At 36.5% G+C, this 72,089-nt stretch overlaps 3 protein-coding genes across 3 annotated transcripts; 1 reads left to right on the top strand and 2 right to left on the bottom strand.

Moving 5' to 3' along the window:
• Positions 1-27,200: 27,200 nt before the first annotated feature.
• LOC149169276 (protein SRC2 homolog) lies at positions 27,201-28,210 on the bottom strand. The gene has a single exon (XM_089427054.1). The coding sequence runs from the start codon at positions 28,150-28,152 to the stop codon at positions 27,517-27,519; it is 636 nt and encodes a 211-aa protein (XP_089283180.1). The 5' UTR covers positions 28,153-28,210; the 3' UTR covers positions 27,201-27,516.
• Positions 28,211-40,033: 11,823 nt separating this feature from the next.
• On the top strand, positions 40,034-45,702 carry LOC149169275 (uncharacterized). Its single transcript, XM_089425141.1, has 2 exons — positions 40,034-41,107; positions 41,386-45,702. Exons 1-2 carry the CDS (start codon positions 40,034-40,036, stop codon positions 45,700-45,702), a joined length of 5,391 nt encoding a protein of 1,796 aa, XP_089281267.1.
• Positions 45,703-46,036: 334 nt separating this feature from the next.
• Positions 46,037-47,124, bottom strand: LOC149169274 (protein SRC2 homolog). Its single transcript, XM_089427052.1, has one exon. The coding sequence runs from the start codon at positions 46,961-46,963 to the stop codon at positions 46,328-46,330; it is 636 nt and encodes a 211-aa protein (XP_089283178.1). The 5' UTR covers positions 46,964-47,124; the 3' UTR covers positions 46,037-46,327.
• Between the last annotated feature and the right edge of the window lie 24,965 nt (positions 47,125-72,089).

Raw genomic sequence — 72,089 nt, 5'->3', positions numbered from 1 at the left:
AGAGATCAGAAGGTTGAATTATTCTGAGTTGTAAGGAAGTGCTGCTAGTTTCAGTATTGAGGTGTGAGCATTGTGTTATTTTTGGTGTGTTCTTGCCGATTCATGAGGTGAAGAAGGCTTGAAACTGGGAGGATGGCACTGGATCAAACTTCTTATGGATTGTAATTCTCATTGATATCAATAAAGTTCTTCAATATTTTTGCCAATTGATTGTGTTAACTGTAAATGCATTCATTTGTTTATCATATTTCTAATTCTATGATGTTTATGTTGTGATGGATCATTATGCTTTGACAGGTCTTTGTTTCTGTAGCTGTGCAGGTACTCTCCAAGCGTGTTAAGTACGGGGAGGAGTTATGGGATCAGCTAAAGAAGAGGGAGATCAAGCGAGGATTCAAGTGAAAGTTACAAGTTGGTCTTTCATAATCTCTTTCTTTTCTGTCACTCATAGGAAATATATTGAATTGCTTTAATTGTTGTTTCTAGGTTAGCTACCAAACCTAGAGGGTTAGTCATTCGACAAGACACTAATTTTCCCAGAAAAAAATTTGTAACTCCATTGGGGAGACCATATGATTGTTTCTTGCTATTTGTTGTTCTATTTTGAATTATATAAACTATAGACAGAGTTTGAAGCTAGCAACGAAGCTTTCGAACTACTCTTGTTATGCAATTGCGTAGTAGATAAACTCTGCTTCAGTCAATCTCTGGTTTATTTTATGAATTAAACATTTGACTTGCAAACACATCTAGCTGCCCTTTTGGTAGCTCAGTAACCTCTTAGGACATTCCATCATACTTTGCTTATCATTGTTCATTAAAACCAAGCTTGATCCATTGAAAACTACTGCAAATTTGAGCCAAAACCATTCTTAGAAGCACTCCCTGACCTTCACACTGTCTTCCACTGTGACTTGATATGCATCTCAATTCCCGAGTATTAAAAGTGCAATGCATCTAATTGTCTGCAAAGGCCAGGTGTGATGATTGATTGAACTCAATTTCCCATCTAGGAGTTGAGGGTTTTTGACTAGTTTTCAGACTTGTTTGGTTGCTTGCTAAATTTGAACAATACCTCATCATTGAAGCCAACTTACACCACTTAGATTAGCCTCAATTTACATTAGGATTGGTGAATGTTTTTGTGTGTTTGTTTTTTCATTTACAATCCATTGTGAAAAGTAGTGATAGTCTATTTGTCGTTTTCGATAGAAAAGTGTCGTAAAGTCTTCCATTTTCGTCGAAAAAGTGAAGTGTCGCAAAATCCTCCTTCATAACCTATCGATTAAACTATTCTTGATGCATTTGATTTGATTTGAGTTCGTTCAAAGTGTCGAAAATATATTTCTTCAAGTTTGAAAGTGTTGTTTTGACTCTTCCTTTCTCTCTTTGAAGAAAAATTGTTGAATTTGTCATTTTGGGTGAAACATTTTGAGTCATTGTTGCATTTAGTTTTCCTTCTTGAATCATTCACATTAAGGAGATCTGAAAACAAATACATGCATTTGAATTTTGGCATTTTTGGTTTGTGTGCAAAAAGATGATTTAGGGAAATTGCATTAGTGAGTGCTCTTTGCTGTTTTCTTTAAAAGTGCTTCTATGCTCTATCCCTTGTAGTTAGGATTTTCTTTGGTCAAATAAATGAAAAGATTGCTCATCATTTTAGATTGCATCTTTAGGAATTTCAGATCACATTTTGCAGTGAACCATCAAAGGAAAACTTTTAAGAAAGATCAACTTTAAAATGAACTTCAATTAACTTAACATCGCTTTGGAATCTAATGCAACACATTTAGAGGTCTAGGCTAGAGACATGTTCCGACGTCGTTAAACCTAGTGGCTATCGTTTTCATTGAAGGTTGGGTGATTCCTCCTCTTTGATATGACAAGTGCTAGCACGGACTTGTGCTCCCATACCGTCGCGTATATATTGGGAGACCACAATAGGCTTACATCTTTTATCCATAGGAAACCAAGTCTGTTTCCTTATCGATTGCAATGCACTGAACACAACATTCGGGAAGATTGACTGCTGTACATAAGTCCTTGGTAATCTCTCTTTAATTTATCACCAAGGTGTATATTGCAATTTTGTGATTGGTCTGGTAAACCTTTTTGTCTAGATTCTCTAGAGTAGTCAATTTCGTTCCTTTTCAACTCTCTAAAAGAAAAGGTCCACCTGAGCACTTGTTCTTTCAGGCTCATTAAAAATTGAAGGCGACTAGAGTCATCTTTAGCTTTTTCTCGACTCTTTAAAACTGAAAAAGCAAAGTTGTGTCCAAGTGTTGTTAAAATTAATTGACCGTGAATAACATCCCTATTCCTTAGTTGATCTTAGGTTGAAACATATGGCGACAAATCTGGAGTCCACCGATCAAGGAATTCCTTTTAATGGGAATCCTAGTCCTTTTCCTTCTTTCGGAAATATTGGTGCTCCTTATATGGCTACATTCCCTTCCAGGATTTACCATTGGCTTGCCAGTATGGTTGTTTTCAACCTCTTTGGTTCAAAATGTTGTGATTTCTCCGCTATCGAGTATACCTCCTGTTAGTGTCGGTCTTGAAAGCCCTCCATCAGTGATCAAAAAGCTTTTTGCATTTGCATTAGTAGGTGTCTCATCAGTGTCAAATCTTGCATTCCATTAGGCATGCCATAAACCTGATGGAGGAGTTGGTCCATTATACCCCTCTTGGCTTTGCTGGATCAGGTCATATCAATTGTTAAGTTTTTTCAAGCTTGTCTTGTTTTGTCTTGGGGTCCAAGGTCCTAGGTCTAGGGTTTTGGTCATTTATCTCTGCAAGGTCATGTCTTTGGAAATCCATGAGTACTCAGCAAGCCAGAGGGAGGATTGTAAACATGTTTCTTTGATATTTTTATCTTGTACAGTGAATTTTCACCTTGGATTTAAAAACTCTGTTTTTAAAGCCAAGGTCATTTTTTTCGGTTTTTGTAAATAAGTGATGAAATTTCAAAAATCTTCAGTGGACAAAATGCAACCCTGGTCCCCTTGTCAAGGTCCCTCAGATGATCTACCTACAAAAAGAATCAAGTCAAAGCACTCAATGAGTTAAATTCAGGATAAAGGAAACCAAAGAATCAGTGTTTTAAAAAGTGTCAAAAATAAACTTTATAAAGTGGGTTTATGGATGAAATTTTTTCAAATGGAGTTTATAAAGGTTCAACTTCCCTCCTTTTACTCTCATTGTGCATCCCAACGCTTGAAAGAGAGGTTTGAGAGAGTGATTGGAGAAAGGAGCAAAATTACAGTGATTTCGGGCAGCAGAGTGGTGCGCGACCCGTCAAAGGAGGTGCGCGACCTGTTGGGCGGTGCGCGACCCGTCCAGAACTCCTCCGCAGTTCAGAATTACTACGGGCGCGACCCGTTGGGAGGTGCGCGACCCGTTGGGAGGCCTGCGCGACCCGTTGAACCGCTTGCCTGCAAACTTCAACAAAATTCCTCAATCTCCCTTCAAATCATCTAAATTGGTCGAGGTAGGCTCTTTACACATGGTTTTTGAGGATGGTGATGAATATAAGGCTTTATGCTATGATTTTAATCTCAAATCATGCAAATGAAAAGACTTATATGGCTGCAATATTCATGTGCAAACTGTGCTAGGGTTTATGGTGTTTCAAGCTGTTTTTCCTTTGGTTTGTTTCCCTCCCTTCCCTCTTGCTCACATTCATATGTACATCTCATTTTCCCCCATGTCATTTTATAAATGAAATGAAAATCTTTCCCCATCCCTAATCACTAAAAATAAAAAAAAATCCTACCCCTCTCCCAAAGAATCAAAAAACAAAAATTCAAAACCCTAATTCCCTTCTACCATATGCATGTGCAAAATAATAGAAACTGTTGGTAAATATGTCAGCATATTTTGTGCATGGTTTCCCTTTTTTCCCTATTAAACATGTATACATATATTCCCATGTTCACTTTTATGCATGTTTTTCCCATATGCAATAATCTTTGTAAATGATTTCCCTATTACAAATATGTCTTCCAAAATGCATAATGATTTGCAAACTTTCCCTTGAAATTCCCTGTTATTTTTATATATTCCCATTCCTGGTTAAAAAGTTCCCTCCCCTAACATTCCCCTCATGTCTTTTTCCCCTTGAAACAGCATAGAGTTCAGCACTTTTTGCAGGCAGAGACAACAGTTCAGTTTGTCCACTTTGCTCCAAAACCATGTCAGAAACCGAAACTTATGAGCAAAGTGATGACCATTCATCATCTACAGAGGCTGAGGTATAGAGGAGGCCTCGTAGAGGGGGTAAGGGAGGACATCATAAGCGGGAGGAGCCTACTTCTTTGGCAGAATTACAGGCCTGTCCTATGGCAGTGACTTGCTTTCAGTACATGTCTTGCTATCAGTTTTGTGAGAGGATCTCTCGGATTCAGCACCATAGAGAGTTGGCCCACCTCTTTGTTTTACATTTGCATGATGGACATGTCAACCTGACAGGGGTAGGTTTTACATTGACTCCCGAGGTGATCTCACAGGCTACAGGGATACCGAATGTGGGTGAGGTGTGGCCTAAGCGCAGATTGCTAGATTTTGTTCACTTTGAGCCCTATGTCCGGCCATCATTCATGAGACATGTGTCAGGTGTTTTTCCATTCAGGTTTCTCCGGAGCGAGTATGCTCCCATCATGAGGCTTATTATGCACTATTTTACCTGTGAGGGCAGATTTTCACAGGTGTACTCTTATCACATTCGCCTTTTGATGCATTTCACCCGAGTGAGGATGATGAACATCCCGGTCTCCTTCTTTCATAACATTCAGAGGATGGTGCCCATGTTGCAGAAGAAGACCCCGGCCCAGCAGTACAGGAGCTTATGTCATTATGGTTTGATTCAGCTCATAGTTTTGCATCAGTTGACTCAGCAGGGCATCTCATGGGAGGAGTTCATTTCCCGTGAGATTTTCACAGCATCATCCCAGCCACATCCTGAGGTCATTCGGGAGGAGGGAGGACCATCTCAGCAGCCCGATATTCCGGTCACTCGACATGTCAGTTCTTCACCTCAACTTACCTATCAGAAAGGCCCGAGGGCCTTATTTGCAGCAGCCAGGCGAGTACTATCTCCACAGCAGGTGGAAGGGGTCTCACCTTCATCGTCAGCACAACGAGTGTTATCTCCACATCAGGTGGAAGGGGCCTCGCTTTCTTCACCAGCACAGGTACCAGAGAGGGGCAAGCAGCCCATGATTCATGAGGGTCCATCAGGAGTTCCGGACACCGAGGTGATTGATCTTGAGGCCAGTTCTCCTAGCCGAGAGGCAAAGGAGATCATTCAGCATCTCAGGGCCGAGAATGATGTTTTGCAGAGGAGACTTGAGGGTGCCCAATGGACCATCACCTACCTGGAGTAGCGGAACAAACAACTAGAGGAGGAGAAAGTTCTTGATGAGCTATGGAGGATTCGTAGTGACCGAGTCCTAAACCGAAGGAGGCCCGGTGATCCTTTGCCTGCTGACCGTGAGTCTATGCTTATCCAGGTCAATGCACATTTAGAGAGGCTGTTGGCTAAGGCCAACCAAGAGAAGAAGTTGCTGAGAAACATGAAAAATCACTATTGGGCAAGGATGCATGTCTGCAAGGCTAAAATGAAAGTTTTTCAAAGGAGGTTGACCGAGGCACTAAAACGGAGAAGAAGGCCAAATCCCCTCCGTATCTTGGCTGAGGCTTCACTCAAGGATCATGGCACCCACTAGCCTAGCTACAGCTCAAATCCCAAAAAATTCTGAAAATTTTGGGTAATTTTGATGATTTTGGAAATTTACAGGTTTTGGCTCCTCAACGGGTCTCACCCCCGGTGAGACCCTTTGTCATGACAACTCCTTTTCACAAAAAGTCAGCATTTCCTGATTTTTCATGCAAAGTTACATATGCCTGTGGATGGACTTGAGTTTTTATGGAGTTTTGGGCCTCCAAAAGGTCAAAATACATGCAAAATTTGACTTTCTGCCCCCTTTTTGAGTTGTAGAAACCAGTCTTGGGAGAATTAATTTTTGACAGGGCAAATGACCTCCAAATTCAAAAATTCCAGTTGGGTTGGAAAGTAGACTCACAGACCTTTCCAACAAGCCCACGTTTTCTCAATTATGATACCAGGAAGGCCTCCAAACAGAGCTGCCAATGTGCGCGACCCGTTGAGAAAATGTGCGCGACCCGTTGAGGAAATTTTGCCAGATTTGACCAGTTCAGCCCAGAAAACGCAGTTTGGCTCCAGTTTTACTTTTTGAGGTTTGATGTGGTCCTCTTGGATGTAATTGTGACACTTTTTGGATACCTTTACTCTTGTTTAACTCTTCTAGAAGATTCTCTCATGTAAAGGGTAAAAATTGAATGTATGAACTGGTTTCCAAGTTTATAGAGGCAAGTTGTTTTGACTGCCTATTTTGTAGTGCTTAGTTTAGAAGTGGTTCAAACAGCTCCTAGGATAGTGAGATCGACCCATGGAGGCAGGGAAAGAGGTTAGATCATCTATATTATGTACTTTCTTGCTCATTTTCATGGTTGGACTCTTGAGGGAGCAGCTATCATTGTATATTTTCACTGTATCTCTGCAATTTTTGGCTAAGGAAGACCATGGTTTTGCAGTCATCTTTGGGATTCTTGTGGACTCATGTGCTGATGGTGTGTTTCTCCATGTTATTGTAAGCTTTGTTATGTGATTCATTTCCTTTCTATACTTCTGCATATTAAACAAATGAAGTGTTAAAGTAAGAATTCATGCTTGCCATGCTCTGCTTTTAAGTTTGTTTAATTTCGATGTTTTCTACTGTCTAAAGAGAATTCAAATTCATTGTTTTCTCTCTTTAGCCTTCTTATCTTTCATTCCTAACCATCCACTTCAGTCAAAGACATCAGCATTGTCTCCTACCTCGCCCCAAGGAACCCCCTGCAGAAACTGTGTCCAATCCTCTTACCCAAAATTGCCCTCTCCTCAATTTGCCACCAAAAACCCAAAAACCCCAAAATCAATCTTTTTGATCAGTTTACTAGCCTAATATCAGTGTTACCTTGTTGGTCATCTCATCCCATTGAAGATTTACCGAGATTGACCGGAGAGAGCCTTCTCCTGCCCCGTAGGGCTAGCTACGAGGCTGAATGGTTTGATGTAGCCTTGAGGTTTGCCTTTCTCAGCCTGAGGTGAAATTTCAAGCGCTAACAGGGTAGTTGAGAACCACCCCATGAAATAATTTAGAAAGGAAACATACGCACATCCATCCCTACGTCAAGACTTCTCCTATAACATACCCACTCAGATATGTCTCCACTTTGAAGTGCTATTGTAAGTTTGGTAATGCCAAAACCAATAATTGAATGATCTTCTTCTTTAACACCTTAAAGGCCCTCTATTGAACCTTTCCTCACGAGAAACTCTTACCACTAATTGTAATAGCATGGAGTGGTGATGCTACTGATGAAAATGGGGCTATGAAGTTCCTCATGAAAAGTGTTACCCCAATGAAACTCCTGACCTTAGAAACATTAGTAGAAACTGACCATTTCATGATGGCCTCCATCTTGGTAAGATATATCTTTAACTCTCCTCCACCCATCCATACTTGAAATACACCAAAAACTTCTTTGAAAACTCACAATTCTTGATATTTTCCTGTAGTTGGTGCTTCATCAATGTCTCTAACCTACATGAAATGTGAGATGCGACCCATTATTAAAATGGCCATGTGAGTTTATTCCTCTAGTTTTTCTAGTATAAAATCATCGATATTGATGAATCAACTCACATTACCATTTTACTAATGGGTCACATCTCATTTCACACATATTATCTTATGTATATATAATAGATCATTATGCTCATTATTAAACTTGTTAATATATCAAAATTGAAATAAAACCAACCTGTATCCTTTTAATATTAGATTAATCATTCAATAAAAGAAGATTTGAGAGGAAAATGAGGTTACATTCTAGTAGCATAGAACTTCCATGGAAGATAAACAAATGAAACTAGTTGATAAAAATGATCTCAAGCTAATGATCTCCACTAGAATCAAATAATACGAGAATTGCATTTTTCTCAATAATCACAATTCCCAATAAACAATTTGGTGTTAGAAACGATGACATAAATCTTGTGCTTATTCTCCAATATAATAGATAGTAGAACATTGGAATGCAAAGGTGGATGAGAGAATGCACACTAGAGTTGAGTACTTGTATTTTTCTATAAACTCAATATTGCGCCCTAAAATCAAAAGTGTTATATAATTCCTAAAAGTTGCATTTTATACCATTGCAAAAAATAGTGTTAAAAGGTGAATTTATTTCATATGATATATCATATCATTACCTCAACCTAACTTCAATATATTAACTTGAAGATAACATTCATTTGTTCAACATAACTAGTGAATGGAAAAAGTCAATAAAATATTCAACATGAGCTTTATTTTACATCATGTGGCTAGAATGCCCTTGTTGGTCTGTCTTCAACTCTGACTAAGTGTTGATCTATTAGCCATTTATATGTGTATTATCTTGTTTCTATAATTTCCGTTTGTTTCTCTCCAACTCATCCTCTTGATTTCATTTGGAATTCTTGTTTACTTACCTAAGCCATGAAACCTTGTTAGCTAAGATCTAATGCTTTAAATGGATATTTTACAATAGAAAATAATCGACAATATGCTAAATTCATGAAGAGATAATTTGAAATATATACTAAGTTTGATAAGGAAAGTACTGAGCATGTTGGTGACTTAATTTGTAATGGTAATTTTTATGCAAACGAAATATTATGAAGATTTTTGTAGGAATATACACGGTAAGTTCCTCAGACAGAACACCAAAGTACACCGCTCACAAACAGATCACAGATCAATACACTAGTATTCTTGACGTGGTTAAAACCATCAAAGAGGGAAACAATCAACAGCCTGAGCCAACGCAGCCACTTCATGCAATTTATTAATAAAAGAATGAAAATTTACATAAGCTTCTCTCATGAACGGTTACCCTACAAATGACCCTCCATGCTCTTTAAATAGAGATCATGGACCAATCAGGTTTAAGCCATGGATCAAGTGTCGGTAATAACGAGGAGAGAATCAACCGTCGGATCACTACATATCGTGACCGCTAGATTGTAAGTTACAAAAGTACATAGTAAAGAAACACACTTTACCTGACTCTACACTAGACCAAGTTATACTTAACTATTTCCTATGTGTCGGAATATCCTAACATCCCCCTTTAAGAACAACTTGGGATAGGATTGAAGGATGTACAAATATGACACAATAGGAGAAAGAAGGAGGCATTAGAGCCTATCCCCCCTTAGTGACAACTTCCTGAACTCCAACCATAAATCGAAGTTTAGTAAACTTCGCCTTTGTGAGAGCCTTTGTAAAGATGTCTGTAACTTGATCATCTGTTAAACAATATTGCACTTCAAGAACATGGTCATGAATGAAATTTCTAATGAAGTGCATGTGCAGTTCAATGTGTTTGCTACGCTGATGATGGATTGGATCTTTGCATAGTTGAATGGAACTTTGATATTCACACCAAAGTGTAGTCAGATGTTGTTGCTGAAAGCCAAACTCTGACAGGATCTGATGAAGCCATATGTAATAGCCCAAAATAAACATGTAATTAACCAAGTAATTTATATTCAACATGAGATTATCACTAATTAACTTCAAGTTCAAAACTATGGGTAGAACCCTTACCTGTGATTTTGGTTGAAGTCTGCTAACTGCAACAAGGTTTTGGGGATGACTCTCCACCCAACCGTAGGCTCAATTGCGCAAGGTCTTGCTACAACTGGCCACCCCCAAGCCCTCAATCAACGTACTACTGCCAGTGAATCCTATGTCTTAGAACACTATTCTCCCAAGAGAATGAATGATAGAATCTTGGAATGATGGAATGCCTTCCATCTTCCTCACCATCTAATAAATAGAGCAAACATTGGAAGGGGAACCACATGCACACACTCCATGTGTCTACATGAAACTTTATTGCTTTCTTGTTTTATTTCTTTTTGATAGCTTTACTGATTTTTTCATTGTTTTCTTGTTTTATTTCTATTTATTTTTATTTAGAGCTCTAGTATGGTTATTTATTATTTATTACTATTTTTTTTTATTCATTGTTTATTATTTATTTTCTTGTATTTTTTTTAATATTATGGTTATTTATTATTATTATTTATTATTATTATTATTATTATTATTTTTATTATTTATTATTTATTGTTAAAGGATTTATTATTTATTATTTATTATTAAGGGAGGGACATTACATACTCTCTCGCTTTAAGGAACTTTGTCCCGAAGTTAAGTTGAATTATTATTATTACTATTACTATTTATTATTATTATTATTATTTATTACGTCATGTTCGCCCAACACCCTTTGTTGAACTAGTATAACCAGTAGGCATCGAAAGTTTCACAACACCCGGGAAATCTCAAGGAATCTCGGTCCTTTTTCCCACTTTTAGAACCAGGCATAAGCCTCCCGGTCTGTATCCTAGTCCAAGGCTGGCCCCAAGGCTCGCGCCCGACTCAGACCTCATCTGCCCCAAGGCAAGCATCCGGTACGGTACTCAATGACTCTGGGCATCTCACAAGGCTGGCCCACTCCCTCCACAACTACTAAGGTGCACAGCCCCAGGCATCGAAGTCCTTACACCCCCACCAGACTTCGGCATCCCAATCCAATCACAGGCACCTAGCCTAGAACATCAGGCACTTGGCCTCCTCAAGATGGTCCCATAGCCCTTCAAGAGTTATCCATTATTCTCCCTCGTGCATATGGGCTCGCACGAGAGCATTAAATAACCAGCCCTCATGGCCCATTGCGGAGTCCTGTCAATCATCACACCTCAACATGCAACAATGCATTAGCTATACCATCATAGTATCATAGAAAATAATCCACATGCCAAGTCTTGCATATCATTATGAGAACATTCATCATTGTGAATTGCGTGCTCATGCATGTCATAAATTTGTATGCAACTATTACATGCTTCACCTCATGAAATACCATCATAGGTTATAACATGAACATATTGCATCAAAGATATATCATGACTTCTCATACTAAATGAACCACATGTCAATAACCTCATATTATAGCATAGTAATTCCTATGCATATCATATCCATCATGAGTATTCAACCTTAAATACCTATCATCACGTAGTAAATGAATATTTCAACATCATAATACCTATGCATATCATCATCATCATAAGGATACATCATCCCTATTGTAATAACTATATAAATATGAACCACATGTGCATGATCACCCTCATACCATCATATCATGAATCATCATCAATATGAGAAACATCTCAATACTCATCAAATATAGAATAATACTCTATAAGCATTCTTATCATGATTCATCAGAGAAATCAATTTTATTTTCTTTACAAACATTCAACTATGAACTAAGATTATTCAACATCCATCTAAGATCTATGTTATCTCATCAGTGTTATTAGTGTTATGTTTTCATTAAGATACCAATTACTTTCTCAATAATCATTTCCAATTCCATTTACACCATACGTATAATCAACTAAGTACATCGTTAAATTTCACATGAGCCTCATCATCTTGAGTCTTAATCTTTCATCATATATTCTTCCTTCCCTAAGAAAATTCTGGTGAAATTCATTGTTAAGATATTACTAGTCATACAATCATTATTTAAATCAAATTAAAATTCCTTGGTTTTACATCCATTTACCCTTTGGCTTACCAATTCCAATACCGCTTTATGCAATTGCATATAAACACTAGGTCATCTTGATTTAATTTTATATCATGCTTAATTTACTTGCATGAGGGTTTGTTGATCCATGTTGACTTATACATATATCACTTAATAATTATCATTTTCATCCACAAAAATATTTTCTTATCTCGTCAAGTTCCTATCTCAATACCACTTGATTGCTCTATTGCATATTCACCCTCCTTCAGGTTGGACAACAGACTCTTGCTCATTAAATATTATCTTTATTTTAGATTTTGAAACAGTTGGAAACACTACTACCATCATTGTCCATGAAAAATTTAAATGTGTGGTGTTATGTGGAAACAACCTCTTTTAACGTTATGGGAACAAAACTTGATAAGTTTCTCTATGAGAAGTCCTACTCATGAAACAATGAGTGCAAATCAGTCAAGTACAACCTCTATTAATTGACTCTCACTTCTTTTGTTAGTATTTACACAATCCTTCTCAAGGTACCCTTATAAAATTTCTAGCAACATTTCTTCCTATACTTCACTATTATTTTACCATTTAAACATCTTCCTCGTTTATCATCACTGGTCATTATGAAAATTCTCAACTCACATACTCTTACCATTTTCTAAATGTTGTTTCATAAAATGAACAGTGCTATAATCAACTACAATCAACTATAATCAACTAAAATGGCATAATGATGCATGAGAAAATCAATGAGGAACTAATGAATGCACCAAACTTTAAGTTATACCAACGTTAGTCTGCTGTCAAGAAATCTGATTGTTGTAGCTTATTGCCAAGAATATATCAGTCCTTAGATACCAAAATTCAATAACTAATTAAAGCAAAACTGCAATGTGATGTGAGTCACTAGATGATCCAATCAGTCCACCATGAATTTTGAAATTATATGTCACACCAATATTAAGTCTACAGATTGAAATTCTGTGCTATAGAGTGAAATATTTTGAGTATCTGTTTAAGCAATCATAACTTATGTTAGAAGAAAGATGTTAAAAAATTAAATGGACTGCTTTTAACAAAATAAATCGTTAAACAAATTTATTGAATGTATCTTGAGATTCTTATGGCCATTAAATGATTACTCTAAGGGCTTTAAGAAATCAAACAACCAAAGAAATATTCCAATAGAAACACACCATAAACAAGAAGAGACACCACCACCCGACCCAAAACCAGATCGGATGACTGGGAAGGTTATCCCTCCCCAAAACACAAAATAAAATCATTTTATTAATAAGATGGCTCGCCTGCAAGCGCACCTGCGAAGGCAACACCATATCAAACCGTTAGCAAAGCTTTAATAGCTACCGGGTTTTACATTCATTAATTACAACATAAAGATCAAAACAAAACTAGGAAACTCTAAACAAACCTATTTGCTACAATATATTTTAGCTATAATGATTTTAGCGCGTTGAATTGTTGAGGAGAGAAGGAGCTTCTTTTGGTGCTTGGACTTTGAATAGATATGAACTTCATTTTAGGTAACCTTGTGGATGATATTTATTTGCAAATGGCTGTAACCTGGATGCTACACAAGGAGATTACACAAAACCTAAATTCCAAAGCTTTTTCCACCGGGTGAAATATTCCATGAAGCTAAACACCCAGCAGGATCATGCAAACCGCTTTTCAAAGCCAACAGAGACTTCATTTCATTATTAAAGAACTCAGTATGCTCTTTTGCATAATACCCGTCAATGTCCTTTCCTGCTTCAAGGAACTGTATCTGTATTTCATGCCACTTGTTTTCTTCATCGTGGTTACGATCATTTTATCTTGGCACCTAGTATGTAGGATCTTCGATCCAGTTATTGACTTTAAAGAACACAAAGACTCAAGTGGCAGTGGTCCCAACTGCCACTTGAACTCAAAACATTGTACGACTGGCTTAAAGTTCATTACACATCAATCTTCTAGGAGAATTTGATTTACATGCATGATACACGCACTATTGTTCAGATTGAAAATGATGTTTAGCAAAACACCTTGAATATGAAAACCATGAAATTTCATTTCGCTATATTCAAGCATAAAAGTGCGAGAACTTACCAGCTTATCACGATAAATACCATGAAGCCTCAAATTTTGATTCACCTTCTGTGTGATATACATTATTTCTATAATTAATTTATAACAGTAATGATTGTAATCCACCCTATACCATGTGAATGTGAATATAAAACTGCCCTAGTTGCCTATTGCTTTGAATATAAATGATCGGAGATTGTGTAAAGAAGGACTCCGGCAACGAAGCGCTGAGGATGTATTCTTTCCTCAATCCCCATAGAAGATACAAATCCATAACAAGTTCAAGTCTATTGGAAAGACCTAGACAATAATGGAAAAATCGTTGTAGCAGGAAGGATCTTTGAAATTATGTATGCCCAAAACTTACTAAAGAGTCTATGAGTTGTATGTTTTTTTTTTACCACTATTGTCTGAATGAGAATTATGTTGAACATATCCTCTCTTGACAGTTATGAACTGACAGGAACAAAATTAAGATGGTAAGTTAAATGGTAAGTGGCATTAATGATAACTTAGATCAGATTTTCCCTTAAATTAGAAAAATCAAAACTCGTGAGTGGATCGAAACAAATTTTCCAAATATACATTTTAAACATTTATCATATCATAGTCTCTCTACTTTATTGTGAACCCTAAGAGAAAAATCATAGGCTCAAACCCTATTCTGAATTCCAACCAAAAAGAACTTACATTTTCCTTTATTAGCTATCCCATTAGTTTGATTAAAAAAATATGGCATGATCAAGTAACTTGACAAAGACAAATTAAACTGTAAGTAAGGCATTTCTTCCTGTGTTGTTTCTTGGTGGATATAATCTTTTATATGCACACACACTTTCCTGACAAAATACAATTAGGCTGAAAATAGAACAAGTGTTACCTTCTTTAAAAAAATTTGAGATAATCTGATAATTATGAAACATCCATCTCAACAAAACCATAGCTCAGCAAAAGGTTAAAACACCCAGAAAAGAGGAATGGAAGTCCTACAACCCCACTCATCTTGGAAACATGGCAATAGAAAATAATTTATTTGATGAACAATAATGCTCAATACATGAGTTTGTACTTGCTACTTTTATGAATAATTATGTGTATAGCGAGGGTTTGTAGAACAAAAAAAAGACATGCAGCCTCCCGGAAGTAACGATCCTGTAACTTTCAAAACAAGTCGAGTTAAAAAAACCCAACAAAACATTTTTTTTTTTAAGATGCCCATAGCCCTAAGGGTTGAAACTTTCCTCTGATACCATATGTAACAGCCTAAAATAAACTTGTAATTAACCAAGTAATTTATATTCAACATGCAATTATCACTAATTAACTTCAAGTTCAAAACTATGGGTAGAACCCTAACCTGTGATTTCGGTTGAAGTCTGCTAACTGCAACAAGGTTTTGGGGACGAATCTCCACCAAACTGTAGGCTTAATTGCACAAGGTCTTGCTACAAATGGCCACCCCCGAGCCCTCAATCAACGTACTACTGCCAGGGAATCCTCTGTCTTAGAACACTATTCTCCAAAGAGAATGAAGGATAGAATCTTGGAATGACAGAATGCCTCCCATATTCCTCACCATCCAATAAATAGAGCAAACATTGGAAGGGGAACCACATGCACACATTCCATGTGTCTACATGCAAATTTATTGCTTTCATGTTTTATTTCTTTTTGATAGCTTTACTGATTTTTTTACTGTTTTCTTGTTTTATTTCTATTTATTTTTATTTAGAGCTCTAGTATGGTTATTTATTATTATTACTATTTTTATTATTTTTTATTCATTGTTTATTATTTATTTTCTTGTATTATTTTAATATTATGGTTATTTATTATTATTATTATTTATTTATTTTTAAAGGATTAATTATTTATTATTTATTATTAAGGGAGGGACATTACACCATAGTTCTTCCTTACTAGCTTCTACGGCACCACGATACTCTGCTTCTGCTGAAGAAAGAGAAATGGAACTTTGTTTCTTGCAAGCCCATGTAATAGGTCCTGAACCAAGAGTGAACACATAACCTGTAGTAGACTTCTAATCATCAGGGTCACCAACCCAATCGGAATCAGTGAAACCAACCAATAGAGGAGATGCTTCTACACTGTAATGAATCCCAAACTGAACTGTACCTCGAACATAGCGAAGTATTCTTTTAGCTACTTTCTAATGACTTTCATGTGGGTTTTGCATAAACCGAGCAATAAGGCCAACAACAAAGGAAAGGTCAGGACGACTATGGGTTGGATACAAAAGTTTTCCTACAAGTTGACGGTATAAGGTAGCATCAACTTTAGGGGAAGTACAAGTGACTGAAAGTTTGGCTCCAGACTGAAAGGGAGAAGGGGCTGGCTTACAGTCTTCCATGTGAAAATGGCATAGAATATCACAGGCATACTTGGACTGGGAAAGGGAAATACCTTCCTTGGATTGCAAGACTTGAAAACCAAGAAAATAATGCAAGTGTCCTAAGTTTATCATTTCAACCTTCTTTTTAAGGTTGGACTTCACATGGTTTATAAGGTTGGGATCACTACTAGTAAGGATAAGATCATCAACATAGAGAACAAGAATGATAAGAGACTTGCCCACTTTCTTGGTGTAGATAGTATTGTCAGAATGACACATAGAAAAGCCAGTTTCTAAAGAAAGTTATCCATTTTGGCATACCAAGCCTAGGGGCTTGCTTGAGACCATAAAGTGATTTCTTAAGCCGACATACAAGGCTAGAGTCTATTTGTATAAAGCCAATAGGTTGTTCCATATAGATTTCTTCATGCAAGTCCCCTGCAAGAAGGCAGATTTAACATCCATCTGATGGAATTCCCATTTGAAAGAGGCAGCAAGGGAAAGAACAAGGCGGATAGAGTTCATTTTGGCAACAGGGGAGAAGGTTTTAGTATAGTCAATTCCTTCAACTTGTGAAAAAACCTTAGCAAAAAGACGAGCTTTATGTTTATAAACTTTTCCATCTTGTCCATACTTTGTTCTGTAAACCCATTTGCATCTAACAAGTTTTCGTCCCTTTGGAAGAGGAACAAGATCCCATGTATCATTTGCCAATAATGAAAGATATTCTTCATTCATAGCTGCGTCCCAATTTGGATGGCATGAAGCTTCTGCAAAGGTGTCAGGATCATAATTCGTTGAAGCTTGAGCCAGTAAAGAAGAGGCTCTATCAAATTGAGAATGTGTACGTCAATGATCTGTAGGATCACCGGCAAGAGCACCTACTACATCCCAAGTAGCATGGACCCATTTTGGAAGTTGAGTAGCTGAAGGAGGATCTTGAGAAGGTGGGGGAGGATTGTCATCCTCGTTGTCATCATCTGAAGAAGAAATATTTTCAGAAGTAGAAGGGATAGAGAGGGGTGGCACATCCGCCGAACTAGGCTCGTAGGCCAATAAATTTTTAGCAAATTTTACATCTCTTCTAATGATAACATTTTTGGACTTAAGTGGAATAAGTCTATATCCTTTGACATCTTCAGAATATCCAACAAAAATAATTTTTTCACTCTTAGGTTCTAAAGCTTTATGTTTCTCATCTGGAATATGGGCCCATGCTTCACTTCCAAAAACACGAAAGTGACTTACATCTGGTTTAATTGAGCTCCATGCTTCTTCTAGAGTGTTATTCTTTAAAACCTTAGTAAGAGTTCGATTTACTATGTAATTTTCACAGTTAATTGCTTCTGCCCAAAAATTGAGACTAAGTCCTTTAGATTGAAGCATACAATTAGCCATTTCCTTTAAGGTGTGATTCTTCCTTTCAGCTACACCATTTTGTTGTGGAGTATATGGAACAATATGTTGCATTTGAATTCCATTCTCAGTGCAAAAGTTGATGAATTTGTTGTTAACATATTCTCCACCATTATCAGATCTTAGCTTAAGAATTTGATGTCCAGATTGTTTTTGAACAAAGGCCTTAAAGGTCAAGAACATGTTAAATACTTCACTCTTGAGTTTTAAGAAGTATACCCAAGTGCGTTTGGAGAAATCATCAATGAAAGTTAAGAAATACTTGTAGCTAGAGAATGAAACAACTGGAAGTGGACCATATAAATCACTATGCACAAGATGTAAAGGGGCTGAGGTGTGCCAAGAGGTACGTTTTTCAAAACTATCTCAATGATGTTTTTTGAGTACACATCCAGAACAAACACCATATCTAGAAGATACCATTGGAAGACCTGTCACCATATTTTCTTTACATAGATTCTGAAGGGAGTGATAGTCTAAGTGACCAAATCGCTCATGCCTTAAAGGTCAAGAACATGTTAAATACTTCACTCTTGAGTTTTAAGAAGTATACCCAAGTGCGTTTGGAGAAATCATCAATGAAAGTTAAGAAATACTTGTAGCTAGAGAATGAAACAACTGGAAGTGGACCATATAAATCACTATGCACAAGATGTAAAGGGGCTGAGGTGTGCCAAGAGGTACATTTTTCAAAACTATCTCGATGATTTTTTCTGAGTACACATCCGGAACAAACACCATATCTAGAAGATACCATTGGAAGACCTGTCACCATATTTTCTTTACATAGATTCTGAAGGGAGTGATAGTTTAAGTGACCAAATCGCTCATGCCAAAGTTTGCTCACTTCATCATTATGAACAACAAATACCGAGGGAAGATTTGATGACCCAAAGTTGTTAAACTTATACAACCTTGTAGAATCATCAGCAATGCCAATAGCTAAAATCTGTCTAGGATCTCTTAGGTCCTTAATTAAAACATCGTGAGGTGAAAATTCAACGATTTTACCTTCACTTGACTGAGTTATCTGATATACAGATATAAGGTTGCAGGATAAGGTTGGAACACATAATACATCATTAAATTAACCACTATCTAGATGAATAGTTCTAGTCCCCACAATACTAAGAGATCTATCATCACCAACATATATACTTTTGGTGTTACAATCATTTAAAGAAGAAACATGGCTTTGTTTTTGGCCATGTGATAAGAAGCTCAAGAATTAATGAGCCACTCATGAGAATGAGAAGAAGAAGATACATTTAGTGCATAACCAGACCGAGATGCTTGACAACCACATGCAGAAAGTGCTATTCCTGAAGATGAAGTTGAAGTTGAAGGGTGCTCCAAATGGATGTTATGCTTCTCATTGTTGCTTCCAAGACTTCCATCTTCATAAAGCATTTGGATTCTAAGTGGCCATCTCGATTACAAAAGTGGCAATATCTATCAGTCTTCTTCCCTTTGTTTTTATTTGCTTTATCATTTTGTTGAAATGATTTTTCATGTTGAGACTGAAATTGCTTAGGACCCTTGTTTGATTTAGGACCATTCTTTTTAGGATACTGCTTCTTAGGATTCTTTGAATTTGGTTGTTGTTGGGTGGCTAAGGCTTTCTTAGAAGAGTTTCGAAGATTAAGAAGACCAAGATATAAGAGCTTTTCTTGTTCTCTTACTAAAGAATCACAAAAGGCATCAAAAGTGGGGGACTTGTTGTCTTGTCCTTGAGAAATAAAGACTTCTCTAGTAGAATGGAAGGTGGAAACAAACACAGAGTAGGCTGGTCCCAACTTAGTAAGAATGGAATAAATAAGGCTACCATCTTCTTTCTTAACCTTAACACCTTCCAAGAGAAGTCTAAGGGTCTTGAACTTGGACAAAAAATCTTCAATGGAAGAAAAATTATTGGGGTCCAATGTAAGCAACTCATTTTCAAGTTGATGGGCTCTAATTTCATTTTTAATTCCAAAAACTTTAGTGAGTTGTTTCATTGCTTCATTAGGAGTATCAAGTTCTGCAATATGGAATCTAAGGTCTGGAGAAATAGACATCCCTATCAACCCACGTGCTTGATCTTGCCTATTTTCCCATTTGGAAGCCTTATCTTCATCTTGAGGTTTTGTTTCTTGGCCTGAGGCTATTCTGTAAAGACCTTTACTTTTAAGTAAATCCACAATGTAGGAACACCATTGGAAGTAGTTGGTGCTGTCAAGAATAACTTGGCATGGACTTTACATTTTAACAGAAACTGAAGCTATAGATGCTGAAACTAAGTGTTCCAATAGAAATATCTCGAAAAATTAGGCTGATTAAAGAAAAAATGGCTTTGAAAACAACTTCCAGATGAAGAAGTTATGGCTTTTTGAAGAAAAGTTGTTGAAGATGCCGACGAAGTGTGTGAATGTGTGGAAATGAATGATAATGTTATATTTAAAAAAAAAATCCTCCCCATTTCCAAACTTAATCTAATTATCTCACTTTAAAAGAAAATTATGTGACTCACTTTTATAAATAAGTGAAAGTTACTTTTACAATGGTACTTTATGAGCTACCCACTAAATTGTAACTTAAATAAAAGATAAAGAGACTTTAGAATTATAAGTGACTCACTTTTTATAATTGGTGAGAACACTTTTACATAAAATAACTTTAAAACATAAGTTACATGTGCGTTTTGAAAAAGTAACTTAACAAAAAGAAAGACTTAAACTCGAGACCTCTATTCTCATAAAGTAACTTTGGACCAAGTGAGCTAGTTTAAAGGGTTAGTAATTTTTGAAAAAGAGGAAGGATTTTCTATTTTTATTTTTATTTTTACGGTCACTAAAGCTTTGGGGTGCGTGCTTACTTGAAAAAGCTCTTATTTGCCTACAAAATAGAAACCACAAAACCGAACACAAACATACAAAAAAAAACAAACCTTACGGCTTGAAGTTAGCTTTAGCCGGAAACTAGATATTTTCCTCAATGCTTCTGATTTTCCGAGATCACACTAAGGCGCGGCAAAAAAGAGCATACACATGAGAAAAATCCTTCCTTTCTGTTTCTGATTTGCCAGATCGCACAGAGTCGCAGGGAAAAGAGCATACACAGAAATGAAAGGTATAGATCTGGTAATAAAAAACAGAGAGCTAAATAAACTGAAATAAACAAAGAGATGAATAGCTAGAACTACAAATAAAGACGGTATACCTCCAGATCTTAAAAATGACGTAGCTAGGGCTACAAGAAACCTTTTCACATGAAATGAAAGGGGTTCCTCACTGGAACAAATGCTCCTAACACAATAGAGCAGTCCTCTCAGCCTGAAAGTAGTCAGAAATAATAGATCTAGGAAATGACAGTCGGATGCAGTTGTACCAGCTTTAGATTTGGATCACCAATGAATGCAACCCTCAAATTGCTCTGATACCATGTAGGAGTATACAGGGTAAGTTCCTCAGATAGAACACCAAAGTACACCGCTCGCAAACAGATCATAGATCAATACACCAGTATTCTTGACGTGGTTAAAACAATCAAAGAGGGAAACAATCAACAGCCTGAGCCAACACAGCCACTTCAGGCAATTTATTAATAAAAGAATGAAAATTTACATAAGCTTCTCTCATGAACGATTACCCTAGAAATGACCCTCCATGCTCTTTAAATAGAGATCATGGACCAATTGAGTTTAAGCCATGGATCAAGTGTCAGTAATACCGAGGAGAGAATCAATCGTCAGATCACTACATATCGTGACCACTGGATTGTAAGTTACAAAAGTACATAGTAAAGAAAAACACTTTACCTAACTCTACACTAGACCAAGTTATACGTAACTATTTCCTATGTGCCAAAATATCCTAACAATTTTAGAGTTTGAGTTGATAATTATGTTTGAATGCTTAATTCACTATCTTCAAAAACTATCAAATCCAATGAATTTCATAATGGGTTGTTTGTAATTGATGGTTGATATGAATTTTTATACTTTGACTTAGAAAGCATTACATAAATTATGCTTATGACATTCAAGTAGGAATGAAATTACAAAAAATATCAAGCATAAATTCATATGAAGTTGCTTCAACTTGTTCAACAATTCTTTCCATTTCTCAAAAGTATAGTTTGTTATTGTCTCTCTTACATGCTAACATGACAATGTGATGAAAGGGTGGCTAATATCTAACCATCAATCCCAATTCTGAATCTGAAAGGCATATCCATCAACCCACTATGTGAAATTAAATCCCTTTTATGCCAAACCTACCTATTTTAAAGTTGAGTGGGAGGAGTTGCAAGGGTATAATACAAAACCATTTCAAAAAACCCCTGTATTCAAGCTTCGTTATACATAGGCATGCAACCCATTATACAACATATGCCACATGGGAAGGGACAATCCCCATTTTAAACCAATGAGTTCAAGCACAGTTCAAATATAACAACATGGGCCAACCATACATATACACCTCGAATCATGACTATGGAACAAAATACCATATTGGAGTGTGGGAAGGAAATTTACCTTTATTTTATATGGGACCAATCTTATTTCAGAGTCCCTTTCTCTATGTCAAAGTTTCCTTGTAATAACGTTCACAACCATACCTTACCTCATTCGGAGACATGTCACCCTGACTTTCCTGAATACCAACACACTTAAGCTATGGGCCCAACACTTTATTTAACATGTCACCCTGACTCTTTTCAAATGAGCTCAACCTTCAACCACCCTTACACATCACCAAGCTTCACACATCATCTCGGTGCTTCGTCATCCTGAAAATTCCATTTGTCACATACTTTTAAAACTTTTAGGGAGATGGACTCCATAACATAGATTATTTATGGCACTATTGCTTGGGACCCACCTTCATAAAGATTAAGCACCCATGTCACTATTGGCCCTTTCCACCTCACCAACATTACACATAATCTCGACGCTTAGTCATCCCAACCTTATCTTACTGCATGCTACTTATCGATTGTCCGGGGAAACAAAACTTATGTTGTGAATTCTTCCTTGTCAATTATTGTCCACAATTCTCTTTAATAGAAGACTCGACCTTTGACCTTTTTTGCCTCGCTTTGACCTCTGGGATGTGAATGTTGTTGTCAATTGTCATGACTCCCTTTCTGTTACTGCAATCTCTATTGAAAGAGAAATTATCTTAGGCTTAATTAAAACTAAGTCTCGACCTTTGTTCTACTTATGCTTTGTCCTTCTATTCACATGCCTTAACATAGGGTTTTGGCCCTCCAACTAACTCCTTTGCAACACTTCTCCAATGCCTTCTTATGGTCTTTTGTGATCTCTGCGCTTCTGCTACACACTTTGATTGTTTTTCCTGCGCCACTCTAATTTACACAAGCATTTCAATCATTGATCACACAATTGGATCAATGATCAATGTCTACTTGACACTCCTGCACTGCTCCTCTAAAGCATTTTTCCTCCTACGTTGTCAATGGCTATGCAACCTTTGCATACTTCTTGCACACTTTCTCTATGTGAAATCCCTCTTGATATTTAATGTAACATACTTGCAACACACTTGATTCACATGTTATACAAAAATTTATATCCACACAATAGCAGGGGATTCACATAGTATTTTAAACACTAGAAACATAATTCATCTTTCATTAATTTACATGCTTTGTACAAGGTTACAGAAGGCTCTCTCCTTGGTTTGATCTACATTAAATAACCCCTCTTGGCCTTACTCTGTTGGCCCTCTTGACACTCCTTCCTCACTCCTTTTACCTATCTGCCTCTTGGCTACTTTTTATACAAAATGGATTCTGAACTATAATCAATTCAGATCCATTAATCACTCAACAAATCCCTATTCTAGAAGAGGCAATTTTTTGTATAAAATGGATTCTGAACTATAATAAGTTCAGATCCATTAATCACTCAACAAATCCCTATTCTAGGATCCTCTAGATCCACATATCTTTAAAGAGGTCTAACCTACCCTCAAATCTCTTTAACCTCATTCAAACATTCTCGATATTGCTTCTTATAAGTAGATCTATTTACAATATCCTCACTCCTATATACACTATTTCTAAATTTCCTAAAAAACATAGGAAATACAAATAATTAAATAATTACACTGAATTTGGGAAGAACTCCTTTGGTAAATGAAAGACCCCTAGGTTTAGTCAAAATGTGTTTTGACATGGAGGTAAGATGCTCCTACATAACAATGTTTGAAGACTATAGAAATAACTTGGATTGGGTACCATAATTGTGGTTGTCTTCCTTTTCATTTTGACTCACCTTATTTCTTATTTTAAGAGACAAAGAGTTATGCAATAATATTGCTTACAGTATGAGAATGATAATTTCGAAGGGGAAAATATTTAACCACTATTATTTAATGAGTTTATAACTAGAAACCTAAAAGGAGCATATAGAAGGCATGTGAAGAAACTATGAAGAGATAAAGGGGTTAGAAATCAAGGTTTGTCCCCTCACTTGAGGAATGGTGCTAGATCTTTGAGGTTTAATGTAATCAATCAAGCTATCCCAAAAATTTATAGTTTAAGGCAATGCATTTCCTTCTATAATGATTGTTAGTCATGTGATGTTTCTAAGAGGGAACAAGCCACTAAACCAATGAATTCTGTAGAAAACGATGTTATATTTGAGAACGAAGTGTCAAAGTAAGACTGCTTAGTAGTTAAAAGTAATAACAAATTTAATCTTTTCAAAGAAAGGAAGACAAAAACATAGATTTAGGTTTTTCTATAAAATGATAAAAAAAGGAATTGTTTTGCTATCAATAAACCTAAACTCTTTGAATCATATGATGAATTGAATGATTAAGAAAAATAATATGATTGAAAAAAATTGAAAGAAACCTCTCTCCCTCAACATGAATGTTTCCTAATAGGCAAAACCATACGAGAGAAAACCATCCTAAACAAAACCATACAAAAAAAACCATCCCTAGCCATTAGCCCTTCTCTCATTTTGTAGAGTAAATTTTGGGACTCTTAGATTTACATAGTTAGAAGTGATAACCCATATGATATATTTGAGATCAATTTTTGATATCAACATAAATTAGGTAAGACAATACCAATGTCAAAAGGATATCCTTATATGTAATTAAGGATATCATATAGTGCATATCGTTGTATGCAATTCGTGTAAACTAGTTTTATATTTTTGACTTATATGATAATCAAGTTCCCTTGGCGATGATTTTGGTGACTTTGTCAAATGCCTATGAAGAAACATTCCATCTATTCAATCATTTTACCTTTTTAAGTTGCTTTGCACCTTTGACAACGTTGAAGGGGAAAACACAAATCTGAAAATAATTTGGGAAAGTAAATAACTTCCGAGAATTGAGTGATACGCATTCGATACTTATATTAGATTAATTTGGAAAGGGGCCCAAGAATATTACATGTGTTAGGTTTTAAAGACAAACCAATCTATTTTTTTGATTAAGACGAATATAAGGGAGAGATATTGATTTCTATTATGTATTTCTCAACCCCTATTAGAAGTTGATGTATTACTTTGAGTTCTTTATATGAAATCCATTTATTATGTGGAGGTCTACATATTCAAGTCCCATTGTATTTCAAAAAACTAATCTATTTGGAAAGAGAATGTAAACAAGGTTAGTGTTGTATATGAGGCTTATGAACCTCTAACATCGAGAAACGAAAACAAGTGAGAGTAGCCTAGATTTTACTACATTGATGCTTTTGATTCAAAATCATATTTTTAACAAATCGATACATTAAAAATGAGATGTGGATGATGTGTTTAAAAATAAGATGTGGATGATGTGTTTTTCAAAAGATTATGAATAATATTTTCATAATCTTTTTATTAATGTGATGTTTTTTTTAATTTTTTGTAATTGTAATTTAAGTGGAAATAATATTAGTTTTTTTTAATATTAGGTCTTTCTATAGGGTTTTATTCAATAAATTCTAACATATCATGTGTTTTTACGGTACACTAAATAATATTTTTCATTTGATTACATATTAGAAAATACCTTTAAAAATCACATTATTTAACCCCCTACGAACCCAACACACTTTCCCATTTTAAAATAACTCATATTTTCACTAGATATTATAGGTGTCTATTTTTCATTAATATTTTTATACCCTTTTATATTTTTTTGTTAGAGCTCCATTTTTTATACCTACTAATATAAAAACCCTTTACCCTTATTATATACTCAATTGATTAGATCATTTTTCTCTCAATATATATCCTCCCATATAAATGAGAGTTTCTCTCAATATATATCCTCCCATATAAATGAGAGTAGTATGGTATTACTCCCTAATGAATGTTTTGGAGGAAAATGTTTATACCTATTGTTGAAAAAACGCAAAACTACTCAATAAATTAAAGGGGAAAGTTTGATGAGCAAGCCACTAAATCATCGATAAAACTCTTCATTTTCTAAAATAAAAAGTAATGGAAGGATTCAATTGAAATTTGGGAGGGCGTAAATGGATTTTTTTGTACTCCCATGATAAATATGAGATGGATAAATGTTTATTTTAGCTATTTTATTTTTAATATATGGTGTGTTAAAAACAATAAATTTAATTTTTACAAAATAAAATGAAATTATTCATTCAATATTTCAAAATCTAAAATAATCTATATTTTATATGTGCATTTAATGAAAATTGAATTTTAGAAATTCCTTATTATATTATTAGTTATTCTATAACCTTTTTCTAATTAAATTAACTACTTGTTAATACATTAATATAATTAGAATAGTTTTATAAATTAAATGGGTAGTAAATGTAAACAATAATTAATCTATGATAAACATAAAAACACTTATTTTATGATACATTTTACATTTTCAAGATTAAAATAAATCATAAAATTAACTACATTATAATTTTATTTTAAATTATTATACAAAGAATTAATATATAAATTAAACACATACATTTAAAAAATACATAACAAGATTCTTAACCATGAAAATTCATTCTCATTTTACCATAAAAATTCTTAGTCAAAAAATAGGATTTGCTATAATACTATGGAGCAATACCATGACTTATAAGTACCACATTCCCAAAAACTATAACTCATTTCATATAACACTAGTTAATATGACCCTTTTTTTAATTAATAAATTTAATTAAAAAGACAAAAAAAAACATAACTATTTTTTACATAAATCTCAACTTTTAATATAAAATATTATTACAAATATTCTAAAATATTCCCAAAACATTAACCACTCACATCCACCTAAAAATCATTAATAGTTAAATTTAAATTACGAAAACTTATTCCAAAATAAATACTACATAATTATTATTTTTTATTTTCTATCTATATAATAACTTTCATTATACCTATTTAACCTCATACAAACCGGTCATTAAAAGAAAATGCCAATAACAACAACTATAACATCTACTAAAATTTATGGCTACTTACTAATACCTATTCAAAATATCATATACAATTCAAATATAAATCATGAATAATACAATCAAATTTAATACACTGGCCATGGAGAACAGGTGCACTGTACAAGACACTCCTATATTAAAGTCCAAAGTCCAGTGAGGATAAATCCAACCTTCAATACATGAAAGGTGTCATATATTCACAACAAATATAAATCAATATATTCAAAATAATTCCTTCCCATATAATGTTTTTCCTCAACTGTACATACTCTATTATTTCTGAATTAAATTATGTAACCCCAACTTTCAAGAAAATCCTCCCTGCATCCAAGAAATCCATCTCTATTTTAAAAACATATCTATCAAAATATAATATTATAACCGTATGTAATTATAATATAATATAGAGATATTACTGTCACCCTGCAATATGATGGAGATGGATGTCAATTATAAATTTTCCTGCAATCCATAGACAAATAACATCTCGGCTATCATTTAATCTGCATGTCTGTGGGCTCGCTCGCCACGGCCTCCGAGGTCAACCCATTCTCGGCCCCTTTAACATTATCCTGTTCATTATCCTGTTCATCAGCGTCTGCTACACTCAAAGACAGAGAACTCCGACGCATGAGAAACTTACCGGCGGTGGGAATCCAAATATTGAGAATGCCCTGAGGACGACCCGAGGGTCTTCTCACGAGAACGGACAAACAATCAACGGGGTTATCGTAGATATTGGCGGCATCCCCTCCTTTAAGGACCTGAGAAAGAAGAATCCGGGAAGTACCCACCAGTTTGTCGCTCCTGATATGACCGCGGGCGTAAATGTCCACGTTAACAGCAGCCAGATTGTGCGAAAGGAGCTCCTCGTCCGCCTGCAGAACCAGCAGCTGGTTCCAGAAGGGGTTTCGTCCCCCGTGTTCGTCGATGCGGGTGTAGGCCTTGTGCTCAGGGTCGATGTACACAACTGCGTAACATCTCATCTTGCCGATCAATCTCACGTCCTCCAAATCTTGAGCCGATATGATTCTCACCTCTATCGTCCGTTGCTTCGCCGGCTGCCGCTGCTTTTCTCCCTTTCGCCGTTCTTTCATCTTGCCTTCTCCTCTGCTTCTAATGGCCGCCATTGCAGTGATGATATAGCAAACGAAGAAAAGAATCGCAAGAATATTAGTGGGCAACTAAATCTCAATTATACGATATGCTACACTCTATTCATAACCACAAACTAAAAGCTACTTTGCTGTGTACTGTAATATTCCAAGCACAGTTAGTAGTCGTGCGGCTGTGTAATATTTCAAGAACTGCTACGATTTCTTCCATTAAAATAAAAATAAATAAATTCCAATAACAATCCCAGGGCTTTTGGTTACCACCTCACATTCCACAGTATCAGCTTTCCACTCCAAACCTTTGAATCGCTGCCCAATATTCGTCATTATTAAACTGTCGCGTGGAGTAAAATATTCGTCTTATAAAACCATGTCCGGATTCTTCCGTGACACAGATAAACACTACAAATTGGATGCTATGATACTTTCTTTCTGAGAAATATTTTTTTTTGGGTTTGTGATTTTATCTTAATTATTTGTGTTTAGCCAGTGTTATTTATGCCCTACAAGTACAAATGTCACTAGTATTTCATTTAGTTGTGTACAGCGAGATAATGGTGAGTACGAGACTTCTGTTAAGAAAGTTTTCTAATTTCATTCAGTGCAGATCTAACTAGAATAAAATCTTATATGGGATTTTATGCTCCTACAAGGGATATTACAGAGTAACAAATTTACCAGGTATATATTTAAATATATAAGAGTTTATGCATTTTTTAAAAGGTTAATATTCATTAGAAATTGTATGGTCTTTAGAAAAAGTATATGCTATGATTCATAACATAGTTATAAATAAATAGTAAAGGGAAAAAATAGAGTATATGATATAATTGATGATATAGTTATAAGTAAAAAAAATATATATATATATTATATATTATGATTGATGACATAGTTTTTAGTAAAAAGAGAGTATATGGTAAAAAAAGAGAGCATATGTTATGATTGATGACATAGTTTTTAGTAAAAAGAGAGTATATGGTATGATTGATTATATAAAATAAAATAAATAAATGAGTATATAATATTATTGATAATATAGTTATTAATAAAGGAAAGTCATAATGAAAGGAGGATTTGGATGAAGAGAGTATATGGTATGATTGATCATATAAAATAAACAAATGAGTATATAATATTATTGATAACATAATCATTAATAAAGGAAAGTCAAAATGAAAGAAGGATTTGCACAAATAGGTAGTTGATGAGATCTTTTTTTTAATAAAAGATTCCATCCTCAATGTCTTTTTTTCCCGTAGAAAAAGTCGTAATTTTATTCATGTGAAAAAATTACATTTTGTAGATGCTTAAGCATATTCAGATGACTGTCCCTGTGTTCACAGGCGAACACAGATTACAAAAAAACAATAAAAATAAAAAAATAAGTGTCGGCGGGCCTATGCTTTCCTGCCCTTCTTCTTCTCCACCCTTCGCCAGCCATCAGAGTTTGTTGCAGTGATAGCCAGCTGATTTTCCGATGTATTGATTAGTTGTTCCTTGTCAGATTCCGAGCCTTCAGATCCATGAGTTCGTTTGATGCCGCTTGCTTCCAACTGTATTTCTTGTTGCTGTTTCATATTGTCAGACCCCAATTGTGTGTCTGGGCCGTTTCCTTCATGTGTAGTTCCTGTTCCATTTGTGTATCAGGTTTTGATTGGTTTCTTGTAGGTTCTGTCTGTACGTCCTCTTTTTCCCTCCAATCGGTGTGCTGCCATCCTTTCGGCTTTTTTTGTTGTTTCTTGTTCTCTTTGGGGTCCTTCTTTCCCAGTGGGCAGGTGTTTTGAAGATGCCCTGTTTGCATACATCTTAGGCACCTGAATGCTGTATTTTCATAATCAAGCGGTTGAATCCTCTTTGTATTATTATAGTTCAATGTAATGTGATCAGGTAGTCCCAGGCTTAGATCCGCTTCTACACATATTCTAGCATAGGTGAATATTCCTTGGTTAATTCTTTCTCCATCTATTTTAAGGAATTTCCCCAAAGAATTTCCAATGGCTGATAAAACTTTGTAGTGCCAAAAGTGGAGAGGGAGGTTGTGAAGCCTTACCCAAACATGAACTGTTGTTACTTTCATAGTATTTGCATCAAATTCGAGAAACCAGGGGGTGGTGAAGAGCCCAGCTTTGCCCCAGAACCAAGACCCCTGATTGATAATATCGTCACGTTCTTGTTCTGTTGTGAAACTAACTATGAAGAAGCCTTTTGAGCATAGGTGAATTTCACAGTCCGGTGACCATGTTGAGAGGATCCAGTGATGTAGTGCATCTGATTTTGGCCAGAAACCATTAAATCTACCTATAACAGCACGTTTGGCTAGATCAGAGTGTAGATTAATTACCTCCGGCGACGTTACTTGGATCGTTGGTGTTTCCAGTGTTTGTTCCACAATATAGGGACCTGGTAGCTCTGGTGCTGGTGCTGGTTTGGGTTGAATGTTTGCCCCTTTGCCTTTCACCGCGTCCTTGAAGGAGCCTGTATTCTTTGAGCTGGATCCAGAGCAACCTCCTCTCAGACGAAGGTTTATGATGATTGTTGAATCTGTGGTTATATTGTATTCCTGGAGGGTGTAGTGGTCCTGTAGACTGTGCCCCTTGTAGATCAGATTTTGGCCTTGTTCGGGGATGCCAAGAAGGGTTTGTATTCTGTTCCTTAGTTCTAGGATACTACTGCCCCTCCATAATCTCAAGCAGTAACTTCTTCCTTCCGGTGCTTTCAAAAGGAGCTGTATGAGATCCACTTCTCTGGGGTTTGAGCCTTTCTGTGGTTGCTGCCTGACGGTTGCATGTCCCCAGATCTGGGTTCTTTTGAGGCTTCCTGTTCTTCTAGGCGTCTGATCTGGTGATTTAAAAGCAGATCTGGGCATCTGATATCCTACTGTGGATGGGATGCCCAATCCCATTCTTTGCAAATCTAATGCTATGCCTTTGTCCAGCGCGCACAGGTTGAAAAGGTGCCACGGCGCTGCGTTTCTCTCGCCGTTCTGCATCAACAGCATCGGAGCCATCGACAACTTCCTGGGTTCTTGGTCCAGCCACCTGGATGCGGGCGTCAGGCCATATTTCGTGCTCTCGTTGCCTCCATCAGGCTCTGCAAAAACTCGGACCCCTCCCTTCCTGCGCAGGAAGCGCATGGTTCTGAAGAGGTACATAGCATCCAGTATTTTTTTGGAGAGGCACGCCACGCTTTCTCTGAGAGAGAGAGTACCGTGTGGACCTTTGCGGGCGATCAGGTCAGAGATTCCCAGCAGTATCGTACTCTTCACGACCAGCGATTCTGCAGAGGTAGAGGTGGATCTCCATGCCTGCATCTGCCCTGTTGATTCCTCTTCTTCGCTCTCGAAGAAACCCTCACCATGCATTTTGCTGCCCATGATCGATTCCCGCGGAGTCCGAGCGTCTTTCCGTATTTTTCGGAGCCGATGTTTTTTCTATCCAAAATCCTCATTCCATCCTCAATGTCATTCATGCTACCACTATAAATAACTAGGACCAATGCTCCATAGACACCACCCTCCAATCATGTGAGGTGAAGACTAAAGGATAGGAAGCTAAAGTGATTTTGTGTGGTTATTAATACTTGGAGATAAGAGTACTTATGATGAAGTTACTACAACTCAAGGATGTCATCATTCTTTGAAGAATAGAAGATACTAAGAGTTTACATTGTTAAGAAGAGGAGAGGGCCTACAATTGAGAATGATTTTGAATCCTTCATTTGAGAGTGTAAAGTGATGACCCATACCCACATTCACACAACATGACTTTATAACCTAGTAAACATATGACACAACATGTGCATTAAATGTGGGAAATTGAGGAATATCCGTAATTTCACTACATATTAATAAATATTTTCCAAAATCTTTTTGTTGAACCCTTATCCCAATACATCTTCCTAATAAAAAAATCCCACTATTTTTACTAGATACCCCTTTTTATAACCCCAATGTCAATGAACCACTATACTACCAATCACTCCCTCACCTCCAATACTTACAATATGTTCTTTATTTTTCATAATTTAAAATCACCCTTTATGAATGAATGTGATAAGATATTGGTCAACAAGGTGAATCCCTAGTGGCACACAAAAGCATAAAGTAAGGTTTGTACAATTCTAAGCATTGCCATATGGCATGCAATCCTTGAATGAGATCCAAATTTTATTCCATAATAGATATCCTCAAATGAAATGTTTTGCATAGTACATAATTGGGTATAGACCAACTAGATAGATGGCTTGTTGTTGGAAGTGAAGATGTATAACAAAATATTTAAGAATGTCATCTACATAAACATGAAGCATGGAAAGAAGTCCATTCATGCTAATTGAAATTCTGAGACATACAACAAGAAAATCCACCGTAGAGAAGTGAAGAAACAAAAGGGAAAAAAAAATTTCACTACTAATATTTTGCGAACCAAGAATGATTTGAAATGTGCATTATAAGAAGAATGGTTAGGATAAAGAATAATATTTTGCAACCCCAGAATGAATTGAAATGTGCATTATAAGAAGAATGGTTAGGATAAAGAATAATATCATGTAGCCTTGAGGTAATTCCAAAGAATAAAGTTAGAAAGTAGTTCAAGAAATTGTAGTGAAAGAAGATTAAATTGCGGTGAAAGAAGATTAAAGGGAACAATCCACTACTACATTTGGGGTTAAAAAATGACATTTATATTATGTGGTTTTAATGTTATATTAGACTTTTAAAGAAAAGTATCCTGCTTTGATTTGCTTGGAAATTTGACATCATTTTCTAAAGGTTGCTATATCAATGTTTAAAGTTAATGAACACAACAATATTCACATTTAGGACTATTGATTTGTTAGTACATATTTTCTAACTATCTTTCCTTTAAGCAACGTTAAACCAAGTTACTAAGAGTTTTAAAAATGATAGGAAAGAGCCATATTTTACATTTTTTGACATTGAAATATCAATGTTAGTGAAATTTAAAAACATCACAACCATCAATAAATTGATGCTAAGGAAATCAAATTGACATCTTTAACGCTAATTTATCAATGTTAGAGGGTATTTTTGTAGAGCAACCCATACATGAAGATGTCCATAGATCATTATCTATGTAGAAATGTTGATATATTGATGCTAATGAATCATTTCACTATGGAATCCCATAGTGAACATTTTGCATATGGAAACCATATTTTCCTTGTGAAAATCATTGTTAATGATGTAGAAGAGTGTTCCTAGTAGTCTCAAATTCAAGATGGGTTAGGAGGACCATAGATGGAAGCACTAGCTTGATAAAAATGATGATTAATCATGTTTTCAAGATACTATGACCATATATGGTCCTCCATTACTCATCTTGAACTTGAGACTATGGGCAATTGTATATTGGACCATTAATATGGGTCATTTTTAAGGGAAAAATGTAACATTGTGAGATACATATTGCATGGAAAAATGCATTACTTTACCTTGCTTTATTTCCTACAAAAATAAAAAGGAAAGTGTATTTAATTTATTTATACCACCCTTTTTACTCATTTTACTATTATGAAAGACAACAAACACTAGTAGAAGCATAAATTCATTCATCTCATCCCAATAAATTCTAGTAGATGTGGAAAATCAATATATTTTAAAAGATAAGCATATCAACACATCTCTTTATTTTTTTCTTGGGTGAGTCTAAATTTTACTTTCATTGGGGTAATTCTAGAGTGCTTGTGAAATAAAAACAAAATCTAGAAGACCTACCACACCTTTATTTACAATTTTTTTTGTACTTTTGTTATTCTCTCTCTGAATCAAAATTTTTCTTTCAATAATGTCCTTTTTAAGCAATTTTGGAACATGATCACTTCCATTCAGAATAGGGTTGGTAAATGTCTCATTCTCTTGTTGTCTCAACAATAACACAATGCAAGTACAAACACCACTCTAAGTAGAAGCTTGGTAGGTTTTATGGATTTTATATGCATTTTATAATCAACCCAAGATTCAATTATGTTCTTGGATACTAATAAAGGTCCATTATTGAACATTTGAAATGCTCAAAACCTTAATTAAAATCCACCAATTTCCCAGAAATGCATAATGAGACACAACATAAAATTGAACAATGACATGATAAGTATTAATGACTATTATTACATATTTGTAAATACTTACCAAACATGCATGACCATAATAGTTAATTTGTTAATTATAATTCGAGTTTATTACTCTTCTCAAAATAAATAACCTATTTGTCTTCCCTTATTTATTATTTTACATAGATTATTAGTGCATCTTCCATGCACTACCTAATTTTTTAGTCATTAATATTAGGAAATTCTAATCATAATTTTTTTTTGAGATTGTTCAACAAAACATAACATACTTGTTGGGTTCCCACTTGGATGAAGTTAGAGAATGTGAAACACAAAGTTAACATCTATGATATACATCTCTTAATAAAGTTCAACCTCCTAGAATTGTGTAACATTTTCATAATGGTTGTAAACATAATTTAATAATCATAATCCCTTCAAAACTATTAGTAACGTTCACTTGTAATTATTCAAATGCAAGATAAAAAATTAAACCTTTCACAAATGAATGTTAAAAATATATTCCATTATTTAAATTCAACAAGTTTCATAACATGAAAAAATACGCTCACCATAGTTAAATTGGAGTCAACAGCATTCAACTAATGAGTATCCCTCAACTAACCATACAAAGTTTAGGGAAATCCAACCACAACTTCAGAAATGTTTACGGAGACCATGCATAATGAGTACCATCATTGAATCATCATTGAATCACTATGTTAACTAGTACATAAAATGATAGCAATGGTTCTGGTTAGACCATAAAAATGTGTCAAGAATTATGAAATTATTTATAGCTAATGATATTAGTTATAATAAAATATAAAAATTAAATGGAAGATGATAGTAATTGTGTTAATTTATCATATACTTATGAAAGTTATAAAATTTCAAAATTATGTATTAAATAATGAAATTATTATCGAATAATATAATTAGTTTGTAAAGAGAAAATAATGAGATAGGAAAACAGTAAAAAGTGTAGGCTAACACATTCTATGAAAGAACCCTATAACGTGGATAACATTTACAACCTCTACTTACATTTAATATCTTGTATAACTTCTTTAGAGTTTAGCGGCTAGGTTCTTGTTCCCTTTGTATACATCTTTGATGAGGAATAACTCTTTTTCTTTCTAACGAAGTTGTTGCAATCGAGCTCTACTTCAATTGTTATAGTACATCTTAATGAACTAGTTGTAGCTATAAGAGATGGTGCATCATGTGTGAACTAATGTAGTCTTCTATAATTAATCTCCAATGCTTTAACCTTTCATAATTTCCAATATCTATGAAGGCTTTATATTGATTTTGACTATAATGGTTGACATTGAATAATTACTAGACAAGACACTTTCAGTTCCATATATTTATTTAATTATAATTGTACACTTTCAGATCCATATTTTTATTTAATTATAATTGTCAAACTATTATGGTCTGTCCATGATAAATATTATATATAATGATTTGATACAAAAGTAATTTTATGTCAATCCAATATAGAAATTAATTGCCGTTATATGTTGACAATAAATTTTTTCAATTCTAGTATATAGGAAAATAGTAATTATTCATAATTTATGATGTCAAAATGAATACAATATCAATGTTAATCTTGTGGAATATTTAGTCTTTTAAAATTACTTTAACTAATTACTATCACCATGTTTTTGCATGGATAACATGTTTGTAAACAACAAAGAGGTACTTATGAGAGATTCAACTTATGCACCAATTAACACCAAATTTTGTGCTAAGGAAAATGACATTTAAAACTAATGATACTTTTTAGTCCCTGCTGCAGGCACGATGGAGACTATAGTAATCGAAATAGCTGCATAAATATTAGTTTGAGCTGGTTACCGTTCAAAATAAGCTGGTCACTCATTATTCATTGCTAAAGTTTTTAAGCTCATATCACTTTCACCATCTTATTTGGCCTCTTCCTGAGGTGGGGAGGCTCTAATCATAGGTTATATTCATCTTTTTAGACTTGTGTCCTTCATATTTCAGAAGACATTTTTCAAATCTTAACTAATGCTAGCATTAGTTTAAAGTTACTAAATGCTACAAAATGCTATTCCTAAACCTTCATCCTGATTTCCACTGCCACCACCTTGTTTCCACGTTATTTCCACGGCCACCACCTTATAACTGCCACCTACACCTTTCATGACGGTGACACAAACAACACAACTACACCTTGCATGGTGGTGCCACAAACACTGCAATGGAAATAGGAAGTATAGTTTATAAAAAGCACTACCTCTGCTTTTGTCCACTGTGTGTTGTGTGCTCCATTGCACGGAGAAAAATTGCAACTCAAATTGCTGGTTTTGCCATTTATGTTGATGGCATTATTGGTTCTGCCATGTATGTTTATGGTGATGTTGATGTTTGCGGTTCCTGCTGCTTTAGCGACATGTTGTTGCTGATTTAGCGGCATGCTCTTGATGAGTACGATGTTGATGTTTGCAACTGCTATTGCATTATGAGCCTCTGAGACTCTGTAGGCTTAGCCTCTTACTTGCAACCTCTATAGGCTCAACGTCTTACATGCACCTGAACATTTCACTGTTAAGAATATAAATTATCCAATGCAAATATTTGTTGTAAAAATTATAGCTACAGTTTCTTAGGGACATAATTCAAATTGGTTAGGCATATTGATCCCATATTTGGGGTTGGGGTTTAATTTTATAGAGCTCCAAGCAAAGCAGATGATTACATTTCAGTTTTGTTTTCTTTCCATGCCCTTGTTGTAAAAATTGGTGTAAACATTACTGTTTTCTTTTCTTTCAATGCACATATTCTTTCAATGTTTTCTTTTCTTTCCAACATTTTCAATGTTTTTTTTTCTTTCCATGCACATATTCTTTCAATCCACATATTCTTGTTGTAATTTTTACTTTTTACTTTTACTCTTTACAGGGAAGCGCTCAACACTCATAATATTTGGACATTATCCAATGTCCGAATATTCTTAATTACAAGGAAGTGGAAGTGCTCATGATTTGTACACTTCACTATTAGTTTCGTTTCCTTCCAAGAATACAAATTATCTATTGCAAATATTTTTGTTGTAATTAATTACATGAAAGCTTTCATTGTTATTTCTATTACTCTGCTTCTAAAAATAATTCTAAAAATAAAAATAGAAAGGGAGATTGCTCGTTCAATACCTGGAACATTGATGTCCTTCTAGGACATCTTCTCCAACCAGTTTTTGTGTCTCGAAATAAGCTCCCTTGCATTCATGGTATGCCCCATTTTATCCAGTAAGGAATCATTATTTTGAGGCCTTCATTCTATATAGAAACCTCATAAAATTGTCCATATATGCCTTTGTTAGTTTTTCTCTGAACATAATTTTTTATTTTTTATTATTATTTTTTATTTTTGTATGTTTTTTTATGGTTTTGATTCTCTATCCTTTATTTCTAGTAATTGAACTTTATAAATACCATAGATGTGTGTTACAACCCCAACTCACCTTCAAATCTGTTGCAACCCAACTCGCCCGCAAGCGTTGATATATCCTGACAATAGATTAAGTGTAGAAAGCACTGGTATATCCTGACAACAAATTAAGTGTAGAAAGATAGATATATCAGCTCCAACGCACAGCCAGAGAGTCAGCCCCTTGACCAGGAAAACACTATCAAACTTAGCCCCTTTTAAAGTATGCTCAACTAGAAAAATTTAAAAAAATTTCATATAGGGAACAAATATTATCGTTGGGCAATTAAAACCCCCACCGAGCAAATTTGCAGAGAAGCACTCAAATAGAGGGCGTGGGCTCTCCATGCCCTTTCTTGTGGTACTAATTCGTCCTGCCCTTTCTTTGATTTGGTTCTTTGTTTCCTCAACGCATGCCTCCCGGAGCTAAGCAACATCATCCCTTGTTACAAAGATCCTAAGAAGGGGAGGTTTTGAAATGATGTTTCCACCAACTCATTCAACAACTAATGCAACCATGTCACTGTAAGATTTTCAGCAACCATGTCAGTGTAAGATTTTCGACAATATATTTTCCGCAATATCAAATACAAGAACATGCCAAATTCAAGCTCTTTGTTAGAAAATTGTTGGTAATATGAAATATAGGAACATGCCAGCTTCAAGCTCTTTGTTAGAAAATTGTAGAAGCAATAGCTGAAAGTAAATCCATCTTTCAGAAAGAATCCACAAGTGGCGACCATGCATTGTGTTTGACTGCATTCTCTTGATGACGAGGAAGAAATGAATGTCAAGTGGCCACCATGCATTGTGTCCAACTGTCTTTTCTAGATGGCAATGAAAAAACAAACCTCAATCAATACCATTTTTTATAGGTAAGGAACTCCGTCGGGGCAGGTCTTACTTATTACGAAGGGTGGGGTCCATTCTTGGATGGGGTCTCGCCGGGTCTACAATACTGAAATGCTGAGAGGATAGGTTTAAGGTAAGTAATATATATAAAATAGAAAAGCGTCATGCTAACAGGTTCTCTATATACTCACTAAAAGCGAATATTGGTCTGTCATCTTGTTAACATGCTAATAAATCTATTTTATTCCCATCCCATACCACTTAGTGGGCAACTATCAACTATCAATTATGATTGAAAGTTGTCATTTAGAGCTAGCTCCATTTCCAATGGATTATTCCCCATTAGTTAGTTCTTATAGTCTATGCCCCTATAATAGATTGATTATTTCTTATAGTGCAGTTAAGTTTTAGTCCATGGGTTGAAACTCTATTGTGGCCGCCAATGGTTTCCGCTCTCTTATTGTTTTATACTATATTATTCTATTTTCCTTACCTCACCCTTGATTGATTTCTTCCCCTCAAAGAGCTATGCGAAGGCAAGGTTGATAAGCCTACTCCATAAAAATGATCCTGCTCAGTGAAATCAATCACCTCAATCTCCCCTTTCAATGGATGGAAGACTGATTTTTTACGGAGGGGGGTTGACCCTTTCTTCCAACGAGCGAGTGGATACCCTGCTCCCGATGCTACACATAGCTGGCTCGAGCTCTATTGTTTATGTATTAAGACCCCTCCCTCCCTTTGCTTCTCTCAAAAGTGTGTAAGAGACTGTTGGTAGAGTTCCAGGCCAGACTATAGTAGGCAGGGTAGCCAGAGAGGCTTAACTGCACTTTATTGGGGCACGACAATGCGCTTAGGTGCCACTTTCAACACTTCGAAGGTTGGACAGGGCATCTGAACTCCATTTCTTTGTGACAGCGCGTCTGAAGGGGATGTCACAACAACTCTTCGGGTACATATAACTCTCATAGCAACCCAATAGAAAACAAATAACTGGGGCAATAGACAACTTTACAGGACTACTTCAACCCATAATATTGTGTACTGGTCGTCTGTAGGTCCAGTGTCAAAAATGCCTTGTCTAACCATGTGGGGCTCCCATTGCCACAACTCAGCTTCCTGTAATAGAAAGTATTCAAATTCCCAAATGCACCAGACTTCTACTTTATGTTCCCAATTGCAGGCATCGGCAGGGACTTGCTGCTTAGTAGCCCTTCTTGTTTTATGAAACACACCAATGTAAAATATTTAAAAGTTATTTAAAATCTAAGAATACATCATTACCCAAGATAAATAATTCAGAGATTTTCCAACTCCTAGACCTGCCCCCTGCGGGTCTTTTCCCCAGCGATCCCCCTTGACTCTCTGTTGGCTCCTCGGCCTCAGTTCGGATCGGATCCTGCCAGACCGATTCAGACCTGATCGGTCCTTGAATGATAGCCGTCCCTCTGGCTAGGGGGCGTTCTCTGCTGCGCTGCCCCTGAGGCGGCCGGCTTTAGGTTTGATGGAGCCCCTGGGCCATGATCCTCCCCCCGGACCTGCCGCTGAGGCTTTTAACCAGCTCCTGGCAGGTTTGCCTCCGAAGAAAAGAAATGAAGCCTCCAGATTCGTCAAGAAAATAGATGAGATTCCAGAGATCTCTCTACCCCCGGAGACTCCCATGCAGGTCGCTCTATCACTGGCGGAGCGGGGTCTCATTGGCCAATTCACAGGACTGTGGCCATCCCCGAAAACTACAGAGCAATGGGTAAACAGGAACTGGGCACCTCTGATCAGCCAAAGCGTTACCTCTTACTTTCTAGGGCGAGGATTTTTCCTTTTCGAATTCACCTCCAGAGAAGACAAAGACCTGATCTTTAGAAATGGACCGTATTTCATGGGTCCTCAGGGTCTCTACCTGAACAAATGGACACCGGATTTCGACCCAGCAGTAGATGTCCCCAAGGCTGTTCCAGTATGGGTTCGTCTCCCAAATCTGTCGGTTCACTGTTGGAACTGGGACTCCTTGAAACACATCGGCAACTCCCTCGGGAAATTCATTGATCGGGCAAGCAACAAGGATCAGTACGATTGTGCCAGGATCTGCGTGGAGGTAGATCTAGAGGAAGGTTTACCAGAAGCAGTCAAAATCAAAGTAGGCAGCTGGTCCCACGTGCAGATCTTGGATTATGAACAACTGCCTTTCAAATGCAGGAAATGCCATGTGTATGGGCATTTTGCTAGAAACTGCCCGACCAACCCAGAGCCAGAGAAAGGAAACGAAGAAGGATGGAATCAAGTAAGACGAACTAGAGGCAATCAAAAGGGACAGAAGCAGGGTGGGCAAACAGGCAAACCTAATGCCCAGAAACCCCCTGCAAAAAAGGCGCAAGAAAACAAATTTATCCTCCTAAGTCAACCGACAGAAGACACTCCAGAGACAGAGATTCAAAAGCCAGAATCCTCAAGGAAAAGCTCACCTCCAACTTCTCCAAAAGAAGCTGAGAACCCCAAAGACACGGACCCAGAAGATGAAGAAGAAGATCAAGAAATAGAGGAGTCAGAAGAAGAAGGCGAAATAGGAGATTCCCAAACCTCGGTAAGAAGATCAGCAAGAGGGCACAAAACAGATAAAGAAAAAAGAGAGCAGCAGACCTACAAAGACAAGCTACAGGGCAGCCAACCAACGCTGGAAAAGCTCCTCGCTTCAAAGTCCAAAATGATGAAAAATCAGCCCCAAGGCTCCAAGGGAGCCCACCAGAAACATAAATAATGAAGGTCATCTCCTGGAACTGTAGAGGTCTGGGGAGCAAAGTCAAGGAAGAAGCCATAAGAAATCTAATAAGAACAGAAGTCCCAGATATACTTCTCATCCAGGAAACCAAACTGGAAGACAAAATCTTCCTGCAAATTAGCAAAAATTTATGGCTCAGAAGCGAAGCAAGAGCAATCTCAGCCAGGGGTGCTTCAGGAGGGATCGGAATTCTATGGAACCCCAACATATTTGCACTCAGCTATGAAGCAAGCAACACCCACTGGCTGATGCAAAAAATGCAGAATCTCGACACAAAGGAAACCATTACTCTCTTCAATGTATATTCTCCAGTCAACATAAGGGAGAAAAAGGAATGCTGGGAAACTATAAAACACCAAGCAGATCTGATAAGTATGGAAAATGTAATCATTGCTGGAGACCTAAATCTCACTCTCCACTCATCTGAGAAAAGGGGAGGAAGCATTGTTCGAGACCCGGCAAGAGAATGGGCGGAGGATCTTCTGCAAGATTGGGACTTGCTAGACATCAAACCCTCATCAGGTAAGTACTCTTGGTCTAACAAAAGAGTAGGTCCTGGTCATATAGCTGCCAGACTTGATAGATTTTTCATCCAAAGCTCCTTTTTGCTGCTTGGTCTAGAACCTAGAATGCACATTCTTCCTTGCAGCATCTCGGATCACAGGCCGGTAAAGCTAGAGCTGTTTGCCCACTCAGATCTGGGACCCATCCCCTTCCGATTCAACCCCCTCTGGATAATGGAGCCTCTCTTCATGCAAACAATCAAAGAATGCTGGAGCCAACCAGTTAAAGGCTCACCTTCCTTCATTTGGGAGGAAAAACTCAGAAGGGTAAAAGGAGTCTTGAAGCGCTGGGCAAAAACCCTTTCAAATCCAGCAACAGAAAGGAAAGTCATCAAATCCTCCCTTGCCTCTCATCAATCTTGCATGGAGAGCGCCATAATTACAAAGGAGATGATGGACCAGGAAATAAATCTCCAGCAACGCTACCACAAAGCCTGCCTGGCCGAAGAAGAATATTGGAGACTAAAATCGAGGAACCTCTGGTTAAAAGCAGGAGATAGGAATACGAGTTTTTTCCATAAGCAAGCTCAAGCTAGGAGATGCTTCAACACTATTTCTGAGATCAAGGAAGATAATGATACGCACAAGGAATTTCCAGACATCAAAAAGGCAGCCTATTTACACTTCCAAAAGCTTTTTACTGAAGATCAGGAGCCGCTCCAGCACCAAGAGCTGCTAGGCATTATCCCGCAAGCAATCTCTCCTCGTATGAACACGGTACTAGAGGCCAAAATCACAAAAGAGGAAGTTAAAAAAGCCCTCTTTGACATGGAGCCGGACAAGGCCCCGGGGCCAGATGGCTTCTCAGCCAGATTTCTCCAAGTCTGCTGGCCAATTGTGGAAAAGGACCTTCTTAAAATGGTTCAAAAGTCTCAAAATTCTCAGAAAATAGGAGGTAGCACAAATTCCGCTTTCCTAGCTCTCATACCAAAGGAGAAAGGAGCCAATAATTTCAGCAGATTTCGTCCGATCTCGCTTTGCAACATTGGGTACAAAATAATCACCAAGGTCATTGCAAACAGGCTGAAGCCCATCCTGCCAAAAATTATTCCGGAAAACCAAGGAGGCTTCATTCAGGGAAGGCAAATCGTGGACAACTACACACTCGTTCAAGAGGCAATACATTCAAGTCTCCACCGAAAGGAACAAGGTATGGTGATCAAACTCGACCTAGCAAATGCCTTTGATCGAGTCAATCATAGATTTCTATGGAATGTCATGTATAAATTTGGTTTTGGGGAAAAATTTATAAAGTGGGTCCAGGCTGCCATTTCAGAGCCTTGGATTGCCCCCCTAGTAAACGGAAGAGCCACAGAATTTTTCAAAGCCTCGAGGGGCCTCAGGCAGGGATGCCCTCTCTCCCCCCTGCTCTTTGTCATCCAAGCCTCGGTCCTCAGTTTCCTGCTAGATAAAAAAATGCATGATCAAGAAATCAATGGCCTGTGTATAGCTAGAGGAGTCAAAAGTTTAAATCATGCCTTATTTGCTGATGATACCCTGCTATTAGGCAGCGCCACCTACTCCACCGCCTCCAAGTTCAAAGCTGCCCTGGATGTCTCCATCAAGGCCTCTGGTAGTGCCCTCAATAAGAATAAATGTCACATTTATAGCTGGAATACCCCGCCAAGGGTTCTCTCTGCAATATCTAGGTGTCTTGACTTTGCTGCCTCATCCACCTGGACCTCTTTTAAATATCTGGGTCTTCCGGTCAGTCACAAAAGGCTCACTGTCAAAGACTGGCATCCTCAGCTTGAAAAGTTCAAAACTAAAATTCAATCCTGGGGCTTCCGCTGGCTCAACGCAGCTGGCAAGACTGTTCTGGTGAAATCTGTGCTCTCCAGTCTTCCCATATTTCATTTTGCAGGTCTCATTGCCCCTCTAACCATTTTGAACAAGATGGAGGAGCTCATGCGCAGATTTTTCTGGAAGGGCGGAAAGCAAAATGAAAGGAAAATCCCCCTCATCAGCTGGGAAACAATAGCCAAGCCTCTGTGGGAAGGTGGACTGAATTTCAAAAGCATTAATCACCAGAACGTGGCCATGGCTGCAAAGATCATTTGGAGGATCATTGCGCCCAAACCAGGCTGGGCTCAGATCGCCTTATGGAAGAAGTACTTCAGGGGATATCGTCTAAGATGTCTAGAAAGTGAATCTCAAGCCCAGAACTCTACTCTCATCAAACAGAACTCAGCATTCCACAAAATCCTAGCTAAAGCAGGCCCCCTAATCAGAGAGCACTCTTATTGGGTCCCCGGAAACGGCAAAAGGATAAACATATGGACAGATCGGATTATGAATCAAGAGCCTCTGGAATTTAGGCTGGTCTCCAGGGAACTGCGCAGGTGGATGGAATTCAAAGGGCTGCGCACACTCTGGGACATCTCACGGTGGCAAGATGAGAACTGGGCGGGATGGAAAAGTGAGACGGTGCCAGATCACCTACGAACAGATTGGAATGCGCTGACAGACCACCTCCACGGTTTGGCCCCCACGCAGATGAGCAGGCAGGATAAAAAGGGATGGGGGACGAACGTCAAAGGGTATACAGTCGCCAGCGGATACAGAAAACTTCTTGAGAAACCTCATGTGCCGCCCGATCCAGCACCGTGGCATGGAGTATGGCGCACTCCCTCTTGGCCGAAGACTGATACATTCGCATGGCAGCTCTGCCATGAACGCATCCTCACGCAGGACATACTGCAAAGAAAAGGGATCTACGGCCCCACTATTTGCCATCTATGCAAGGCAAATTCTGAGACAGCAGTGCATATAATGCTGGAATGTAATTTCGCCAAGCAAATCTGGAGCTCCTTCGTGCAGAACCTGAGCCGCACCTTCTTAATGCCAAACACCATTGTGGAGATGTTCTCAAAATGGACAGACAGATATCCAGGTCAGCCGCCAAGAAACCAGGTAATTAAAACAGCCTGGGGCATTCTACCAAAGATAATTTGCTGGCAAATTTGGCTAGAAAGAAATAGAAGATTATTCAGGGGCACAAACCAGAACAACAAGGTTATAGAGAGCAAAGTTATAAGCCAAATTAAGGAATGCCTTGCTGACATAAAAGATGATGCAAATCTCAGTCTTCAAGATATCTCCTGGGGCTCAAACATTGGCTTACAATTTCATCCAGCGAACAGAGCTGCCCCTCCTCACAAAAACTGGCACATAAGGAAATCAGAAGATGAATTTAAAGAATGGCTCAAAGCGATGTCAAGACATACCCTCTTCTTTGACGGGGCAGCAAAGGGAAACCCGGGCAAAGCTGGTGCAGGAGGAGTCATAGTAAACCCAAAAGGGGAAATATCTCACTCCTTCGCATGGGGGCTGGGTCACACAACCAGCGTGCAAGCTGAGGCTCTAGCTTTATACCAAGGCCTCAAGATCCTCCAAGAAACAGGTATTGAGACAGCCAATGTAATCGGAGACTCCCAAGTTATTATAGATGCAATGAAAACCAGCACTAAAGTGAAGGATCTTAAACTTTCTAGGCTGATAACCAGAATCAAGGGAATAGGAAAATGCTTCCAGAGTTTAGACTATTTTCATGTGCTAAGAGCCCTCAATAAAGAGGCGGACAAAGAGGCCAATAAGGCCACTCTCCTCTCAGCAGGAATCAAGCAGGAAGATAAAGAAGATTCATGGAATCCCATTCTTTTAAAGAAATTCGTCTGTATCTCCAAGTGGGGGAAAACAATAAAAATCATTCACCCTAGATCAAAGAAGAACTTTGTAAGAACAAGATGCAGGCTCACTCACAAAAGTGACCCACATCAGAATACATGTAACCTCAATGTAATCAGTTCATTGGCTTTCAGCCCAATAGGAATATAAATATCCATACCCATTTTCGTAAAAAAAAAATAAATTATTATTTTTTATTTTCTATCTATATAATAACTTTCATTATACCTATTTAACCTCATACAAACCGGTCATTAAAAGAAAATGCCAATAACAACAACTATAACATCTACTAAAATTTATGGCTACCTACTAATACCTATTCAAAATATCATATACAATTCAAATATAAATCATGAATAATACAATCAAATATAATACACTGGCCATGGAGAACAGGTGCACTGTACAAGACACTCCTGTATTAAAGTCCAAAGTCCGGTGAGGATAAATCCAACCTTCAATACATGAAAGGTGTCATATATTCACAACAAATATAAATCAATATATTCAAAATAATTCCTTCCCATATAATGTTTTTCCCCAACTGTACATACTCTATTATTTCTGAATTAAATTCGGTAACCCCAACTTTCAAGAAAATCCTCCCTGCATCCGAGAAATCCATCTCTATTTTAAATACATATTTATCAAAATATAATATTATAACCGTATGTAATTATAATATAATATAGAGATATTACTGTCACCCTGATGGAGATGGATGTCAATTATAAATTTTCCTGCAATCCATAGACAAATAACATCTCGGCTATCATTTAATCTGCATGTCTGTGGGCTCGCTCGCCACGGCCTCCGAGGGCAACCCATTCTCGGCCCCTTTAACATTATCCTGTTCATTATCCTGTTCATCAGCGTCTGCTCCATTCAAAGACAGAGAACTCCGACGCACGAGAAACTTACCGGCGGGGGGAATCCAAATATTGAGAATGCCCTGAGGACGACCCGAGGGTCTTCTCACGAGAACGGACAAACAATCAACGGGGTTATCGTAGATATTGGCGGCATCCCCTCCTTTAAGGACCTGAGAAAGAAGAATCCGGGAAGTACCCACCAGTTTGTCGCTCCTGATATGACCGCGGGCGTAAATGTCCACGTTAACAGCAGCCAGATTGTGCGAAAGGAGCTCCTCGTCCGCCTGCAGAACCAGCAGCTGGTTCCAGAAGGGGTTTCGTCCCCGGTGTTCGTCGATGCGGGTGTAGGCCTTGTGCTCAGGGTCGATGTACACAACTGCGTAACATCTCATCTTGCCGATCAATCTCACGTCCTCCAAATCTTGAGCCGATATGACTCTCACCTCTATCGCCCGTTGCTTCGCCGGCTGCCGCTGCTTTTCTCCCTTTCGCCGTTCTTTCATCTTGCCTTCTCCTCTGCTTCTAATGGCCGCCATTGCAGTGATGATATAGCAAACGAAGAAAAGAATCGCAAGAATATTAGTGGGGAACTAAATCTCAATTATACGATATGCTACACTCTATTCATAACCACAAACTAAAAGCTACTTTGCTGTGTACTGTAATATTCCAAGAACAGTTAGTAGTCGTGTGGCTGTGTAATATTTCAAGAACTGCTACGATTTCTTCCATTAAAATAAAAATAAATAAATTCCAAGAACAATCCCAGGGCTTTTTGTTACCACCTCACATGCCACAGTATCAGCTTTCCACTCCAAACCTTTGAATCGCTGCCCAATATTCGTCATTATTAAACTGTCGCGTGGAGTAAAATATTCGTCTTATAAAACTATGCCCGGATTCTTCCGTGACACAGATAAACACTACAAATTGGATGCTACGATACTTTCTTTCTGAGAATAATTTTCTTTTGGGTTTGTGATTTTATCTTAATTATTTGTGTTTAGTCAATGTTATTTATGCCCTACAAGTACAAATGTCACTAGTAATTCATTTAGTTGTGTACAGCGAGATAATGGTGAGTACGACTTATGTGAAGAAAGTTCTTTAATTTCATTCAGTGCAGATCTAACTAGAATAAAATCTTATATGGGATTTTATGCTTCTAAAGGGATATTACAGAGTAACAAATTTACCAGGTATATATTTAAATATATAAGAGTTTATGCATTTTTTAAAAGGTTAATATTCATTAGAAATTGTATGGTCTTTAGAAAAAGTATATGCTAGGATTCATAACATAGTTATAAATAAATAGTAAAGGAAAAAAATAGAGTATATGATATGATTGATGATATAGTTATAAGTAAAATAAAAAAGTAAATGTTATGATTGATGACATAGTTTTTAGTAGAAAGAGAGTATATGGTAGAAAATGAGAGTATATGTTATGATCGATGATATAGTTTTCAGTAAAAAGAGAGTATATGGTATCAATGATTATATAAAATAAAATAAAATAAATAAATGAGTATATAATATTATTGATAATATAGTCATTAATAAAGGAAAGTCAAAATGAAAGAAGGATTTGGATAAAGAGAGTATATGGTATGATTGATCATATAAAATAAAATAAACAAATGAGTATATAATATTATTGATAACATAGTCATTAATAAAGGAAAGTCAAAATGAAAGAAGGATTTGGACAAATAGGTTGTTGATGAGATTTTTTTTGATAAAATATTCCACCCTTAATATCATTCATGCAACCACTATAAATAACTAGGACCAATGCTCCATAGACACCACCCTCCAATCATGTGAGGCGAAGACAAAAGGATAGGAAGCTAAAGTGATTTTGTGTGGTTATTAATACTTGGAGAGAACACTACTTATGATGAAGTTACTACAACTCAAGGAGGTCATCATTCTTTGAAGAATAGAAGATAATAATAGTTTACATTGTTAAGAAGAGGAGAGAGCCTACAATTGAGAATGATTTTGAATCCATCATTTGAGAGTGTAAAGTGATGATCCATACCCCCATTCACACAACATGAGGTTATCACCTAGTAAACATATGATACAACATGTGCATTAAATGTGAGATATTAAGGAATATCCATAATTTCACTACATATGGATAAATATTTTCCAAAATCTTTTTGTTGAACCCCTATCCCATTACATCTTTCCAATAAAAAAATACCCCTATTTTTACTAGATACCCCTTTTTATAACCCCAATAACTATGAACCACTATACTACCAATCACTCCCTCACCCCCAATACTTACAATATTTTCTTTATTTTTCATCATTTAAAATCCCCCTTTAAGAATGAATGTGATAAGATATTGGTCAACAAGGTGAATCCCTAGTGGCACACAAAAGCATAAAGTAAGGTTTGTACAATTCTAAGTATTGCCATATGGCATGCAATCCTTGAATGAGATCCAAAGTGTATTCCCTACTAGATATCTTCAAATGAAATGTTTTGCATAGTATGTAGTTGGGTATAGACTAACTACATGGGTGGCTTGTTGTTGGAAGTGAAGATGTCTAATGAAGCATTTAAGAAGGCCAACTACATAGATGTGAAGCATGGAAATAAGTCCATTGATGCTAATGGGACTTTTAAGACATACAACAAGAAAACTCACTGTAGAGAAGTGAAGAAACAAAAAGGAAAAAATTAATTTCCCTACTAATATTTTGCAACTCAAGGATGACTTGAAATGTGCAATAAAATAAGAATGGTTAGGATAAAGAATAATATCATGTAGCCTTGAGATAATTCCAAAGAATAAAGTTAGAAAGTAGTTCAATAAATTGTAGTGAAAGAAGATTAAAGGGAACAATCCACTACTACATTTGGGGTTAAAAAATGATATTTATATCATGTGGTTTTAATGTTAAATTAGACCTTTAAAGAAAAGTATGTTACTTTGATTTACTTGGAAATTTGACATCATTTTCTAAATGTTGCTATATCAATGTTTAAACTTAATGAACACAACAATATTCACATTTAAGACTATTGATTTGTTAGTACATGTTTTCTAACTATCTTTCCTTTAAGCAACATTAAACCAAATTACGAAGAGGTTTTAAAATGATAGGTAAGAGCCATATTTTGCAGTTTTTGACAGTGAAATATCAATGCTAGTGAAATTTAAAAACATCACAACCATCAATAAATTGACGCTAAGGAAATCAAATTGACATCTCTAACATTAATTTATCAATGTTAGAGGGTATTTTTGTAGTGCAACCCATACATGAAGATGTCAATAGATCAATATCTATGTAGAAATGTTGATATATTGAAGCTAATGAATCATTTCACTATGGAATCCCATAGTGAACATTTTGCATATGGAAACCACATTTTCCTTGTGAAAATCATTGTTAATGATGTAAAAGAGTGTTCCTAGTAGTCTCAAATTCAAGATGGGTGAGGAGGACCATAGATAGCTTGATAAAAATGATGATTAATCATGTTTTCAAGATACTATGACCATATATGGTCCTCCATTACTCATCTTGAACTTGAGACTACGAGCAATTGTATATTGGACCATTAATATGGGTCATTTTTAAGGGAAAAATGTAACATTGTGAGATAAATATTGCAAGGAAAAATGCATTACTTTACCTTGCTTTATTTCCTACAAAAATAAAAAGGAAAGTGTATTAAATTTATTTATACCACCCTTTTTACTCATTTTACTATTATGAAAGACAACAAACATTAGTAGAAGCATAGATTCATTCATCTCACACCAATAAATTCTAGTAGATGTGGAAAATCAATATATGTTAAAAGATAAGCATATCAACATATCTCTTTATTTTTTCTTGGATGAGTCTAAATTTTACTTTCATTGGGGTAATTCTAGAGTGTTTGTGAAATAAAAATAGAATCTAGAAGACCTACCACACCCTTATTTACAATTTTTTTTGTACTTTTGTTATTCTCTCTTTGAATCGAAATGTTTCTTTCAATAACATCCTTTTTAAGCAATTTTGGAACATAATCACTTCCATTCAGAATAGGGTTGGTAAATGTCTCATTCTCTTGTCATCTCAACAATAACACAATCCAAGTACAAACACCACTCTAAGTAGAAGTTTGGTAGGTTTTATGGATTTTATATGCATTTTATAATCAACCCAAGATTTAATTATGTTCTTGGATACTAATAAAGGTCCATTATTGAACACTTGAAATACTCAAAACCTTAATTAAAATCCACCAATTTACAAGAAATGCATAATGAGTCACAACATAAAATTGAGCAATAACATGATAAGTATTAATGACTATTATGACATATTTATAAATACTTACAAAACATGCATGGGCATAATAGTTAATTTGTTAATTATAATTCAAGTTTATTACTCTTCTCAAAATAAATAATCCATTTGTCTTCCCTTATTTATTGTTTTACATATATTATTAGTGCATCTTCCATGCACTACCTAATTTTTTAGTCATTAATATTAGGAAATTATAATCATAATTTTTTTTGAGGTTGTTCAACAAAACATAACATACTTGTTGGGTTCCCACTTGGATAAAGTTAGAGATTGTGAAACACAAAGTTAACATCTATGATATACATTTCTTAATGAAGTTCAACCCCCTAGAATTTGTAACATTTTCATAATGGTTGTAAACATAATTTAATAGTCATAATCCCTTCAAAACTACTAGTAACGTTCACTTGTAATTATTAAATTGCAAGATAAAAAAATTAAACCTTTCACAAATGAATGTTAAAACTATATTCCATTATTTAAATTCAACAAGTTTAATAACATGAAAAAATCACGTTCACCATAGTTAAATTGGAGTCAACAACATTCAGCTAATGAGTGTCCCTCAACTAACCATACAAAATTTAGAGAAATCCAATCACAACTTCAGAAATGTTTATGGAAACCATGCATAATGAGTACCATCTTTGAATTACTATGTTAACTAATACATAAAATGATAGCAATTGTTGTGGTTAGACCATAAAAATGTGTCAGGAATTATGAAATTATTTATAGTTAATGATATTAGTTATAATAAAATATAAAAATTAAATGAAAGATGATAGTAACTGTGTTAATTTATCATATACCTATGAAAATTATAAAATTATAAAATTATGTATTAAATAATGAAATTATTATCGAATAATATAATTTGTTTGTAAAGAGAAAATAATGAGATAGGAAAACACTAAAAAGTGCAGGTTAACACATTCTATGAAAGAACCCTATAATGTGGATAACATTTACAACCTCTACTTATATTTAATATCTTGTATAACTTCTTTAGAGTTTAGCGGCTAGGTTCTTGTTCCCTTTGTATACATATTTGATGAGGAATAACTCCTTTTTTTCTAACAAAGTTATTGCAATCGAGCTCTACGTCAGTTGTTATAGTACATCTTAATGAACTAGTTGTAGCTATAAGAGATGGTGCATTATGTGTGAACTAATTATATAGTCTTCTATAATTAATCTCCAATACGTTAACCTTTCATAGTTTTCAATATCTATGAAGGCTTTATATTGATTTTGACTATAATGGTTGACATTGAATAACTACTAAACAAGACACTTTCAGTTCCATATATTTATTTAATTATAATGGTACACTTTCAGATCCATATTTTTATTTAATTATATTTGTCAAACTATCATGGTTTGTCCATGATAAATATTATATATAATGATTTGATACGAAAGCAATTTTATGTTTATTGGTACCATGATAAATATTATATATAATGATTTGATACAAAAGTAATTTTATGTCAATCCAATAAAGAAATTAATTGCCATTATATGTTGATAGTAAAAATTTTCAATTCTAGTATATAGGAAAATAGTAATTGTTCCTAAATTATGATGTCGAAATGAATACAATATCAATGTTAATATTGTGGAATATTTAGTCTTTAAAATTACTTTAACTAATTACTATCACCGTGTTTTTGCATGGATAACATGTTTGTAAACAACGAAGAGGTACTTACGAGAGATTCAACTTATGCACCAATTAACACCAAATTTTGTGCTAAGGAAAATGACATTTAAAACTAATGATACTTATTAGTCCCTGCCGCAGGCACGGCGGGGACTATAGTAATCGAAATAGCCACATTAATATTAGTTTGAGTTGGTTACTGTTCGGAATAAGCTGGTCACTCATTATTCATTGTTGAAGTTTTTAAGCTCATATCGCTTTCACCATCTTATTTGGCCTCTTCCTGAGGCGGGGAGGCTATAACCATAGGTTATATTCATCTTTTTAGACTTGTGTCCTTCATATTTCAGAAGACATATTTCAAATCTTAACTAACGCTAGCATTAGTTTAAAGTTATTAAATCCTATGAAATGTTATTCCTAAACCTTCATCCTGATTTCCACTGCCACCACCTTGTTTCCACATTGTTTCCATGGCCACCACCTTATAACTACCACCTACACCTTTCATGATGGTGACACAAAAACTACAACTACATCTTGCATGGTGGTGCCACGAACACTGCAATGGAAATAGGAAGTATAGTTTATAAAAAGCACTACCTCTGCTTTTGTCCACTGTGTGTTGTGTGCTCCATTGCACAGAGAAAAATTGCAACTCAAATTGTTGGTTCTGCCATTTATGTTGATGGCATTACTGGTTCTGCCATGTCTGTTGATGGTGATGTTGATGTTTGCGGTTCCTGCTGCTTTAGCGGCACATTGTTGCTGATTTAGCAGCATGCTCTTGATGAGTACGATGTTGATGTTTGCAGCTGCTGTTGCATTAGGAGCCTCTGAGACTCTGTAGGCTCAGCTTCTTACCTGCAACCTCTATAGGCTCAACGTCTTACATGCACCTGAACATTTCACTTTGAACATTTCACTATTAAGAATATGAATTATCCAATGCAAATATTTGTTGTAAAAATTACAGCTACAGTTTCTTAGGGACACAATTCAAATTGGTTAGGCATATTGATCCCATATTTGGGGTTAATTTTACAGAGCTCCAAGCAAAGTAGATGATTACATTTCAGTTTTGTTTTCTTTCCATGCCCTTGTTGTAAAAATTGTTGTAAACATTATTGCTTTCTTTTCTTTCAATGCACATATTCTTTCAATGTTTTCAATGTTTTCTTTTCTTTCCATGCACATATTCTTTCAATCCACATATTCTTGTTGTAATTTTTACTTTTTACTTTTACTCTTTATAGGTAAGCGCTCAACGCTCATAATATTTGGACATTATCCAATGTACAAATATTCTTAATTACAGGGAAGTGGAAGTGCTCGTGATTTGGACACTTCACTGTTATTTTCATTTCTTTCCAAAATACAAATTATCTATTGCAAATATTTTTGTTGTAATTAATTACAAGAAAGATTTCATTGTTATTTCTATTACTCTGCTTCTAAAAATAATTCTAAAAATAAAAATAGAAAGGTAGATTGCTCGTTCAATACCTGGAACATTGATGTCCTTCTAGGACATATTCTCCAACCAGTTTCTGTGTCCCAAAATAATATCCCTTGCATTCATGGTATGCCCCATTTTATCTAGTAAGGAATCATCATTTTGAGGCCTTCATTCTGTATAGAAACCTCATAAAATTGTCTATATATGCCTTTGTTAGTTGTTTTCTGAACATAGTTTTGTTTTGTTTTGTTTCTTTGTTTGTTTTGTTTTTGTTTGTCTTTTGTTTTTTGTTTTGTTTTTTGTTTTTTTTTGTTTTTTGTTTGTTTTTGTTTTGTTTGTTTGTTTGTTTTTTTTTTCCTTGCAAATTACGGTTTTGACCCTCTATCATTTATTTCTAGTAATTGAACTTACCATAAATGTGTGTTACAACCCCAACTCGCCCTCAAATCTATTACAGCCCAACTTGCCCTCAAGCGCTGATATATCCTGACAATAGATTAAGTGTAGAAAGTTCTAATATATCTTGACAGCAGATTAAGTGTAGAAAGAGAGATATATCAGCTCCAATGCATAGCCAGAGAGTCAGCCCCTTGACTAGGAAAACATTATCAAACTCAGCCCCTTTTAAAGTATGCTCAGCCAGAAAAATTTAAAAAAAATTAATATAGGGAACAAAGATTATCGTTGGGCAATTAAAACCCCCACCGAGAAAATTTGCAGAGAAACACTCACACAGCGGGCACGGGCTCTCCATGCCCTTTCCTGTGGTACTAAGTCGTCCCTACCCTTTCTTTGAATTGGTTCTTTGTTTCCTCAACGCATGCCTCCTAGAGCGAAGAAACATCCTCCCTTGTTACAGAGATCCTAAGAAGGGGAGGTTTTGAAATGATGTTTCCACCAACTCATTCAACAACCAATGCAACCATGTCACTGTAAGATTTTTAGCAACCATGTCACTGTAAGATTTTCGGCAATATGAAATACAAGAACAGGCCAGCTTCAAGCTCTTTGTTAGAAAATTGTCAGTAATATGAAATACAGGAATAGGCCAGCTTCAAGCTCTTTGTTAGAAAATCGTAGAAGCAATAGCTGAAAGTGACTCCATCATTTAGAAAGAATCCACAAGTGGCGACCATGCATTATGTTTGACTGCATTCTCTTGAAGGCGAGGAAGAAATGAATGTCAAGTGGCCACCATGCATTGTATCCAACTGTCTTTTCTGGATGGCAATGAAAAAACGAACCTCAATCAATACCATTTTCTATAGGCAAGGAACTCCATCGGGGCAGGTCTTACTTATTACGAAGGGTGGGGTCCATTCATGGACGGGGTCTCGCTAGGTCTACAATACTGAAATGCTAAGAGGATAGGTTTAAGGTAAGTAATATATATAAAATAGAAAAGCGTCATGCTAACAGATTCTCTATATACTCAATAAAAGTGAATATTGGTTTGTCGTCTTGTTAACATGCTAATTAATCTATTTTATTCCCATCCCATACCACTTAGTGGGCAACTATTGACTATCAATTATGATCGAAAGTTGTCATTTAGAGCTAGCTCCATTTCTAATGGATTATTCCCCATTAGTTAGTTATTATAGTTTATGCCCCTATAATAGATTGATTATTTCTTATATTGTAGTTAAGTTTTAGTCCATGGGTTGAAACTCTATTATGGCCACCAGTGCTTGCCGCTCTCTTGTTGTTGTATACTATATTATTCTATTTTCCTTACCTCACCCTTGATTGATTTCTTCCCCTCAAAGAGCTATGCGAAGGCAAGGTTGATAAGCCAACTCCATAAAAATGATCCTGCTCGGTGAAATCAATCACCTTGATCTCCCCTTTTAGTGGATGGAAGACTGATTTTTTTACGGAGGGGGGTGGACCCCTTTCTTCCAACGAGCAAGTGGATACCCTGCTCCTGTTGCTACACATAGCTGGCTTGAGATCTCTGGTTTATGTATTAAGACCCCTCCCTCCCTTTGCTTCTCTCAAAAGTGTGTAAGAGACTGTTGGTAGAGTTCCAGGCCAGACTATAGTAGGTAGGGCAGTCAGAGAGGCTTAACTGCACTTTATTGGGGCACGAAAATGTGCTTAGGTGCCACTTTCAATGCTTCGAAGGTTGGATCGGGGCATCTGAACTCCATTTCTTTATGACAACGCGTCTGAAGGGGATGTCACAACAACTCTTTGGATACATAGAACCCTCACATCAACCCAATAGAAAATAACTAACTAGGGCAATAGACAACTTTACAAAACTACTTCAACCCATAATATTGTGTATTGGTCGTCTACAGGTCCAGTGTAAAAAATATTTTGTCTAACCACGTGGGGCTCCCATTGCCGCAACTTGGCTTCCTGTAATAGAAAGTCTTCAAATTCCCAAACTCACCAGACTTCTACTTTATGTTCCCAATTGCAGACATCGGCAGGGACTTGCTGCTTAGCAACCCTTCTTGTTTTATTCATGAAACACACCAATGTAAAATATTTAAAAGCTATTTAAAAGTTAAGAATACATCATTACCCAAGATAAATAATTCAGGGAGTTTGCAATGAAAACTAGAAAATATATACATATTTTAGTAGAAGGCACTTATAATTACAATATAACAACACTCATAAACTGTTACTTTCACAAGAAGGTATGATCCAAGGTTTAGCTTTGTAAATGAAACAAAGATACAATGTTTAGAAAGGCATGTGGTCCAAATGGAGCTTTCTTTCCAAGTTCAAGATTAAAGGATGCTGTATTTAGCTAGTCATTTTGATATCCACTAAAGGATGCTGTATTTAGCTAGTCATTTTGATATCCACTAAAGGATATCAATATTGAAAGAACATGGAACATGATATTAAAAAATGAAAATTCAAAACAATTTTCATTTTGTTTCTTGAATTGGATGTTTTTAATTATTTTTATCAAAAGTTGTTTTATGTGGTATTGATAATGCACCTTAATTTTTGTTGTTGTATTTAATTTCACAAGAAAAGACATACAAATGTTATATGGCTATAGCATTATTTTCAAATTAAATTAAATATGGAAATATTAAGTTCATTAAAATAACCATAATTTTAAAAAAGAAAATACATTCACTAAGATATATCATACACCATTAGAGAAATTTTGAGGTTTGAAATGGTTCTTTTAAACAATATTATAAAATAGTAGAAATAATAAAATAAGATTAGATTATATCATCAAATTTTAGAGGGAAAAAAGAAAAAACTATTTTTTCAACTCGTATTTTCAACTTATCTCCCTACATTTTTTCTCAAATTTTGAGTGAGAGCATTTTTTGGATGCATAATTTGATTCCTCATCCAATGGGCACCCATGTTACATACTTTTGATGGACATTGCTACCCAAAAAATTAGAAATACATGGAAAAACGTGATTGTAATCAAGTTTTTCATGTATTTCTCATTTTTAATTTAGCAGGTTCCATCAAAAGTATGCAACATGAATATTCATTGGATGAGGAGCTAAATTATGCCTCCAATGAGTGCCCCCCCTCAAAGTTTGAGTAAAAGCCTAGGGAGATAAGTTGAAAAGACGAGTTGAAAAAGTAGTTTTTTTTTTAATCTTTTTACCTTTTTACTCTAAAAATGGTGAATTATCCCCCATGGTTGACATCATCATCTTGAAACCTATTGGTTATTATAAAGTTTATTTTGGTTGTACATTTTTGTTTTGAGACCCATTTTAGACCTCAAAATTTCTATAGTAAACAAATGTTACATAATATGATAGTAACCAACCTCAATCCATCTTATACCCAAATTTATCAAGCATAGAGAGGGATCAAATCTCACGAGGTGAAAATATCTTTTTTTTGTGTGTTAAAATCTCGAGGAAAAGTTTGCACCTCAAGAGATTTTATCCCTCTCAGTGCTTGATAGATCCAGGGTTAAGATGGATCTAGGTTGTTTCAGTTGCGTGCGACCATGGAATATTTTTTGAACATCTAATTATTCTAATAATTTTAAGTTTGCTAAATATGTCTAAGATCAAGCTATTCATTTAAATTTTAAATTTGATCAGTTACCTTAGTTTGTTTGAATGATGAAAAACGATGAAGTAAAAAATTTGAATGCAAAGTAACAATGTAATAGTTTTGAATGATAGAAAATGTGAATACTAAGAATGTAGTCAATTACAAATAGTCTTCATTCTGGTTAACCACAAACTATTTTCTTCTACTGTTCTTATTGTCACACCTATTAATTTTTCCATCTTTTTATATTGATCATATGAAAAGGGTGGTTGAAATTATAGACTATTCAAATATTTAACTCGATCTATTGTAGTAAATATCATACATTGTTTCTCTTGCTCTTAGCCAATTATATTAATAGTACTAGCTTTCTCCAATGTAAATCATTTTCAATTATGGAGTGTTAAACCCCAAGTAAGTGTCAATAGTAGTTGTTTTCTATTACCTCGTTTTAATGCAAAGTGACTAATAATGTTGAATGACAAAAAATGAGAATATTTTTTTTTCTACATAAAGGCTATCTAATTCATATATTAACTGTACAAGTGAAAATTACAAACTGTGAAGCAAGTCTTCCAGGGCTTCTGGTAGCTCTCTGGGAACCAAGAACAAAATTCTGAGGTCTCCCTCTCCGGGAAAGCCTTCACAAAACCAAACAGACCAAGCACAGAAGTAACGCTCCCACGCAGGGGCAGCACCAGACCACATATGCAAAACCAGAATTAGACGTCAGCGGGCTCCCCTTGGAGCCCCAGGAAGAGGATTCAAAACATTACTACCCACGCAGGGGCGAATTGCCAGATGGGATTGACTTAACAACCAGGGGCGAATTGCCAGATGGGATTGACTTAGCCACCAGACAAAATTGAAATTGAGAATTGACCAACTGAAAGTAAGACCAGACCAGCTCCCAATCAAAATTACAGAAGGCGAATATGTAGGCATCCACTGCCAGCCATCAAAACGAAAGCGCCAGAGAGAATTACCCGTGTCAATTTTAATCCTTACGATGTGTTGAGGAAGAAGGAAGGGACGCGAAGAAGGCATCAGCTTCGTCGGCAAGGCTGTTGTCCTCCACGATATACGCCCAGCCCTCTCCCTCTGGTCTACCCTCCCACATCTTTCGCCATGTTTCTTCATCAATATCCGGAGGAGCTGGTCCCACAGGAGGAAACGATTCGTGCTGTCCAGCCTCAGACGCTGGTGGCTCCAAAGCGGAGCTTTGTTCCCCTGCTTCCTGTACTCCTTGGACAATTTCTTTGCCTTTGCCCTCCGCTTGCTTCTTCTGCGAGTTTTGAGGGGCAGTTTCCCCATTTTCTTCCAGAGTTCTTGTGAACATAACTGAGATGTGGGCACTGAGCCCTGGGTTGCTCTCAGCACTTGGCAATGTGAAAACCACTGAGCCAAAGGAGGGAGGCTCTGAGTTGTCCTCATTAGCACTTCCAACCTCCAAAAACTGGCTGATGGGAAGTGGAGTAGCTTTGGCTCTTTGATGGCAATAGCAGCAACAATAGTGGTGATGCTCATCCACTGCTGGAGCTCGCGAGGAAGAGCCTCTAGCTGGACCTCTCCTACACGGCTGTCGCTGACGGAGTTTAACCATGGTGAAACTGACTCTGCTCTTGTGTGTGTGCAGGTGAGCTTGGAGTCGAAGACTGAACCTATTACTTCCCAAATCTTTCTCTGGTACCCAATTTCCTCTCTGAGACCCGTTCCTTGGTGGCAAGGTGGACCAATTCCGGTTCTCACCCAGCAATTGAGCCAAGTGCCACCGACAACAAGACCAGTAACCAGAGAGGCTATGGCAGTGATAGTAACCACAAGAAACCCGACAGAGCTGCCACCGCCTCGGCTCTCAGCAATTCCTTCTTTTCCCAAATTCTCGAGACATACATTTCTTACGCCCTCCATCGCTCTTGTTATGCTCTGCCTCATGCTCTCGAAACAGGCGCGCATTAAGTGCCCTGTACAGATCCATAAACCTACCGCCCGCACCATTAATTCCATTAATCGCAGCTGGGGGTTCAAGTGCCGGTTGACGGCCTTCATATGGAAGCCGTATTGTCTACACGGGGCAGCCCATGCATAGCATGTGGCATGCCCAACGTTGCCGTCCCGCCACCCGCATCCGGGGGCAAAAAATGAGAATATTAAGAATGTAGTCAATTACAAATAGTTTACAATTTCAAAAAGCAAACATTTCAGGTAAGCGAACATTTTATATAAAATGAAAATTCAAGTATTTTATTTATGGCTGAATTAATGTAATACTAAACTAAATGCACGTCGTCAATAATAATGTTTTACTTACATGATGTACACTATTAATTTAATTACTTTGAAATTAATTTACATCATACATCCGGTTACATCAAATTAGAAATCAATATCTATAGTGAAATGAATGCATCTAGTGAAAGCACTCAAATAGGATTAGAAATCAACATCTACACTGAAATCAATGTATCTAGTGCAAGAAGTCAAATAATATTAGAAGCCAACATATACATTGAAATCAATGCATCTAGTGCAAAAAATCAAATAGGATTAGGAATAAACATCTACATTGAAATGCATTTTTTTGGTATTTTATTTTTTATTTTTTTACTCAAAAAATGGTGAATCATCCCCCATGGTTGACATCATCATCTTGAATCATATTGGTTCTTATAAAGTTGATTTTGGTTGTACATTTTTGTTTTGAGGCTCATTTTAGACCTCAAAATTTCTATAGTAAAAAAATGTTACATAATATGCTAGTAACCAACCTCAATCCACCTTAACCCCAAATTTATCAAGCACCAAAAGGGATCAAATATCATGAGGTGAAAACCTCTTTTTTGACTTAAAAACTTGAGGAAACATTTGCACCTCGAGAGATTTTATCTCTCTTGGCGCTTGATAGATCCAAGGTTAAGATGGATCTAGGTTGTTTCAGTCATGTGCGACCATGGAATATATGTTGAACATATAATTATTCTGATAATTTTAAGTATGTTAAATATGTCTAAGATCAATCTGGTCGTTTTAATTTTAAGTTTACTTAGTTACTTTAGTTTGTTGAGATGATAGAGACTTTTAATAACTTGAATGATGAAAAAACGATGAAATAAAAAATTTAAATGCAAATTAACAATGTAACTGTGTTGAATGATAGAAAATTTGAATAATTAGAATGTAGTCAATTACAAATAGTCTTCGTTGTGATTAACCTTGAACTATTTTCTTCTATTGTTCTGATTGTCACACCTATTACTTTTTCCATCTTTTCATATTGATCGTATGACAAGGGTGGTTAAAATTATAGACCATTTGAATCTTTAACTCGATCTCTTGTAGTAAACATCATACTTGTCTCTCTTTCTCTTGGCCAATTATATTAATAGTACTAGCTTTCTCCAATGTAAATCATTTTCACTTATGGAGTGTTAAACCCCAAGTAAGTGTCAATGGTATTTGTTTTCTAAATTCTATTACATCGTTTGAATACAAAGTGACTAACAATGTTGAATGATGGAAAATGGGAATATTAAGAATGTAGTCAACTACAAGTAGTTTAGAATTTCAAGAAGCAAATATTTTAGGTAAGCGGACATTTTATATAAGATGAAAATTCAAGTATTTTTTTTTTTTTTTTTTTTTTATTTTTTATTTTTTATTTTTTTTATGGTTGAATTAATGTAACACTGAACTAAATGCATGTCATCAATAATAGTGTTTTACTTACACGATGTACACTATTAATCTAATTACTTTCAAATTAATGTACATCATACATCTCGTTACATCAAATTATAAATCAACATCTACACTGAAATCAATGCATCTAGTGCAATTAATCAAATAGGGTTAGAAATCAACATCTACACTGAAATCAATGCATCTAGTGCAAGAAATCAAATAGGATTAGAAGTCAACATATACACTGAAATCAATGCATATAGTGCAAAAAATCAAATAGGATTAGAAATCAACATCTACATTGAAATTAATGCGTCTATTTCAATGAAAATTCAAAATATTCATGGTTATCTAAATCCATCTTCTTTTACCTTTTGTAAAATCCTTACTTCATCTTATTCTATGGTTAATAAAGTTTAATACTATATAATAATCTATAGTACCTATATTTGTCTCTGTATATCTCTTTCTTCTTCCCCCTCTCTCTCTCTCCTCTCCACCTATGTGTATATCTACCTATCTCTCTCCCCCCCCTTGTCTCACCCATTTCTTTCTCTCCCTCTCTCTCCCCCATCATATATATCTCTAGCTCCCTCCATCTCTCCTTCTTTGTATCTCTATCTTACCCCCCAAACACATATGCTCTCTCTCTCTCTCCACATATATCTATTCCCCCCCCTCCCTCTATTCGTCTCTCTCTTCTTCCTTCTCTACCCCCTCTATCTGTATCTCTACCCCCCTCCATCTCTCATTTTTTCTATCTCTATCTCAACCCCATACACTCTCTCTCTCCATATCTATCTATCTACCTCTCCCTCTCTCTCTCTTCCCCTTCTCTCCCCCTCTCTCTCCTTCTCTCTCTTTTCCCTCTCACTCGCCTCTATTCCTCACTCTCTCTCCATCTCTCCCTTTATATTCCCTCTCTCTTTCTCCACCTCTCTCTCTATATATCTTTCTTCTACCCTTCCTATCTCTTCCCCTCTAAATCCATCTTTCTTCCCCTACCTCTTTCCTTCTCCCTCTTCCTCCCTCTCACCCTTTTCTCTCCCATCTCCCTCTGTCTCTCCCCCTCATCACACTCTCTCTATATCTCTCTTCCCCACAACTCTGTCACTATCTCCCTCCCTCTCTCCTTCTCTCACTCTCCATCCCTTCGCCCTCCATCTCTATGTATCCCCCTGTTTCTCTCTCTGTTAGGTAAATTGACTCAGGGTTAGAGTCAAGGTTGACCAGGTTAAACAAGGGTAGTTTTGGGGCACTTCGTATTGTGTACCCATGGTATTGCATGTAATGGAGCCTATAAAAGGCTGAGAGGACTCCATTATAAAGCAGGCCAAGGAGGTGAGTGGTGAAGGTTCACTTGGCTGGGTTGGTTAGGGTTTTGGACAAGGATAATGAAATTTCATTATGGTGGGTTTTCCCAATTAAATATTGTTTGTATTGTTTATGTGTTTTGTTGTTGGTTGTTCCTCTCAGTAAATCTCGGTAAATAGTTAATGCTCTCTAGTTAAATTTTCTTCATTTGGTATCAGAACCAAAGGTTGTGTTTTGGCTTCAGAGGGACGCTTTTTTTGCCAAGGGTTATTTCTCCTAGTGAATGTTAGGTAAATTGGCTCGAGGTTAGAGTCAAGGTTGACTAGGTTGAACAGGGGTAGTTTTGGCGCATGTGTTATTGTGTACCCATAGTTTTCTTCCCATAGCATTGCATGTAATGGAGCTTATAAAAGGCTGAGAGGACTCCATTGTAAAGCAGGAAGGCTCACTTGGTCAGGTTGGCCAGGGTTTTGGCAAAGGATAATGAAATTTCATTATGGTGGGGTTTCCCCAGAGTTGGGGTTTTTCCCAGTTAAATATTGTTTGTATTGTTTATGTGTTTTGTTGCTGGTTGTTCCTCTTAGTAAACCTTGGTAAATAGTTAATTCTCTTCGTTTAAATTTTCTTCTCTCTTCCCCTTCTATCTCTCCCCCACTCTCCTCTCCTTCTCTCTCTCTCTTCCCTACTTATATCCCTAGCTCTCTTCCTCACACTCTCTCCATCTCTTCCTTGTCACTCCCTCTCTCTCTCCACCTCTATCTCTCTATGCCTATGTTCTTTCCTCCCTTTCTCTCCCTCTCCAACTCCATATATCTCTCCCTACCTCTCTCCTTCTCTATCTCAAGTCCTCTCTCTCTTCCTTCCTCTATCTCCCCACCTCGTCTCTCCCTCTCTCTCTCTCTCTCTCTACCCTCCAATTCTGTCACTATCTCCCTCCCTCTCTCCCTCTCTCTCTCCCTCTCTCATTCTCTCTCTCTCCCTCTCTCTCTCCCCCCATCCCCCCCTCCATCTCTATGTCTTCCTCTCTATTCTTCCCTTTCTCTCCCTCTCTCTCCTCTCCTTCTCTCTCTCTCTTCAATCCTTCTCTCCTCTCTCTCTCACACTCTCTTTCCATCTCTCCCTTGTCACTCCCTCTCTCTCTACCTCTCTTTCTATGTATTTGTTCTTCCCTCCTTCATTCTCCCCCTCCAACTCCATCTCTCTCTCCTTGCCTCTCTCTCCCCCTCCAAATCCATCTCTCTCTCTCTCTCCCCATCCCTCTTTCCTTCTCTCTCCCCCCTTCTCTCTATCTTTCTTCCTCTCTCTCCCCCCCCATAACTCTCTGTTCCTCTCCACCCTCCAACTCTGTCATTATCTCCCTCTTTCTCTCCTTCTCTCTTCCCCCCTCTCTGCCCGCCCCCCCCCCCCCCCCCCCCCCCCCCGCCCCCCACCCCTCTTTCTCTCCCTGCCTCTACCCCTCTCACTGTCACTCTCTTTGTCTCTCTCCCCCCTATAGAATCATTATTAGTCCTTGCCAAGGAAATACTCTAGCAATTGACCTTTCCACAATATAGTGCCATAATTTATGGATATGGTTACAATATTCATCCATGATTTTTAGATATTTTTATAGTCAAGCTTTGGAGGAAAACCATCCAAAAGTAAAACTCTTTAAAATAGCTTATACTCATGTTTATTACATATTTACCATCAATTACTTACCACCATAATTGAAGCAAGCATACAAAATGGAACTCTTTAAAATAACTTATACTCAGGTTAATAACATATTCACCATCAATTACTTACCACCATAATTTAATCAAGTCTTTCCATAAAAAATGGATAGGAATAATATGTAAATAAATATACTTAATTATCCATTTCACATATCAATTTATTAGTTCCCGCCAAAGAAAGACTAACATTTCTAACTTGAGTTGGAGGGACTAAGCTACCCTGCAAAACAAAATTACAATATAGAAAATTGAATTTTATTATTTTTAACTTTTTATTATTAATTAAGTGACGCTCTATGTTACTTTAAATTTTTTATTAATTTTTAATTGAGTCGACATATAAATGTTAAATGTTTATGTTCACAAACATTTACACCTACACATCTCCCTCTATACATTTTATAATTGAGTCAACATATAAATGTTAAATGTTAAATGTTTATGTTTACAAACATCTTTGCCTACACATCTCCCATCTCCCTCTATACATTTTTTAATTGAGTCAACATATAATTGTTAAATGTTAAATGTTTATGTTTACAAACATCTTTGCCTACACATCTCCCTCTATACTGAGTTGTAGAATGCCTCTCAGTGCAAAAAAATATATTTCATATGATATCCCTCTATACTGAGTTGTAAAATCTTTCTCAATCCAAAAAAATATTTCATATGATATCATATTGAGATTCCTATTTATACCTTTGGCTAGTATGTCGAAATTCATTAGGTTCATGACTACCATTGGATGTAGACGCCATTTAATTAGTAATCAATCATTAGAACGAAATATTGTTGAGAAACAAGTCCTAAATTAGGGTTCAGATTAAGGGATAACATTATTTGATAAATGAAATGTAAATGTAACTAGTATTCCCATTTCATAAAAATGTTTATATGGTTTTAATTTACCATTCCAACTTACTTTTGTAAATTACAGATATAACCAAAAAACAACCCATTAAAACCAGGGATAAAATATGCCATCTAAATAAATATACACATTTAATTAAATAATGTCAATATGCTTAGATTATAGATATCAATTTTGTATGCTCATGCAAGAGTTGAAGGAAAATAAATTGCAAATAGGTATATTAATGCAGCTATATAAATTAAATGTCTGGTAAATAAGGCATTAATTTATAATAAACATCAAAACACTTCATGATACGTGTTACTAAAATTAAAAAAATCATGAAAACTTACTAAATTATAACTTTATTTGGAACACGATTTTTAACCATGGAGATTTACCCCTATAAATAGTTTTTGATACAATATCATAAACCAATATCACAATTTATCAATACCACATGGCCTCATAACTCTCATACGCCACTTATTCATATGACGTTTTTAATTAACTGATTTAATTAAAATGACAAAAAATACATAACTATTTTGAAAATAAATCTCAATACTAGATTTATATATATCACTAAAAATATTCTAAAATTTTCTTTGTAAATTAAATCTTTATAATCCACTTAATAATCCACTTAATAATTATTAGTAATTAAATTAAATTTATGAAAACCTAATCTAAAATAAACATATTAAATTTACCAATTTATAACAATTTACCCACATAAATATATGATGATTTAAAATTTCAAACAACCACATAATCAATATAATCATATTATGAATATAGAATGAAATTTATTTGTGGATAAACATTCACTCATAATTTTAATTAATAGTCTCCCTAATCAAATAGGATATCAATATCTCTTACCATATTCCCATTAACCCTTAAGAGGCTATTCATTTGTTAAAATTTTGGTAACAACCAACACACTCGTGGGAAATAGTGTTTAATGATAATTCGTGCATAAGCTTCTAGGTGTGTTAAGTATGTCACTTAAAAATACTAAACATTAAAATACGATGTTATAGATATATGGAATAAATTAATTTCTTTGACATATAATATAAGTTCACAAGTGTTTAATCATATAATATATTTAATCATGAATGGAAAATTTTAGCATAAAATTATGGGTGAGAATTGATTTATTTAAGATGGTGAAGATCTTTTTAGTCACTCGTAAAAATATGAGTAGGAGGGCCAACTTATCTTCTTGTTAGGATTTTAGCTAGTAAGCTAAAATTTTTTGTTGGCCAGACTAAATCCTTTGTCAAAGATTTGTCTTCATTTGTCAATGATTTAAATGGTATAAGGCTAGATCCCGATGATAATTTGGTGAGTTTTGATGTGGTCTCCTTGTACACTAACATACCCATTAACGAGGCTATTGAAGTCATCAAACACATTACGGATCCAGATACAAATTATTTAGTTGAAATTTGTCTTACCTCTACTTTCTTCAGTTTTGAAGGGGAATTTTATGAACAAACCTGCAACATGGCCATGGGTTCCCCTCTTTCCCCCATTGTGGCTAATATGTTCATGGAGGACTTTGAATCTAAGGCCTTGTCCTCAGCTCTATTCCAACCTAAGATTTGGAAAATATTTGTGGATGACACTTGCATCATCTGGTCTCATGGTCGGGAAAAGTTGGAGCTCTTTTTCCAACATCTTAACAATCAATCTAGTTCCATAAAGTTTACTATGGAATGTGAAATCAATGGTAGCCTACCTTTCCTCGACGTTCTTATTTCAAAAATAGATGATGGTTCTTTTTCCTTCCAAGTTTTTCGAAAGAAAACTCACACTGAGCAATATCTTCATGCTAATTCACATCATTTCCCTGCTCAGAAGCTAGGTGTTCTCAACACCTTAGCCACTTGGGCGTTACGACTTTATGATGAAAACCACCTCAATGAATAAAAGCCCCATATCCTTAATGTTTTTAATAAGAATGGTTATAGTAGACACCAATGTCTTAGAGCCTTCCTTAAGGCTAAAAAAGGTCCTAGGATTAAAAAATATCTTAAGGATAGGTTTTCATGGGTGCATATTCCATTTATCCAAGGGACCACATACAAGATTGCAAGAATCCTGAAGAAGCATAAGGTTCCTTCGACATTTAGGCCCCTAAAAGCTATTCGAAGCTTGCTAAGATCGGTGAAGGATCCTGTGAACCCTAAATATGGGAAAGGTGTTTACACCATCCCATGCTCTTGTGGAACTCCATACATTGGTGAAACAGGTCGCTCAATAAATCAAAGGATTATTGAGCATGCAACTAACATTAAACATGGAAGATCTTGCTCCTCCGCTTTGGCAGAACATGCAAAAAAGACAAAAAATCACATTTGCATTGAGGAGGCTAGGGTCATTGCAAGAGTTGATAATTGTCATCACCGTAAGTTTAGGGAAGCCTTGGAAATTGAAAAGAGGCCTATCAATCTAAATAGAGACGATGATTGGAGTATTAACAGGTGTTGGATTCCTTCCCTGTATTCTTAAATTTAGTCTTTTATTTATTTATTTTTATTTTTTGTTGTTATTATTATTTCTTTCTTTTTTATTCTATTCATTAGTTTTATTGTTTGAGACAATTAAATTTGACTTTATTATTCATTTTTAGTTATTTCTCTTCGACCTTCCCTGTAATTTAAATATTAATAATAATTATAAAATTAATTTAGTTCATGATATTTTAATTAGTTCTATAGGACATTATTTATATATATATATATATATTTTAACAAAAGCGGTTAAGTTTTATTCATAAGAAGAGGTTGGCCGTGGCCAAACAACCTCGATTACAGTCAAATGTGAGATTTCTGACTTTATAGAGTCCTCATATTCTGGCATTAGTGTTAGAGAAGAGCTGCTGCTTTTGACACTTTTATCATGGATTAGAGTTCCTTGGTTTGCTGATGGCATCTGAGTGTCATATCTTGCATTCCGCTTTCCTTCGTTGCTTTGAGACTTTCCCGAATTAAGCTAATTTCGCATATACTTTAAGTTAAAACCTAATATATACCCTGTCCCCACCTTCGATATCGAGCTTCTCATCCGAACTCGACCCCACTACAAGGTTAAGACCCCTCCTTAAACGACGCACGATGACCGTCAGATCTTCCTCTGCCCAGATCCCACACATTTCGCGTCCTTCACTGACTGACCATTAATTCCTCAGGGGCACGTGATATGGGAAGTTTCGACCTGCCATGCGTTAGCCCCTAAGTGGAATCGCATTCGTTTCATTCAAAACAACCAAGTAGCCAAGAATGGTGCGATGAAAATTGCTAACCACTCCCAGTGTAAATAACTCCCCTCCACTTGCAATGCATGATGGCCGCCAGATCAACCCCCACCCAGATCCGACGCATATCGCATCCCTCACTATTCGACCCTTAACCTGATCCCACCTTCGATATTCCAAGCCTCCTCCATGCCCGACCCCACATCAATGTTAAGATCCCTCAATAACCACTGCGCCATAACTGTTAGCTCAAGCCCCACCCAGATCCGACGCTTATTGCGTCCTTCTCTGTCAAGCCTTTATCACCTCAGGAGCAAGCGATATGAGCGGTTTTGTCCTGCCACGCGTTAGACCCTAACGTACATCGTGTCTATTTCATGAAATACTGCCCAAGGGCCTGAAGCGGTGAGATGTATACCGCTTACCACTCCCCGCGTTGTTAAATCTCCTCCTTTTCAAGCGCGTGATGACCGTCGGATCATCTCCCGCCCAGATCCTACACATTGCGTCTTTCATAACCTTCCTCCGTATGAAATCAGTTATGCTCCATGCTAAACGACCAAAATTTGCTGTCCCTTGCTGATAACCAATTACCTGAATACTCTACACGATGTTAGACCAACAAGGAGTTTCCCACTCTCTCTCATCAGTGAAAGTCAACCTATGCCAGCCTGTGTTCTGCGGAGTTTTGCCCTTGACCAACTCTCCTTGTCTGTTAAGGAATTGGTTGCCTTTCAACTTCTTCATCATTCTTTACTAGCATACCTTGAGCTAGAAGACATCCTTTGTTAGCCATTATATCAGCTTCCTTGTTAAGAGATCGCAGGACATGGTAGTATGAGCAGGATGTGAAGTTTTGAATAACCTTTCTTACTATTTCAAGGGTCTTGTTTAGAGCCGAATTGTTAAGTTGGTCGCCCGTGTTGAGAGTTTTAATCAGGATTTCAGAATCCCCGATGATTTGAAGATTTTCCCCTCTGTTCCTCTGAGCTAGCTGACACGCTTTGAGCATTCCGAGGATCTTTGCTTGGTTGTTGGTGCTCTGACCTAGGCCCCAACTAAAGCTGTCCCATTTTCTTCCATCTGTGGAGTAAATTATTCCTCCTGCCCCTGATATCCCCGGGTTTCCTTTGGAGGCTCCGTCGAAGAAAATCGTGACTTTGCCCTGACTTTTCCACCATTTTTTAAAGTCCACCTCAGAGATCTGCAGGCACCACTCTGGATTGTGGTTGGGCAAGGAAATTTTCTTTTTTATGCTTTCCCGTCTCTAGGAATCCCCTAGCCAGCTGAGCTCTTTAGGGAGAAGGGTATTGTCTGAGTTGTGAGGTCTATTTTCAAAAGTTTCCAGCAGCAGAGCTTTGGCCTTGGCAGTCACTGTGTTGGAGGATTGTAGTCTATTGTTGAAGATGGCTTCATTCCTAGCCAACCAGATTCCCCAGCAGATATATTTTGGGATTACATTCCAGATTTTAATCCATATTGATTTTCTATTCAAAGAGTGAGGATAGCATTCTTTCCAAGTTGCGAAAAGACTAACAACTGAAGTTTGTTGAGGGATTTGGGCATTGAGTCCCATAATTGCTTGCATCCAAACCTCTTGAGAAAAGGGGCAGTCTATGAACAGATGATCGATCATTTCCTGGTTCTTGCAGTAAAGACAACATCTGTGTGGTCCAAGGGTCCTTCTGTGCATTATATTCCAACAAAAGAGGTTGATTTTTGGGAGTCCAAATGGGTCCCAAACATGCTGCCAAAGCTTTATAGTATGGATCTATTGTTGTTGTTCTTGAAGAGCTGCACCCAGTTGAGCTGAGTAAGCTCCGGTCTTCCCCCAACCCCACTTGTCCCTCAAATGGAGATGCACTGGTGCAAGACCAGTGAGTTTAGCTAATAATTGATGGAGTTAAGGGAAAATCCTATCAGGGGGGCGATGGAGGGCCCAATTACTCTAGTTCCCTTCTGAGTCCCATGTGCATGTGTCAGCAAGTTTGTGGATACCTTTATGGATGAGCCAATTTCTCAAGTTTGCTATTTCTGGAGCAAGATTTAGGGGATGAAGACCCATGATCTTGTCCTCCCATAGTCTGATTTTTTTCCCATTTCCTGGAATTATGTATAGATAATCTTTGAAGAAATTCCAGCCTTAGTTGCACAACTTCCACAATGTGGTTCCTTTGTGGGAGACTCCTTCTTCCATATTCTTTATTATGAGTCTATGTGGATAATTTTTAATTAGAACTTGACTTACAGAGTATCTTTGGTTTAAGAGGATTTTCTAGAGGATCTTCCCTCCCATTGCCAAATTGGCCAATGCAGGATCTCTTACTTGAAGTCCACCTTTAGATATTGGTCTTTTCACTATGTCCTAGCTTACTATATGATAATTTTTTTGGTTCCCCTTTCCTCCTTGCCATAGAAAATTTTGAATCAACTTTTCTAACTCTTTGGTGATCATTTTTGGAGCTAAAAGGAATGAAGCCTGATAGATAGGAAGGGATGAGAGAAGTGAATTGACCAAAGTGAGCCTTCCCGCTGTGGTAAGCCATTGGCCGCCCCAAGAAGTCATTTTTGCCTTGATTTTGTTGATGATTTCCATCCAATGAGGGGCCTTTATGATACCCAAGGTTAAAGGCAGGCTAAGATACTTGAATTTGTCCCATGAGACATGATCGATGAAACCCAGGGCTTGGGCAATCCTGAGAATAGATTGCTGGTCTGCCGACCATCCGTACAATGCAATTTTTTTTCTTGTTGACCATAGCTCCAGAGACTCTACAGAAGCTTTGGATAACTCCACTGAAGGCTCTTGCAATTTTAATAGAGTCTCCTCTCATAAGAATAGAGTCATCGACGAACAAGTCATGATTGATTGGGTTTGTTCTGGGTATCACCCTAATGCCAGGGAGTGTCCCATTGAGCTTCTCATATGAGAGCTTTCGACTTAGAGAGTCTGCCATCAAAATATGTAGGAAGGGGGATAGAGGGAAGCCTTGCTTGATTCCCCTCAAAGCTTTGAAGTAGTTTGCTGGTCTACCATTTACTAGAGGGGAAATCCAGGGTTCTCCAATGCATGTCTTAATCAATTTTACAAATTCAAAACTGAAACCAAATGCAGAAAGAACATGGAGGAGGAAGGATTGCCTTACTTTATCGAAGGTGTTCCCCATATCTAGTTTGATGAGCATACCTTGCTCTTTGTGTTGATGGCTGGAATGGATGATTTCCTGCACCAGTATCACAATGTCCAGGATATGCCTCCCTTTGAAAAACCCTCCTTGATTGGGAGAGATGAGTTTGTCCAACAGAGGATTTATTCTGTTAGCAAGTAACTTGGAGAGAATTTTGTAGGACACATTGC

The sequence above is a fragment of the Pinus tabuliformis genome, chromosome 4_2 (assembly GCF_031772625.1).
Source record: "Pinus tabuliformis cultivar Carrire ecotype Pingquan chromosome 4_2, CPIR1, whole genome shotgun sequence".
NCBI lineage: Eukaryota > Viridiplantae > Streptophyta > Pinopsida > Pinales > Pinaceae > Pinus > Pinus tabuliformis.
The sequence above is the reverse complement of the archived record's forward strand: the minus strand, read 5'-3'. Positions and strand labels throughout refer to the sequence as shown.

What these genes read in the sequence shown, in the direction of transcription:
- LOC149169276 (XM_089427054.1), bottom strand. Translation starts at nt 28,152, where the DNA reads ATGGCGGCCATTAGAAGCAGAGGAGAAGGCAAGATGAAAGAACGGCGA.
- LOC149169275 (XM_089425141.1), top strand. Translation starts at nt 40,034, where the DNA reads ATGGAGCCCCTGGGCCATGATCCTCCCCCCGGACCTGCCGCTGAGGCT. An exon ending in TAGGAGATTCCCAAACCTCG is followed by an intron (nt 41,108 to 41,385) that starts GTAAGAAGATCA and finishes CTTCTCATCCAG; the next exon opens with GAAACCAAACTGGAAGACAA.
- LOC149169274 (XM_089427052.1), bottom strand. Translation starts at nt 46,963, where the DNA reads ATGGCGGCCATTAGAAGCAGAGGAGAAGGCAAGATGAAAGAACGGCGA.